General features: G+C 41.2%; 1 protein-coding gene across 1 annotated transcript; it reads right to left on the reverse strand.

Annotated features, from left to right (window-relative positions):
- Positions 1 to 4207: 4207 nt before the first annotated feature.
- LOC124152591 (indole-3-acetic acid-amido synthetase GH3.3-like) lies at positions 4208 to 23436 on the reverse strand. Its single transcript, XM_046525575.2, has 7 exons — positions 23107 to 23436; positions 20789 to 21789; positions 17989 to 18198; positions 14566 to 14693; positions 13980 to 14122; positions 12608 to 12693; positions 4208 to 5154 (listed from the first exon to the last, which is right to left on the reverse strand). The coding sequence occupies exons 1-7, from the start codon at positions 23252 to 23254 to the stop codon at positions 4900 to 4902; spliced, it is 1971 nt and encodes a 656-aa protein (XP_046381531.2). The 5' UTR covers positions 23255 to 23436; the 3' UTR covers positions 4208 to 4899.
- Positions 23437 to 72089: the final 48653 nt, after the last annotated feature.

The raw sequence follows: 72089 nt of genomic DNA on the forward strand, positions 1-72089 counted from the left end.
TTTTATCTGTTGCAAACCGAAATTGTTTCAGATTTGGTAAAAAAAACATAACTTGGCATTAAATCTTATTCAATGTGACGGGAACTTTTGTTGTTCAATATATATATATATACAGGCTGGGTATTTGCCCACAGCAAGTGTTTATTCACGTGTGGTGTGGCGGATTGTAATTGAACGAGAGCCAGTATTGTAGACTCACCTGTAAATAAGGCCGACACTGTAATTACATACAACATAGTAATGAGAATATGGGAATTATCATAAGAAGGCTGTTGTTTTTTTCGGGACCGTTCCCATTTCTTTCATACCAAGAGTGGCAATGCATTTCAAAGTTGCATTGGTGTCATCATATTCACTCAAGTCTTCCTCAATCGGCTTTAAACACAATTCCCATTGGTCAGTTCGACACCGCATAAAATAAAATATGTATTTCGAGATTTCGTTAGAATGTGAGATATTCAGATATTCAAAGACGAAACGGTTTTTGTTCATAAAATGCGGGTACGTGTACCTATATATCGCACACCTGGTGTTACTTAAATGCCCAGTGTGGTTAATGGGACGTATACAGATATCACCGCTGTACATCTTAATAAACCATGCATAAAATAGACGTTGGTACATACAAATAAGAATACAGCGCCACTCATATATAAAGTTATGAGAGACAATGCACAGAACTCGATGATATATACAGATAAAGAAAACGTTTTACCCATAAAGCAATAGCTTTCTGCGTTGTAATATTAAAAAGCAGATTTTGGCAGTGACATATACCTCATGTTAAAAAGGACACACAATTTCTCATTGTTTGATAGGTTTTAAAAGTTGGACATTTTAGCCGTTATACCCGTGAATAATGTAGATCTTAGATCATCGTATAGTGGACATTCGAATTATGTTTTTCATCTCCAAGATGATCGTTACAATTAAAGTACACTCTGTCTTCAACCTTTAAGTAATATATCTGCCTGTTTCGATCCTTAAAGGAGCAATACCACATCTAAATTTTGTAAAGGCAGATCTTTAACTCAGGGGCATAAAACTCTTGACATAGTTTTCACAGCAATAACAATCTTTAAAAATCCTGCATGTACGGAGTTTACTTGTACCAGTATAATCATTATCTTTCCACTGAAGTTTCTGCCAGCTTTTCAGATATTTTTTTCCCAGAAGGACATCTTGTATTTTGCTTGAAATATCTTCTGTATTTAAACCAGACTGTAGATCTTGAAAATATGCTGTATGTTTAGGTTGGCCAATTTTGACGAAAAACGTGAAACCCAGTACTTGTGATTGGCGGAAAGCCTTTCCGCCAATAAAAAAAACAAGTTTATTTAATCGATCAGGCATATTTCTAAAACGATACCACTGTCTAGCTATACATATCCACTGTCTGACAATCGGAGGTATCCACCCTGTATCCCCATTAAGAGCCAAATCAGGTGCATATCTACCCACCCCCAGAAAAAACCTGATGGCACGGTGGTCTACAGCTGTAACAGCAGATACATCACGGTTACCCCAAACAGATGCGCCGTACGCGTAAAGTCATATAACACAGTAAAAGTGCTAAACTGCATACCTCCTATTGTCTTATTCCTATAAATATGTAGGCCTAAAGCTCTGTTAGCTGATCTGGCCGCAGTCTTTGTCATTGTGTTATAATCAAGATGTTCAATACTTAAGTTAACAATACTTAAAGACGAACTACCAATACAAACCTGTTGTGTAGTTTTGGAGACGCTAGGATTTCTAAACTATATGTAGCAGGGCGTAGAGTCATCCCACAGACGACATCCTTACCTTGTAAGCTTGCTGACGGGGTTAACCTCTTTGGTCATGTGGACAAGGCGTCCGACCTCGGTTCAGAAGGTCCGTGGTTCGAATCCCATCACGGGACTCGGAAATTTTATGGCCGCTACATATACAACATGAGACTTATCAGCGTTACTAAGTCACACCGGTCATGTAGGTGTTGCTGTGCTCTCCACTAGTCATGCGGTACTGGCAAGAAGAGAAGGGCATCATACCCCACGCTGTCTATAATCGTCCAAGTTCTCATGTGATATGAGGGGGTGGTCGACGACTGAAGCGCCACTAGTCGTACGGTGCTGGCAAGAAGAGAAGGGCATAATACCCTACACTGTCTATAATCTCCAAGTTCTCATGTGGTATGAGGCGGTGGTCGACGACTGAAGCGCCACTTGTTGATATGTATGTACAGTCATTTGAGATTTGCTGCCTTCCGTTCAGGATACAGTAGCTGGATCTATGAAAAAGTCAGTGAAGCGGCGGTCATGTGCATTTGTCACAAAGTCAATCACATGTCTCTCACGAACTGAGTCTACCCCTTCTATGAAATCCCTTTTCGCCGAACATTGTGTTAGTAAGGTGTCTAGACAGTCGTTTGAATGTGAGATATTCAGCCAGACTTTGTGCAATGAAAGACGAATTGGTTTTTTTCATAAAATACGCGCACGTGTACCTGCACATGTTGTTTAAGCATAATATATATTTACACAAAAGTGTGAAAAGTGGAAAATAGGACATATTGCAATAAATAAATCAATGAAGGTTAGATGTAACAAATGAATTGTACATGCCAAGCTAGATGTGTATATATAATAAATATATTTGCAGTTTATATTAAACTGTTCATTTAACTGAAAATGTGGCAGTTTTCAATATAAAGTTTTGAATTTAATCTAATATTAATATTTGCTCATCCTTACTCAAATACGAATTTCCGCATAACACTGTTTGTAAAGAATAATCATGTTGGTAAATACACATTTCATTTCAAAGCTCATAGTTAATTTGTACACACAAAAAAGAAGTGTAGGGCATCTTCGGTATGATATCCACAGGAACAAGGTTTTGTGTCCAAGATATATCTATCATAATACTGATCTGCGTTAAGATCGCTGCAGCCAAGCCTGGGCGACTGTGAATGATTTGACATAATCTGCTTCTATTATTTAAATATAAGACCCGCGAAGATCTGGGGTAGACTAGGTCTTCAGCAACCCATGCTTGCCGTAAAAGGCGACTATGCTTGTCGTGAGAGGCGACTAACGGGATCGGGGGGTCAGGCTCGCTGACTTGGTTGATGCATGTCATCGATCCCAAATGCGGTGATAGATGTTCATGAAATTAATCACTGGATTGTCTGGTCCAGACTCGATTATTTACAGACCGCCGTCATATAGCTGGAATATTGCTGAGTGCGTCGTAAAACAACAAACCAACCAACCAACCATAATTTTAATCCTAGAGTATACCATTATCTCCCTTTACGTGAAGCAAATTCTTAAATTGTGTAACGGTCTCTGTCCCCGTTAGGTTTTCTGGTAACATATTCCAAAGTTGTGTTGTAGCTGGTATAAATGAATCTGCATAAGCTTTTGTTTTACACTTCACTGTTTGAAGATTAGTTTTACCCCTTAAGTCATAGCTTATGTTATTAGGAATTGTATTAGAAATACGCCAACAAGATATTCGGGGATAAATGGTTATTCATTTTGTAAAACATTACCGATTGTATCTTCTGTCTTTTAATGACTTACAATTTGTTTCATTGTAAATCTTCTGATGACTCGTATCCCGGACAGCGCCACATATGGTTCTTAGAGCATCTCAGTGTAATTTTTTTCCAAAACGTTAGCTTGTTCATTAGAACAGTTGTCCCAAATATGTCAACAATAATCAAAAATGGTCAAATAAATGGATTGTACATAGTGTCTAGCGGTATATCGACCAAGTGATCAGACCCCACGTTGTTCCATTTTTTGAACAACATCAACAACACATTTTCTAGCAGGACAACGCTCGTCCCCATGTTGCCAGAGCTACCTTGGCCTTTCTGCAACAACATAACATCTGTGTTCTACCGTGGCCAGCCCTCAGCCCTGATCTGAACCCCATCGAACACTTGTGGGATGAGGTTCAAAGGCGTCTGCACAATGTGCGCCCAGTCCCTACAACTGCCGATGACCTACACACAGCTGCTCTGGATGTGTGCAGGAGGATCCCTAGGGCCTTCACAAATCGTCTGATCCACTCAATGTACAGGAGATGTGTGGCAGTGATCAATGCTAATGGTGGTCACACCAGGTATTGACTGACATTTTGGGCATTGACCCAAAACTGTGTAAGCCCTTAACATTTGAAAAAAACAATTATGTCATCTGCCTTTTAATCCATTAAACTGTCTTCAGTCAAATTTTTGTCAATCTTGCCCTATTAGTATTTCTTGTCTTAAGTGTTGAAAATAAATAACATGTATACTGCATACTCGACTTGCGTTTCTTTTGCGTGTGAGTATATTTATCAAACTATAGCATAGTGCAGGGTTTCTAGTCGGACTGTTATCACGTCACTGTGAAATGTGTTGCAAATTATAAAAAAATATAATTATCGACATTTCTGATTTTTATTATTATATTTATCATTGTTATTATTATCAGTAGTAACGGCAGCAGTAGTAGTTCTTGTTGTTGGTGGTGGTGGTAGTAGAAGTAGTAGTAGTAGTGGTAGTAGTAGTAGTAGTAGTAGTAGTAGTAGTAGTAGTAGTAGTACTAGTAGCAGTCAATGCAAAAAGAAATAGTTTTCTACAAAGAATTAGACAGTACCATAGATTATTATTCTTAGTGGTAATAGTAATAGTAGTAGTTCTTGTTGTTGTAAAGAATAAGACATTGCGATAAATTCTTCTATATCAAACATTATTTGTCTTAAAAGAAAAGAGCTTGTTTTCTAAAAAGGAACTATGCTGAATAAAAGATTGTTGCAATTTCAGCAAATTTCTATAATTGCATTTCATTCTATACTGTGCATCGTGGAGGCTCTGTTGGGAATCAGTTCATTTGTCTCATGTGAGTCGAGCACACAAAAGACTTACTTTTGATGAGCTTCCTGTTCGTTGTGTTGATCTTGGGTATGTTGGAGGAGATAGCGGAGTACGGGAACATTTCGCATGAACCTGACTGGCTTGTATTGGCTGCTGGAAGCATCAGGGTTCAGACTCAAGATGAGACGTCTGGCTTGTTTGAAAGTGCCCCTTTTCACCTGTATCACCTCGGGATCTACAACCCCTCCATAGCCGTGGACCTCTTTATAGTCCTCGTTGCAGGCCAGTAGACATTCGCCAACCTGCAACAGCGACAGCGATGTGACTCGGAAAACGCTTGGTTTGCTTTCTCTTGTTTGTTTGTTTTTTTACGCCGACTCAGCAACATTCCAGCCACATAAAGGCGATAACCGACACCGGAGGATACAACTCTGGATTGATATTTACGAGCAGCGGTGAGGTGAGGTGAAATGGGGCTTAACGTCATGGTAAAGACTATTTCACATACATACACACGAGATACCATGCCGTAGTTTTAACATGTATACCCAACTCAGACACATTCTCACTGACTGAGAGCCAACCAGTCCTTGTTTTGTCTCCCTACTGTCGCGCACCAGGTAGGCAAAAAGCAACTATCATCTTTTTTTTTTAAATTATATAATACGGCCACAGAAGGGAACCACTGACTTTCCGCTCTCCCAACAGGGGCCCTTACCACGCTATAAAGGTTGTTCTTCATGAGGAATGATTTACACCCTAGGATTGTACACACCACAACAGCCAGGAAGGGCCGACATACGCACAACACACAACACGTGGGTTTCTAGACTGTACACACCACAACATCCACGTATAGTCGACATACGCACGACACACAACATGTGGGTTTCTAGACTGTACACACCACAACAGCCAGGAAGGGCCGACATACGCACAGCACACAACATGTGAGTTTCTAGACTGTACACACAACACAACAGCCAGGAAGGGCCGACATACGCACAGCACACAACATGTGGGTTTCTAGACTGTACACACCACAACAGCCAGGAAGGGCCGACATACGCACAACACACAACATGTGAGTTTCTAGACTGTACACACCACAACAGCCAGGAAGGGCCGACATACGCACAACACACAACATGTGAGTTTCTAGACTGTACACACCACAACAGCCAGGAAGGGCCGACATACGCACAACACAACATGTGGGTTTCTAGACTGTACACATCACAACAGCCAGGTATTGCCGACATACGCACAACACACAACATGTGGGTTTCTAGACTGTACACACCACAACATCCACGTATAGTCGACATACGCACAGCACACAACATGTGGGTTTCTAGACTGTACACACCACAACAGCCAGGAAGGGCCGACATACGCACAACACACAACATGTGGGTTTCTAGACTGTACACATCACAACAGCCAGGAAGGGCCGACATACGCACAACACACAACATGTGAGTTTCTAGACTGTACACACAACACAACAGCCAGGTATTGCCGACATACGCACAGCACACAACATGTGAGTTTCTAGACTGTACACACCACAACAGCCAGGAAGGGCCGACATACGCACAACACACAACATGTGAGTTTCTAGACTGTACACACACCACAACATCCACATATAGTCGACATACGCACAGCACACAACATGTGAGTTTCTAGACTGTACACACCACAACAGCCAGGAAGGGCCGACATACGCACAGCACACAACATGTGGGTTTCTAGACTGTACACACCACAACAGCCAGGAAGGGCCGACATACGCACAGCACACAACATGTGAGTTTCTAGACTGTACACACCACAACATCCACGTATAGTCGACATACGCACAGCACACAACATGTGGGTTTCTAGACTGTACACACCACAAAAGCCAGGAAGGGCCGACATACGCACAGCACACAACATGTGGGATTCTAGACTGTACACATCACAACAGCCAGGTATTGCCGACATACGCACAACACACAACATGTGGGTTTCTAGACTGTACACACCACAACAGCCAGGAAGGGCCGACATACGCACAGCACACAACATGTGGGATTCTAGACTGTACACACCACAACAGCCAGGTATTGCCGACATACGCACAACACACAACATGTGGGTTTCTAGACTGTACACATCACAACAGCCAGGAAGGGCCGACATACGCACAACACACAACATGTGGGTTTCTAGACTGTACACACCACAACAGCCAGGAAGGGCCGACATACGCACAGCACACAACATGTGGGATTCTAGACTGTACACATCACAACAGCCAGGTATTGCCGACATACGCACAACACACAACATGTGGGTTTCTAGACTGTACACACCACAACAGCCAGGAAGGGCCGACATACGCACAGCACACAACATGTGGGATTCTAGACTGTACACACCACAACAGCCAGGTATTGCCGACATACGCACAACACACAACATGTGGGTTTCTAGACTGTACACACCACAACAGCCAGGAAGGGCCGACATACGCACAACACACAACATGTGGGTTTCTAGATTGTACACAACACAACAGCCAGGTATTGCCGACATACGCACAACACACAACATGTGAGTTTCTAGACTGTACACACCACAACAGCAAGGTATTGCCGACATACGCACAACACACAACATGTGGGTTTCTAGACTGTACACATCACAACAGCCAGGAAGGGCCGACATACGCACAGCACACAACATGTGGGTTTCTAGACTGTACACATCACAACAGCCAGGAAGGGCCGACATACGCACAGCACACAACATGTGGGTTTCTAGACTGTACACATCACAACAGCCAGGAAGGGCCGACATACGCACAGCACACAACATGTGGGTTTCTAGACTGTACACATCACATTAGCAAGGTATGGCCGACATACGCACAGCACACAACATGTGGGCTTCTAGACTGTACACATCACAACAGCCAGGTATTGCCGACATACGCACGACACACAACATGTGGGTTTCTAGGCTGTACACATCACAACAGCAAGGTATGGCCGACATACGCACAGCACACAACATGTGGGTTTCTAGACTGTACACATCACAACAGCCAGGAAGGGCCGACATACGCACGACACACAACATGTGGGTTTCTAGACTGTACACATCACACCAGCAAGGTATTGCCGACATACGCACAGCACACAACATGTGGAATTCTAGACTGTACACACCACAACATCCAGAAAGGGCCGACATACGCACAACACACAACATGTGGGATTCTAGACTGTACACATCACAACAGCCAGGAAGGGCCGACATACGCACAGCACACAACATGTGGGTTTCTAGACTGTCCACACCACAACAGCCAGGTATTGCCGACATACGCACAACACACAACATGTGGGTTTCTAGACTGTACACATCACAACAGCCAGGAAGGGCCGACATACGCACAACACAACATGTGGGTTTCTAGACTGTACACACCACAACAGCCAGGTATTGCCGACATACGCACAGCACACAACATGTGGGTTTCTAGACTGTACACATCACAACAGCCAGGTATTGCCGACATACGCACAACACACAACATGTGGGTTTCTAGACTGTACACATCACAACAGCCAGGTATTGCCGACATACGCACAGCACACAACATGTGGGTTTCTAGACTGTACACATCACAACAGCCAGGAAGGGCCGACATACGCACAACACACAACATGTGGGTTTCTAGACTGTACACACCACAACAGCCAGGTATTGCCGACATACGCACAGCACACAACATGTGGGTTTCTAGACTGTACACATCACAACAGCCAGGTATTGCCGACATACGCACAACACACAACATGTGGGTTTCTAGACTGTACACATCACAACAGCCAGGTATTGCCGACATACGCACAGCACACAACATGTGGGTTTCTAGACTGTACACATCACAACAGCCAGGAAGGGCCGACATACGCACAACACACAACATGTGGGTTTCTAGACTGTACACACCACAACAGCCAGGAAGGGCCGACATACGCACAACACAACATGTGGGTTTCTAGACTGTCCACACCACAACAGCCAGGAAGGGCCGACATACGCATAGCACACAACATGTGGGTTTCTAGACTGTACACACCACAACATCCAGGAAGGACCGACATACGCACAACACACAACATGTGGGTTTCTAGACTGTACACATCACAACAGCCAGGAAGGGCCGACATACGCACAACACATAACATGTCGGTTTCTAGACTGTACACATCACAACAGCCAGGAAGGGCCGACATACGCACAACACAACATGTGGGTTTCTAGACTGTCCACACCACAACAGCCAGGAAGGGCCGACATACGCACAGCACACAACATGTGGGTTTCTAGGCTGTACACACCACAACAGCAAGGTATTGCCGACATACGCACAACACACAACATGTGGGTTTCTAGACTGTACACATCACAACAGCCAGGATCGATAGGGCCGACATACGCACAACACACAACATGTGAGTTTCTAGACTGTACACATCACAACAGCCAGGAAGGGCCGACATACGCACAACACACAACATGTGAGTTTCTAGACTGTACACATCACATAAGCAAGGTATGGCCGACATACGCACAACACACAACATGTGGGTTTCTAGACTGTACACACCACACCAGCCAGGTATTGCCGACATACGCACAACACACAACATGTGGGTTTCTAGACTGTACACATCACAACAGCCAGGAAGGGCCGACATACGCACAACACACAACATGTGGGTTTCTAGACTGTCCACACCACAACAGCCAGGTATTGCCGACATACGCACAGCACACAACATGTAGGTTTCTAGACTGTACACATCACACCAGCAAGGTATTGCCGACATACGCACAGCACACAACATGTGGGTTTCTAGACTGTACACACCATACCAGGCAGGAAGGGCCGACATACGCACAGCACACAACATGTGGGATTCTAGACTGTACACATCACAACAGCCAGGAAGGGCCGACATACGCACAACACAACATGTGGGTTTCTAGACTGTACACACCACAACAGCCAGGTATAGCCGACATACGCACAACACACAACATGTGGGTTTCTAGACTGTACACATCACATTAGCAAGGTATGGCCGACATACGCACAACACACAACATGTGGGTTTCTAGACTGTACACACCACAACAGCCAGGTATAGCCGACATACGCACAACACACAACATGTGGGATTCTAGACTGTACACACCACAACAGCCAGGTATGGCCGACATACGCACAACACACAACATGTGGGATTCTAGACTGTACACACCACAACAGCCAGGTATTGCCGACATACGCACAACACACAACATGTGGGTTTCTAGACTGTACACACCACACCAGCCAGGAAGGGCCGACATACGCACAACACACAACATGTGGGTTTCTAGACTGTACACACCACACCAGCCAGGAAGGGCCGACATACGCACAGCACACAACATGTGGGTTTCTAGACTGTACACATCACACCAGCCAGGAAGGGCCGACATACGCACAACACACAACATGTGGGTTTCTAGACTGTACACAACACAACAGTCAGGTATTGCCGACATACGCACAGCACACAACATGTGGGTTTCTAGACTGTACACATCACACCAGCCAGGAAGGGCCGACATACGCACAGCACACAACATGTGGGTTTCTAGACTGTACACAACACACCAGCCAGGTATTGCCGACATACGCACAACACACAACATGTGGGTTTCTAGACTGTACACACCACAACAGCCAGGAAGGGCCGACATACGCACAGCACAGAACATGTGGGTTTCTAGACTGTACACACCACAACAGCCAGGTATTGCCGACATACGCACAACACACAACATGTGGGATTCTAGACTGTACACACCACAACAGCCAGGAAGGGCCGACATACGCACAACACACAACATGTGGGATTCTAGACTGTACACACCACAACAGCCAGGAAGGGCCGACATACGCACAGCACAGAACATGTGGGTTTCTAGACTGTACACACCACAACAGCCAGGAAGGGCCGACATACGCACAACACACAACATGTGGGATTCTAGACTGTACACACCACAACAGCCAGGAAGGGCCGACATACGCACAGCACACAACATGTGAGTTTCTAGGCTGTACACACCACAACAGCCAGGAAGGGCCGACATACGCACAACACACAACATGTGGGTTTCTAGGCTGTACACACCACAACAGCCAGGTATTGCCGACATACGCACAACACAACATGTGGGTTTCTAGACTGTACACACCACAACAGCCAGGTATAGCCGACATACGCACAACACACAACATGTGGGTTTCTAGACTGTACACATCACATTAGCAAGGTATGGCCGACATACGCACAACACACAACATGTGGGTTTCTAGACTGTACACACCACAACAGCCAGGTATAGCCGACATACGCACAACACACAACATGTGGGATTCTAGACTGTACACACCACAACAGCCAGGTATGGCCGACATACGCACAACACACAACATGTGGGATTCTAGACTGTACACACCACAACAGCCAGGTATTGCCGACATACGCACAACACACAACATGTGGGTTTCTAGACTGTACACACCACACCAGCCAGGAAGGGCCGACATACGCACAACACACAACATGTGGGTTTCTAGACTGTACACACCACACCAGCCAGGAAGGGCCGACATACGCACAGCACACAACATGTGGGTTTCTAGACTGTACACATCACACCAGCCAGGAAGGGCCGACATACGCACAACACACAACATGTGGGTTTCTAGACTGTACACAACACAACAGTCAGGTATTGCCGACATACGCACAGCACACAACATGTGGGTTTCTAGACTGTACACATCACACCAGCCAGGAAGGGCCGACATACGCACAGCACACAACATGTGGGTTTCTAGACTGTACACAACACACCAGCCAGGTATTGCCGACATACGCACAACACACAACATGTGGGTTTCTAGACTGTACACACCACAACAGCCAGGAAGGGCCGACATACGCACAGCACAGAACATGTGGGTTTCTAGACTGTACACACCACAACAGCCAGGTATTGCCGACATACGCACAACACACAACATGTGGGATTCTAGACTGTACACACCACAACAGCCAGGAAGGGCACAACACACAACATGTGGGATTCTAGACTGTACACACCACAACAGCCAGGAAGGGCCGACATACGCACAGCACAGAACATGTGGGTTTCTAGACTGTACACACCACAACAGCCAGGAAGGGCCGACATACGCACAACACACAACATGTGGGTTTCTAGACTGTACACACCACACCAGCCAGGAAGGGCCGACATACGCACAGCACACAACATGTGAGTTTCTAGGCTGTACACACCACAACAGCCAGGAAGGGCCGACCTACGCACAACACACAACATTCGGGTTTCTAGGCTGTACACACCACAACAGCCAGGTATTGCCGACATACGCACAACACAACATGTGGGTTTCTAGACTGTACACACCACAACAGCCAGGTATTGCCGACATACGCACAACACAACATGTGAGATTCTAGACTGTACACACCACACCAGCCAGGAAGGGCCGACATACGCACAACACACAACATGTGGGATTCTAGACAGTAAAGATCACATCAGCCAGGGACGGCCGACATATGCCAACACATAAACATGTGGGTTGTTATAGTGACTCACCTTCTTCTTTTCATCTTCTGTAATGATAATATCTTCGTCCTCCAGTTCCACGAACACGTAGTAGAACCACTTCGTGGGCACTGTCCCTGGGGCCAAATGTATGTGTGAGGATCATGTTTCAGACAACACTTTATCACGAGGACGTCTTCTTAAGACACAATGACTGTGTATTTTAGGGAACAACAACTTTTATGGTTCTTTGTTGTGGTTGTTTTCGTGTCCGATAAAACAATCGTGAAAAATACAAAATATACAAACATATTTGCATTGGATGTCTTGGTACACAAAATGTGTTGTTGGTGCAGTATTACATAAGTGTATATATTTGCAGCTGCACTAACATATATTTTTATAAGATTCTAGCGAAACTCAGAATGCACCAACACGTTTGCATGGAGTGTCCCTTTATTAAAGTCAAAGGTAATATGTCCATGCTACTTCTGTGTAAACCTATCACAAGATAAAATGTTAAGACATCATCAAATCCAATTGAAATACAGTAAACTACGTTTATGACGAACACGCTTATAACGAACTGACGGATATAACGAACTTATTTTTAGTCTTATTTGCTGTATATGTGCTGTATATATACTTCTAAGGAACTACGGTTATAACGGACTAGAATTAGTGGTCCCTTTGACTTCGTTATAACCGTAGTTTATTTTAAACCATTTGCCCCAATATATATTTTTAGCATTTAAAAACAGACAAAAGTACCTCGACATGCATATATGACTAGTGTGATTATGCTACCATATACTGTTACCGTGCTCTGATGAAATTCAATGCGATAGGTGCTTTGTATAATGGGCCGGTGGCCCCCTTACTGAATAAACTCATTTCAATAACATTGCACTACATTTATACGGACCCGTGAGGATCCGGGGTAGAATAGGTCTTCAGCAACTCATGCTTGCCGTAAAAGGCGACTATGCTTGTCGTAAGAGGCGACTAACGGGATCGGGTGGTCAGGCTCGCTGACTTGGTTGATGCATGTCATCAATCCCAATTGCGTGGATCCATGGTCATGATATCAATCACTGGATTGTCTGGTCCAGACTCGACTATTTACAGCCCGCCTTCATATAGCTGGTATATTGCTGAGTGCGGCGTAAAACAACAACAAACAAACCAGCCAACATATACACCGCCCAACATCTATCGGGCGGTCGGTTCCTCATACAGCATAGAGATGTTCCGATTAAACCATACGCTAATTACCTGCAGATCAATTTGCAATAGCATCAGAATGTTAGTCACTAGTTCCGTGGAATATTAACGATCGACTGTTATGGTTATTGCTGAAGACAATCAGTATTTTTCTTCAATGATAAACACGAAAATGGTGTTTAATTAGAAATCCACTCACCGTTTATTTTGGCAATGATTATGTTTTCAGTTGCCATGTAATCCTCCATTCTGCCATGCCATTTCAACTGAGCCATTTTCATAGCTGCGTCAAACACCTGCACTGTATATTTGTCAACATTTGCACTTAGGCACTCTCCAGTTCTGCAATAATTAATACGAAATTTTAAAAAAAGATTCAATTCACAGCAAACGCTAAATAAAACCTTGAAATCAACAGCAGACAAGTGTTTGACGGACATATTTGCAGGATAAAAGAAAGTATTATGGATGATTGATGGGCGACTGAAATAGTCAATCTTGATTCCTGAGTTTAGGACACGACGTTAACACGAGATATTTCAAATGTGTTGCATCCGTGGACATGTGGCACAGCTCGATATGTAATTATATTCATCCAGCAGTGAATGGGTACCCGATAGAATGAGATGAAATGTGACTGTATAACGTTTTAGCGCCCGAAGGCAACATTGGGTCGTATACTCCTCAGGGAGTCTTAATTGTACGCAAAAGGACACGCGTTGGTTGGACAAGCTCTATAGAAACATAACGTACGTGTTGCTATTATCAGACACACACATCCCTACCTCTGGCAAAACCTGTATTTCGGCGCTGTCTCAGTGAAGCCTGCAATTTCTACCAGGTCCTGACTTCTGTATCTGTACAGACCCGTTCTAGTTGTGACCACGATCTCGTACTTCTTCCCTGCTTCAACCTTGAATGTAAGCAGCACCTTCTTGAACTATGTACACCTCAATCTGATAACACACATACACACTTACACCTCAATCTAACAACACACATACACACTAACACCTCAATCTAATCACACACTTACACACTTTCACCTCAATCTAACATCACACACATACACACTCACACCTCAATCTAACATCACACACTTTCACACTCACACCTCAATCTAACAATACACACACACACTTACACCGCAATCTAACATCACACACATACACACTCACACCTCAATCTAACATCACACACTTTCACACTCACACCTCAATCTAACAACACACATACACACTCACACCTCAATCTAACATCACACACATACACACTCACAGCTCAATCTAACAACACACATACACACTCACACCTCAATCTAACATCACACACATACACACTCACACATTAATCTAACAACACACATACACACTTACACCTCAATCTAACAACACACATACACATTAACACCTCAATCTAACATCAAACACATACACACTCACACCTCAATCTAACATCACACACTTTCACACTCACACCTCAATCTAACAACACACATACACACTCACACCTCAATCTAACATCACACATACACACTCACTCTAACAACACACATACACACTTACACCTCAATCTAACAACACACATACACACTAACACCTCAATCTAACATCACACACATACACACTCACACCTCAATCTAACAACACACATACACACTCACACCTCAATCTAACATCACACACTTACACACTCACACCTCAATCTAACAACACACATACACACTTACACCACAATCTAACAACGCACATACACACTTACACCTCAATCTAACAACGCACATACACACTTACACCTCAATCTAACATCACACATATACACACTTACACCACAATCTAACATCACACATACACACTCACACCTCAAGCTAACAACACACATACACACTCACACCTCAATCTAACATCACACACATACACACTTACACCTCAATCTAATATAACACACATACACACTTACACCACAATCTAACAACGCACATACACACTTACACCTCAATCTAACATCACACACATACACACTTACACCACAATCTAACATCGCACATACACACTTACACAACAATCTAACAACACACATACATACTTACACCTCAATCTAGCATCACACACATACACACTTACACCTCAATCTAACAACACACACATACATACTTACACCTCAATCTAACAACACACATACACCTCAATCTAACAACACATACATACATACTTACACCTCAATCTAACAACACACACATACACACTTATACTACAATCTAACAACGCACATACACACTTACACATCAATCTAACATCACACACATACACACTTACACCTCAATCTATCATCACACACTTACACACTCACACCTCAATCTAACATCACACACATACACACTTACACCACAATCTAACATCGCACATACACACTTACACCACAATCTAACAACACACATACATACTTACACTTTAATCTAGCATCACACACATACACACTTATACTACAATCTAACAACGCACATACACACTTACACCTCAATCTAACATCACACACATACACACTTACACCTCAATCTTACATCACACACATACACACTTACACCTCAATCTAACAACACACATACACACTTACACCTGAATCTAACAACACACACATACATACTTACACCTCAATCTAACAACACACATACACCTCAATCTAACAACACATACATACATACTTACACCTCAATCTAACAACACACACATACACACTTATACTACAATCTAACAACGCACACACACACGTAAACCTCAATCTAACATCACACACATACACACTCACTCTAACAACACACATACACACTTACACATCAATCTAACATCACACACATACACACTTACACCTCAATCTATCATCACACACATACACACTTACACCTCAATCTAACAACACACATACACACTTACACCTCAATCTAACGACACACACATACACACTTACACCTCAATCTAACAACACACATACACCTCAATCTAACAACACACACATACATACTTACACCTCAATCTAACATCACACACATACACACTTACACCTCAATCTAACAACACACACACACCTTAATCTAACAACACACACATACATACTTACACCTCAATCTAACAACACACATACACACTCACACCTCAAGCTAACAACACACATACACACTTACACCTCAATCTAACATCACACACATACACACTTACACCTCAATCTAACAACACACACACACCTTAATCTAACAACACACACATACATACTTACACCTCAATCTAACAACACACATACACACTCACACCTCAAGCTAACAACACACATACACACTTACACCTCAAGCTAACAACACACATACATACTTACACCTCAATCTAACAACACACACACACCTTAATCTAACAACACACACATACATACTTACATCTCAATCTAACAACACACATACACACTCACACCTCAAGCTAACAACGCACATACACACTTACACCTCAATCTAACAACGCACATACACACTTACACCACAATCTAACAACACACATACACACTCACACCTCAATCTAACAACACACATACACACTCACACCTCAAGCTAACAACACACATACACACTTACACCACAATCTAACAACACACATACACACTTACACCACAATCTAACAACACACATACACACTTACACCACAATCTAACATCACACACATACACACTTATACCACAATCTAACAACGCACATACACACTTACACCTCAATCTAACAAAAAATGCATACTCCGTGTGGATTTCGGAGTAGGAGTAATATAATGTTTCCTAACCCACAATGTCCAACCCTGGATATCGAGTCCTGATGTATTGCAACAAGGGCTATGATTCATAGACGGACATTTTGTCCTTTTACTGTGGAATTTATGTCACGATTTGTGGGCTACTTTGCAGGTAGTTTGAGATAGGCGTTTAAAGGCAAAAAATAGAACAAATTCACAATCTAATTTCATACCGACCCGTTCAATAATCGTGAATTAACCCAAAGGTGTATTTTTTAGATTTTAAAATCAAGTATTATGAAATACTAACAATTTGGACGCGCTCTTAATCAAATGTATGACAAAGTTTAGTTCGTCTCTTCAGTATTTCCAGGTGGATGCAATATCCATCATTTTCTACATACAGTAATGTTTGCCAGTTTCACTGAGTTTTAAATGTACTACCTCAGTCGCCAGCAATGTGTCTGGCTGTTCTTCATCAACGTGTTCTTCCGGAATAAACTCGTAAAAGTGTTCCTGGGGGATAATTGTGTACTCCACATGTGTGTCGTCACCAGGCGTGTCCACACACACCCCGTAGAGAGCCTCGGAAGCAATGTGCATGCTGGAACTCACTGGCAGGTCTCCTATGTATTTTTGCCGCAACATCTCCGCCTGGAAGTAGAACACTCAGATAGTGTAACTATAAGCACCACTGCTTCATTCAGAAACTAACGTAACTGTGATCATCAATGTATTATGGCCCTGTCACACTACAACGTCTAGCAGTGACGCATGGCGACGTATGAGTTTTTTACCAAAACGCCGGCAACGCTGACACACGCTATGGATAAGTTAGGTGTAAGTTGTATACGCTAAAAGCACGCTGGTATACGTTGTAGTACGCCGAGGCTTAAACAATTTTTTCGGCGCATGGGAACGTATGAACCTTTTACATAATTATCTAGACTGCTCTCGCTTTCCGTGGTAATTTGGGTGTGCACCGTTTTAGGCACCTTTCCCCTACGCTGAGCGCGCTAGTCATACGCTACTCATACGCTGGGCATACGCTGTCCATACGTTGAACATGCCAGACACACGCTGGCAATATGCTTTTATATGCTGTCATAAGTTATGTATAAATCAGTGATACGCTACTAATACGTTAGACATGCGTTACATATATCGTTATGTATACGCTATGGATACGCCAAAATCATGGCTTTTCGATGAAAGCTCGACGTGACAGCGTAATAACTGTCTTTTACACGCCAGGTGTAGTTTGCTCTAAAACATTTTATAGCTAAAATGGATAGAATTATCATAAAAACGCCCGCATGTTATCAGAAATGAGCGGGCCACTGTAACTTGATAATGCCCTCATATTACTTGACGACGGGCCATTATCACGCCCGTTGTTAGGTGACGTCATAGGATAGGGATAGGTGACGTAACGTTCAATAGTGACGTCATCTGGTTTGTTCTATGAGGTTTCCATATTTGTAAAAGTGGGTCAATGACATTCGTGTTGATTGCAGTAAATGTTTCAAAATCGACATTGTTGTTTCTTTTTATTTGATAACAAATTCCGTCCATTTTAGCTATAATAACGGTAACGCTATTTTTCAGGGCATTATCATTTGCAGAAGCCCTCGGTCTTTTCAACTGCCCTCCTTCGTCGGGCAGTTAATGGAAGACCTCGGTCTTCTGCAAATCATAATGCCCTGAAAAATAGCGTTACTCTTATAGTAGTGTGACTGGGCCATAACGGTAAGTGAATCTAAATGATGCTGTCAATAATAACGACTTGCTTTACAGATTGAGTAACTGTGTTAACATCAAACCACTTGTGCAAATATACCAGGGTACCTGTGGCTCTATTATAAGGGTAACACTATTTTTCAGGGCATTATCATTTGCAGAAGCCCGAGGTCTTTCATTCACTGCCCGACGAAAGGGGGCAGTTGAAAAGACCGAGGGCTTCTGCAAATGATAATACCCTGAAAAATAGCGTTACCGTTATTATAGCTAAAATGGATGGAATTTGTTGTAAGATACAAAGAAACAATATCGGTTTGGAAACATTTACTGCAATCAACACGAATGTCACTGACCCACTTTTACAAATATGGAAACGTCAGAAAACAAACCAGATGACGTCACTATTGAACGTTACGTCACCTATCCCACCCTATGACGTCACCTAACAACGGGCGTGATAATGGCCCGTCGTCAAGCAATATGAGGGCATTATCAAGTTACAGTGGCCCGCTCATTTTTGATAACATGCGGGCGGTTTAATGATAATTCTATCCATTTTAGCTATACTAACTGGTATTTCGTCCCCAGGCCGTCTGTTCTCGTAGTGTAACCAAGTCAGAAAGCAAACTGTTTCATGGCATGCAGTTGCTGCTGTCGCCTCACAGTAGTGGGGGAATCAAGGTTTTACGACAGAAAAAACCTCCACAGAACAAAGGCAACGCTCACGGCGCAACAATTAAACTTGTGGATTTGTTTAGCCATGTGAGTAAACTGAAGGATATAAATTTAGAAACTTGAATCTAAATCATATGCATTGCTGCATTGAATTTCGGATAATCGCGCACCGGAACGGATAACACAATGTGACCGATGTAACTATAATCTCGTCTGTTCATGGATGTTCTCTTTACGGCTACCCTTATTGCAGATTTGATTTTAAACTAATTTCCAATAAAATATAACGTTAGTTTTAAACACCAGAAATCTAGAGATGTTTAAGGGCAAATGAGGGCCGTTGATACACGTGCATTAAGTCATGTGACAAAATTGAACATGATCAAATTTACTTTTATTCTTTTGGGAAACCAGTTTTATTTCTGACGGTACCGATCGGAGTATAATCCTCATTAACAAATAAATTGTTACGTCGCTCTGGCGTTTTGATACAGACGTTCCTGATAATTATCGTCCGTACACGTGGTCTCTAGATTAACGACTATCAGTTGATGGGGTTGTGCTGAATATGAATATGTAACCAGTATCTTAAAGTAGCATTCACCACCCTGCTTAATAAAAAACGACGCATTGAGAAATATTCATGCAAAAGTAAATATGATTCTGCAAGGATGTTACAACTTGACTACAATTTGTGAAACTGCATTCGTCATTTTATGTTATTGTTAGTCTAAATTAATCTGCTTAATGTATTTGTCTTGATAACTCGTGACTCATTATAATGTGTAAAAGTTACGTTTGTTATTGGAGGACATAGTATGATACTTACGGCATGTTGAAAAGATCCTGTCGAAGTATACTTCAGCATGACACATGATGGCCACAACCTCTGTACAATGTTCTCACATCCATTCCTCAACGTCTTCCTCACAAAGTCTGCTTGTTCAGGGTCCGGGTGTATCTGTGCTTGTAACTCCTCGCGTACATCATCATGTAGATTTAGCTTTCTGGATAAAGTCCCATGTTCAATTTCTTCACATAACCGTTCCACATTCTCCTCGATGACACGAAAGAAGCTGAGGGCAATGCTTGAGGTAAGAAATTCCATGCTGTTTATATCCTGTTCTTTAAGGCCAAAGAATGCATGGATGTAGATACAGTTTTCCTCCGTATCTATCTTGTAGACAGCAAGTGGACTCACCGCAAAGGCGCTCAAGGGATAGTCAATGGAGGAGGCAGGACCTGTTAGCACTCCTGGGCGTATTGTCTTTGGCGCTTCCACCATCCTCACATCATGGCACAGCTTCAGCGTGTGCAGACCAGGGATACGTAACATTGCTGCTCGTGCCGCTTGTCCTGCAAGAATAACCGTCTTGACAAACTGTCTTCTGTTTCTGGGAATGGTCTTGCTCTTGCCCGAAGTTGTACCAGATGTGACTGTTAAAAAGTCTACAATGCCAGGGAAGAGAAGGTCACATTTTCCTTCAAGAGCCATCTTGACATAGGGATAGTAGTTTTCATGCACTGTTAATTTATGTTGACTCCGAAATTCCGATATGGTCTTGATATTTGAGAAGTTGTGCTCCCTACCGTAGATTGTATTCGAACAACTCTCAAGTATATCTCTCAAAGTTGATTCTTGCCATGATTGTGTGCATTGCAGTATCTGGTAGAACGTTTGTCTTGCTTTTGTTACAGTTTTCACCTGATTCTTTCGAAAGATGTACTGTTCGCAGAGTGTTTTTAAAGAATGGCGCCTAGCTGGCGAGAGACTTGCAGCATGGAGGAATACGTATGATGTCACCAGCATCAGCAGCCCCATCAGGATCTCTTAAGAGAAGACCAATATCAAGTAATACATGGGAGCTAGCGATTAACGTTCAGCCACTGCTTCAAAACCTTATTTCACTAGAAGCAGGCTCGCTGACTTGGTTGATGCACGTCATCGTTTCCCAATTGCGTGGATCGATACTCATGATGTCAATCACCTTGGTCTGTGGTCCAAACTCGATCATTTACAGACCGCCGTCGTATAGCTGGAATATTGCTGAGTGCGGCGTTAAACAACAACAACAGAAAGAGGAATCTCTCTCTCTCTCTCCCTCCTCTTGTACATGTCTTAACTCCTTTTTGTGAATAAACTATGTTTAAATACAATCAACCGCACAAACATATCTTTGGCAACACATTTGGTTTAAGAACATCACTAATCATGTTGATCCGATTTTTTGGCTCTTAAAATCTCTCAGTATTTACATAAAACTGCGTTATACATACGTTATATTAGCAAAATAATTGACTGATGAATGGCAACTTATAGCTTTATCAATTTGGCCTCAATGGCGTACATATTAAACATCATATTTCAAACTCCTTAACGTATTCAGGCGACGTCGATGCAGGTGGGGACACGTATGAGAAGGCTCAACTTCATTAGTCCACCGGTTTTTGAGGAGGTGATTTTTACGTTATGGTGGAATTCATTTTTGAGATTTTAGGACCATGTTCAAAGTGCAAATTTCAAATGTAAACACAACGGAATATAGGTCTTGAGAACAACTACTAATCACTAAGCTAAACATTCACTGTGAAATTCATATGATATCAACACTAGCCTGTACAAAGCCCAACGCAAGAAAGTGTTTGAACTCCTTGTCCGCTCGACTAAAACGAACTGTTTGAGGAGTAGGTATGACAGATGAATTGTAATAATAATTGCGTTAATATATTAACTAAAAAAACTTACTCAATATTCGCCCAATGGAGTGAGTGAGTGAGTTGGGTTTAACGCCGCTTTTAACAGTATTCCAGTTATATAGCGGCGCGTCAGCTTAATGTGGGAGGAAAGCCCGAAGTGATTCAGGTCTCCGACGTTTACCACTTCGGTGAAACCCACGAGCACGGGTATGGTACTGACGAACCTAGAAACATAACCTGGGCGAACAGGGATTCGAACCCAAAATCACAGGTTTCTAGCGTGCCTAAGGGACGCAACTCTGCACAGCGAATCGCGGCGTCTCCCAATGGAGGGTCAACTTGTACCCCTGAAACGTCGTTACAATTGAAATTTGAAAGAAGTTGTTATCGATACAAGTTGCATGTCTTCACGCATCTACGTAGTACGTTATCATAGTCACTGACACTTACCGACCGAGGTGAGGAAGATGCAACTTCTTGTATATTCACACACCCCACTGTGCTCATACAGAAACCAACCAATTCCATGGTAGCACAAACCGCCCCCGATTAGTATGAGAGCTCCGCCGGTTACAGAAAGTACAACCACCCAGTTCATACCGTCAGCGTTAATGCATCATCCCCTGACATACGTATGTGTTAAACATAGCTTTTAACGAACGTCCCTCCCACCACACAGTTCAGTTTATATAACCGTGTCATCAGACAGAACAGACTACCGCGCTGTGTGTGTCTCTTGTTGTGTCCCGCATGAATAGCTGGTGTGTTTCAGTTGCTGCGACTTGAGAAGACACTATTTCCTTGTACAAGATTCTGCCTCGCCACGGCAGATGGGCGGATATCACAACCAGCGGAGCATGCAGAGCAGGATAGCCGTCAGATGTCATTTGTGTGTGTGTTATGAACGGTTTATGCTCACAGGTGCGCACGTCAATGGAAAAGCCAACAAATCTAGAATGCTAATTCGGGTGATTCGGATTCAAATCAATAGCACAGGCTTCTAGCATGACACAGCTAAAGGACGCGCAAAGTTGTTATTGTGTTATGTCTTATATAACCACACATTACATATTATATAACCACACATTCCCTCTTATATAACCGGGGCGGTCGGGTAGCCTAGTGGTTAAAGCGTTCGCTCGCCACGCTGAAGACCCGAGTTCGATTCCCGACATGGGTACAATGTGTGAAGCCCATTTCTGGTGTCCCCGCCGTGATATTGCTGGAATATTGCTAAAAGCGGCGTAAGACCATACTCACTCACTTTAATATAACCAGCGCACTACAGCAGTATCATTCCCCTGATTGTATTCCTTGTACTCCTGACTACCATCTTACAGACTAGTTACTCATAACCCGACTAACACCCATTAAACCACCTAAGTATTGACTTAGTTTGGACCTCCTGTTTACATTGACAACCACACAACAATCACGAACAGAAACAGCTCGCCAAAACGACACATGACACGAGCGTGTGTTTGCTCGTTTTGCTCACATTAACATCATTTGTTGTTTACTTGTTTACAATGCTGCAGATTGTCACGCTCAGTCAAGGCACGGATCGAGGCGGTATTAAATTGGTGTGTGCATTTATTGATTTTGTTCACTGGCATGGGTTGTTGCGATTATATTTGATCACGGGTATGGTGTCAAAGACATCCGACTTTTTCTATTGTATGTAAGAACGCCAACAAATGAGGACACAAATTCAACTTTCTAAGTCTTGAAAATGCAAAGCAAAACGTTTGAGAGTATGGACAAAACGCAAAGGTCAAAACGAGGTTGAAAATTGCACTTTGAACAAAAATTGCTGAGTAATGGCTTACATATGCTATATATAATATAAAAAATGAAACATGAAAACATCTGGTTGGCGGAATTTGAAGTCCAAGGCCCTCAGACAGTTACAGTTATATCACGGCTTGTTAACGTAATGTGGGGAACCACTTTGGTGAAGCCCACGAACACGGGTATGGCGTGACAAACCTGGAAACATAATCGGAGCGAACCGAGATTCGAACGCACGATCATAAGTTTCTGGTGCACCACAGGGACGCAACTTTGCACAGCGCACTGCGGCGCGTTAGACGACTGGGCCACCCGAACCATAACGCTTATAACATCAAACCGACTGTTTCGGAGGGGAATGAACTTATCAAAAGGATTACCAATACCTGCCTGTTGGCATGAATTTGTTTTATTACGACAGGAAACACGTACATGGCACACATTTGAATGACGCATCACAGTCAAACATAGGATAATCATTGATGTGGCTCAACAATGGTGACCCTCTCCGTGGTCTAGTGGAAGAGCGTTCTCCCGAAGAGCTAAAGGTACGGGTTCGATCCCCGGCCGAGGCAAACCAAAAGACGTTAAATGATGATACTTGTTGTTACCCTTACCGCTGTCTCATTGAACACCTAGAACCGCTGTCTCACTGAACACCTAGAACCGCTGTCTCACTGAACACCTAGAACCGCTGTCTCACTGAACACCTAGAACCGCTGTCTCATTGAACACCTAGAACCGCTGTCTCACTGAACACCTAGAACCGCTGTCTCACTGAACACCTGAAACCGCTGTCTCACTGAACACCTGGAACCGCTGTCTCACTGAACACCTAGAACCGCTGTCTCACTGAACACCTAGAACCGCTGTCTCACTGAACACCTAGAACCGCTGTCTCACTGAACACCTAGAACCGCTGTCTCATTGAACACCTAGAACCGCTGTCTCACTGAACACCTAGAACCGCTGTCTCACTGAACACCTGAAACCGCTGTCTCACTGAACACCTGGAACCGCTGTCTCACTGAACACCTAGAACCGCTGTCTCACTGAACACCTAGAACCGCTGTCTCACTGAACACCTAGAACCGCTGTCTCACTGAACACCTAGAACCGCTGTCTCACTGAACACCTAGAACCGCTGTCTCACTGAACACCTGAAACCGCTGTCTCACTGAACACCTGGAACCGCTGTCTCACTGAACACCTAGAACCGCTGTCTCACTGAACACCTAGAACCGCTGTCTCACTGAACACCTAGAACTGCTGTCTCATTGAACACCTAGAACCGCTGTCTCACTGAACACCTAGAGTCGCTGTTTCACTGAACATCTAGAACCGCTGTCTCATTGAACACCTAGAACCGCTGTCTCACTGCACACCTGGAACCGCTGTCTCACTGAACACCTAGAACCGCTGTCTCATTGAACACCTAGAACCGCTGTCTCATTGAACACCTAGAACCGCTGTCTCACTGAACACCTAGAACCGCTGTCTCACTGAACACCTGAAACCGCTGTCTCACTGAACACCTGGAACCGCTGTCTCACTGAACACCTAGAACCGCTGTCTCACTGAACACCTAGAACCGCTGTCTCACTGAACACCTAGAACCGCTGTCTCATTGAACACCTAGAACCGCTGTCTCACTGAACACCTAGAACCGCTGTCTCATTGAACACCTAGAACGGCTGTCTTATTGAACACCTAGAACCGCTGTCTCATTGAACACCTAGAACCGCTGTCTCATTGAACACCTAGAACCGCTGTCTCACTGAACACCTAGAACCGCTGTCTCATTGAACACCTAGAACCGCTGTCTCACTGAACACCTAGAACCGCTGTCTCACTGAACACCTGAAACCGCTGTCTCACTGAACACATAGAACCGCTGTCTCACTGAACACCTAGACCCGCTGCTTCTCTGAACACCATGTTTATTCTTCAAGCATGTATCATTTGTCCCTGCAATGGCTTAAGGGGAACAACGCAGCGAGAATATGCGAGTATGGCGTCTTCCCTCATTAATTCGAGACACAAAACTGCGGTTTATATGTTGTACATGTACTAATGTCAACGGTTCAGCAATTCAACATAATAAATGTACCTGATGGTTAGCGGGATACACTGAAAAGAACAGAACGGGTCTCAGCCAAGAAGGCCCCTTTTCTCTTGGCGGGTCACATATTTGTGAACGCTGGTGAATGATGAGGTTACATGAGTGAGTGAGTGAATTAAAATGTTAACGTCGCATCGTCATTATTTCAGCCATTTAGTGTCGTGAACAAGTGGATATATCCGAGAATCCGAGTCCTGAATATAGGTTTAGGTCGATTTACCTCTGCGGACCATTACATCCTATTCAACACCTAAAACCGCTGTCTCACTGAACACCTTATCATGTCAATCGTATCTTGAGTTGTGATCTACACGGCTTCGTTCATTGTTTTTGTAAGAACTGGCGATGCGGTGTCTGCAAAGCGCGGAGCGTCTATGGGATATTGAGAAAGGTATGCTGACATGCTGGAAACTGGCAAAAGTCGGCGTGCAGTGGCCAATACGTACAATGTTTCATAGTCTTTGGCAAATTACGAAGCAGGTACTAACAAACCCACAATGTTGACGACAACTGAACAGGACCGATTGATCCAAAACCAGGTTCTACGTAATCGAGCCCAAACGGCGAATCAAAGCGCAGCGCATCTCCATACTCGGAGGCCAAGTGTTGTGCCGCCCCTGACAAAGCGTCATATTGCCAACACCACGTCGACATTGGGGTAATCGTCTCTTCCTTGATAAGCATGGTCGTGTCTGGCGACATCGAAATGAACCTCAAGCCAATGTCAACCTGAGACCTCATGAAAGATTTGGTGATGGATCGGTTGTGGAGTGGGATGGTATCACTATGACTGCGCAAACCCCACTCGATATTGTGCAAGGAATGGTCACTGGACTGTACTATTGGGATGACGTTGTGTCCCTCTTTGTTGTCGCGTTTGAAAGGCGTGGGTCGACGACAAAGGTCGTGCTCACCATGCACGAATCGTCAATGCTCACCTCCAGCAGCTTAACGGGCGGTGGGGTAGCCCAGTGGTTCAAGCGTTCGCTCGTCACGCCGGAGTCCCGGGTTCGATTCCCGACATGGGTACAATGTGTGAAACCCATTTCTGGTGTCCCCCGCTGTGATACTGCTGGAATATTGCTAAAAGCGGCGTAAAACCATACTCACTCACTCACTCCAGCAGCTTAACATTCACATAATGCCGAGGCTTGCAATGGGCCCAGGCCTCTCCCCGTTGATCACCTTTGGGACATGAAAGAGAGACGTGTGCGTCAACGACATAGGCCCCCGACCACGTTAGCTGATCTTGGAAAGGCGCCACAAGAGGAGTCGGACACTCATACGTGGTATACCTGATCGAATGGATGATTGTTGGTACTGGTGGAATTTCGCACTGCTGATCCAAATACTTTGAAATGTCCTATCTTAACCAATATGGCGGTCATAACATCTACTGTCCTACTTCACACGCGGATGTAATGTGTTCCTAATTTGTTCATCATCAACATACAACTATTACTGGAAACTCTTACAATTTTAAAAATGTAAAGTATCCCATGTTATTTGTAAGAGTATATATCGCCCCCAAGAAATTAGAGAAGCCTTGACCACTGAACTTCGCTCGCGATGCAAAAGCTGTGTACATCTTGGTCACAACAGTTCCGAACTATCGGTAACGTGTTTGGAATAACCAGGTCAAGAGTGTGCATCTGCGTCCATGACGTCTGCAGAGGATGTCCAACAATCACATCAGATTTCCACGTTGTGAAGCCTTCATTGAGGTTACTGATGGACATTAAGACAAATGAAACTTTCCGAACTGTGCTGAAGCAATATATGCTACACATGTTGCCATTATTGCTCCCACTACTGCCTTGTTGGCTTTGTGAAGAGAAAAGCGTGGTAGTCCATGGCTGTCATCATGTAGGTTGTGTGTGGTGATAAATACCGATTCGCAGATGTCTACATTGGCTGGCCTGGCAGAGTGCATGATGCAAGAGTGTTTGCCAACTCTACTTTGAAGACTATGGCCGACAATGGAAGTCACCTGCCAACGTCACCTGAGTGGGTAACACTTGTTGGGCTGGACCCTTGCGGACAGCCTACCCATTGTCCTCCTGGCTTCGTGAACCATTCGCCAACAGAGATAGAAGACAGCTTACAGGAGAACAGTCGTACTTAAACTACCGTCTAAGCAGTGCCCGTATGACGATTGAAGACACATTCGGACTGTTCAAAGTGATGTTGACTTTGATTCGTATCACCCTTGTGGCTCCAGCTGTCTCACTACACAACTTGTGTGGAGACAAAGATCAGCCCTATCTACTACACTGGCATGCTGCACTCCAAGATACACACTGTCCAATCAGAAACCACAGACAGCGTAAGGATCCGACATGCAAGTGGCACTGACCCTTCAGGTTTGGTCCACAATTGAAGGAGAATATATTGAAATTTATTTTACAATGATATGTTGTACTTTGACAACTACTACAACTATGTAACCACTGAAAAATCCCCTGTAGCGAAGTATTCATATTTTGAATATGAAAGTAATATGTTTCATTACCGTAACTATTACTTCAAATCAAAAAAGTTATCTTCACAAATACAGCATCTGTTCTACAAATATGATACAAAACAAACATCATACACCAATAGTATGTGATATGATTTGCAATCTGACAATTATAGCAAAACACTCTGACAATGTATGCATGGGCGTGACATATACGTCAGCTATGATGTAAAGCTGACATGCTAACATATGTTACATCCATGCGTACATGCATCGCATTGTGACACAGAATAGCAGAAGCATGTATTCTAAATGTGCAAGAAAATGTACAAATACTTTGTGCATTAACAGAACACTGATTAACATTATACAAACATATAAATAGTAAACGAGCACCATTTCCACCAACGACGTATGTCTTTCAGTACAACCTATTGTAGAAACATAACAATGACAAGTTACCATACAAAGAATCCTCTTCTCACACAACTAATGAACAAGATTTGAGGGCCACTAGGCAATGTAGTAGCCATATACAGTTTCCATGTTCAAGTAGGTACGTTCATCACTGCTTATAGTGTGCGAACGGCGACCGGAAGACGAGTCGGTATCCTCCTCGGTGTTTCTTCATGGAGTTTGCTGGAGTTTGTAAGTAATAAGGTTGGCAACTTTGCTGTTTGCTTGCAACTGGTTATGAGGTGTCAAATGCAATTGGTCCTTGTGGAAACTGTGAGGGTTGCCCAGGAGCAACCATAAGGAGATGGTGGTCTCGGTCGGCAGATTTCAGTTTCTCTTCCTTGTCCATGTTCCTAGGTTCAATATTTGGAGGCCTCCTCATCAACTTTCTCCATTTCATATTATAGTCGAGCCTTTTCAAGATCGATTTGATTGATTTCAGGAGCAGGAGATTGCATTATATCTATTCATGCATTTCCAGGAAATTTGCTGTTTGCTGGTCCATTGTAAATAAACAAGGGTGTTCCAAGACAGTGAATCTAAAGTGCTTAATTAAATTAAAATTGACCGTTACATTGTTGGTGTCTGAAGTTACAATCTCATTTATAACTGTTAACACATTTTCTTGTGTGAATGACCTTGACAGTTGACTTGGCCTACAGCAAATACAGATGGAACTTCTTACGTATTAATTTATTCATTGAAAACTGTCGTGCATCATCACGTTACGTCACGTTTAGACGACGAGGTTCTGGTGAATTTGACTTACATCAGTCATTGAAACTCCTCTCAAAATAAGATCCTAAAAATAGACATCATTTGTACATAATTTCGTCAAATTCAAATAATATCTCAGTTTTAGATGAAGGTCAGCTAAATGCTCCTGTGACTGAGAACCCGCCCATGAGATCATCTGTACTAAATGTGTTACATTCCTAAAACCAATGTTCAAGGTATCGTTTACACTATCTTCCTGGCGCCTTATTCACACCAAGTGACATTGACCTTCAATGACACATATGTGAGAACATTATTTATTAAAAACATGTTTGATATTATAAGAAATCCAAAACTATACTTTTTAGCATTAACGATTTGACACAACCATGATATAGGACAGGTTTTGAGTTAGTTACTTAGTGTCCATCATACCTGACTGGAAAATTAGTTGAGCCTTAGTGAAATAACCTGAATGTCATAAAGTGCAAGCTGATTAATTATTTGACCTCTGGTGGCCTTGATCCTCTCGATATCACATTTACCAAGCTGAATCAAATTCCAATCATAACGTAATTGAAAGCTTGACGTCTGAGTCATCCAATCATTTGCCACAAAACGACTTAGGACGTCTCCGGTCTAATTTGAGCTAATGCACATAAGCTCCCCAATGACCCAGTTTAAGAAACGTATTTCATGACATCAAGCATCAGTATTAGACTGACAAGCATCCGCTGTCAAAATAATTTGATTTAAGACTGATGATAGTGTTTATTACGCGTCACTTGCATTTGAGAGTCTTGTCGATCATCCCTACGTGAAATTTTAACCCGCCCCTTAACTCGTTGTAGTTCACACCAATTGGTTTTGTTTTCGAAAAACAATATTTCAAGCTCCATAGTGCATATGAAAGTCTTGTCAATCATTCCCTATTTGCTTATTCTACTCATCCAAAATAATTCTTATGATATTGATATAATTTTGATAACGGTGCTCTTTTTGCCCTACGCAATGTGAAATTTTAACCCGTTAACTCAACTCACTGTAGATCACACCATTGGTTTTGTTTTCTATAAGCAATGCGGACACATGGACGACACTTACTCTTTGGAATCCTTCTTGGGCTAGAGTGGAACCAATCATTCCTGAGAGGTGTGTCGATCTTTGCCAGATGTCCATGGTCAACATTACAATGAAATCTCAGCATCAGACAAGCTTTTCTAAGAATTGATTTCAATCCTGAAGCACACCCTTAAACGTGTGTTCCAACGTTTACGGTAGCCGCGATTTACATGACAGGAATCTGCAACGACGTTCAAACAACGGTTGTCTAAGGGCTAGTTGGTACCTCCATGGCCTATCTAACTTTAAGAAAATGTTGATTGACAAGACTAGGGCAGATTCGGATGCAAAACTATCTTCATTATAAATCATACGTTAACAGCAAAGTGGGAGTGGTAAAGTAGCCATATAACTTCAAAGAGATATACTTCATAAACATATGACTTTTAACTGAAGTATTTTGCGGTTTGCTAGTAATATATGATGAAGTACGACCACTATACTGTGTTACGTGATGTAATCTTTTGTACTGTGTTACGTGAACATACGGGCTGACATGGGCTATGAATACTTAAGTGCCCGCTTGCAAACGTCCTTTGTGGATGTTTTGAAGGCCTTCATTGATGATATGAATTTAATTACGAGTTTCCAGTTGTCGTATGATCACATTCTCTTCTCTAGTCCCGTCACATCAATCTTTAACTGTGGTGCGTGTTGGTGACAGGTGCAGTGGGTAAGACATAAAACATGTTCTGTACAGTATTCAAATATCAAGAGGTGTGCAAGTCCATGCGCAGCTACATGTATGTTCATGGTTGTTTACACCAGGTAGTTTATGCATTGTGAACTTCATTTCAAAGCCACATTTAATAATGCGACTATTATTAACAATAGATTGCAACGACAGGCTATGTCTGAAAAGAACTTGGTATCAAACAAACCGTGACATTAACATAACGAGGCCGTGAGAAACACTTGGTTGTCTTCGCCAACATAAGTATAACAGTGTCCCTCTGTATTTCTACACAATATGATATGTCACAGGCTGACCTCTGGAATACTCTATGCATACACATTACGCTCTGCATTCAACACGGGTAAAAGTCATTCATTGATGATGTTAATTTGATGATCGTTCAAGTACATTAATGTGCATATGCGGAAATTATATTCCCTTATAAAGTTTTCACTTCGAACATTGCGTATTGTGTTGGTCTGTGTCTGGTGCAGTTGTAAGGCTTTCAGGAATGTTATTGTCCAACCCCCTCAGCCACCGAGGCGTCCACAAAAATGAAAATCCGACAACTGGTAGTGTAGGGGTGTTTTGTAAGCCACGAATCGCTTAGGGAAAGCAAATTAATCGCTGCATGAGTTCGAAGCGCATGCGCACTCTTCGAAAATGGCGGCGCAACTACCGCTTGGTTGCCTTGACGTAGATGAACGTAATAAAAGAGGCTCGATGATGAGCTGATGAAATTTATGACTACTTTGAAGATGTGGAGCAGACTGAGAATGATGGGGTGTTATAATTAGCTACCTTTGCTTATTTCCTCGTTGATCCAGTCAAGAATTTCTTGTTCAGCTGTCAAAGTCAGCCGCCATTTTGGTTTGAGAACGAAGCAACCTCAGCTTGCGATTGTTTCGCTTGCAAGCGGCTGAAAGTTAGCGCAGTGTTGTAGGGCGAATCGCTGTACATCGCCTGCAAGCGATTCGCGCTTTGCGAAGCACCCCGAGATCACGTACTTTGTGTACTCTCTGACAAGTGTAAATTGGCACGGCTCCCATGGCCAAAAGCTATGAATGCACAATGTCATTTAGAAAGTGGTCAAATGTAACAAATGTAATATTTACACAATGCCATTTAGATACTGCTTAGATAAGCGGATCCTGCTTTTGAAAATGAACTTACCCCCTAAGAAATCAGAGTTCGACGATCCAACTCTTGCTGCACAATGTCACTTGCATGTAGAGTAAACTTGAACTGATGATGGCGGGTGCAAAATATGACGTAATAGTGTGACGTCATTCCGACGTCATTTCACGAGACAACGAGGCATTTTGTCACAACATTTTAAAATTGTTTTCGAATCGTTTGTGTGATATCAGTTTTTACAAACGTTTTAAGAACATGTCAAAAACATTTATTTGTGTCATAAATTTTCAAAAACGTTTTAAAACATTTTAATAACTAGTTATGAAAAATACTTATATGTGAGAGAATGCGTCTTTGACCATATAGCTATATTTATTCACTTCTCATCGGTCTCTCTCAGGCCCCAGCAAAATATGCGCGACTAAATGTGATTGCCTGTGACACTATCTCTGATTAAGCAACAAACAAATCATGTAAAGGTTTGTCTTACTCACATCAGCTATATTTTCTTCAGACATTTAGCCTACAGATTAAACTGTTACTGTTGTGAAAATGTTCGATTACTGCATTACCAGTCCACAGCCACGTAATCAGTACTCACTTTGATACATGGCGATAACATTTCATGAATATATGTTCTGGCATAACATTTCTGCAACGTGTTGAAAACATTGCAATAACAGTGAAATAGTTTCGCCTATGTTATGGCATGATGTTCTTGAAAAACATTTAAAAAACATTTCAATAACATTTTGAATAATTATAAAACATTTACACCTTATTCGGATGATTTTACATATGTGTATACAATGTATTTGAAACATGATGACAACATTTCATGAAATATGTTTTTTCAAAACATGTCTACAATGTGTTGAAAACATTGTAATAACATGTTAAGAAATGGTTTCGCTCATGATATAGCATGATGTTCTTTGAATAACATTTTAAAAACATTTAAATAACATTTTGAATAGATGTAAAATATTTCTAAAACGTTGATCAAATATTTTGACGAAAATCTTCTTGAAAAACTACAATGAAACCTTTTTAAAAATGTTATGTGTCAGATGGGAGTGTTCAAAAATGCGTAAAACAAATATTGCCTCCAAGTGTATTTACGCTGTCTTTACAGACGGTAGCCCAGTCTCTTGTCACGCTCAGTTGCGTTAGCGAGCAAATCGAGTCACGGCAGCTTGTGAGCCCCAGCGGCCAGTGTCAGACAGCCGAGAAGAAGCCAGAGATTAGTGCTCCTTTAAGTTTAGCCCACATGGTGTCATTACTGGTGATTGCAAATATAACGTTTTTCGTTCGCCAAATTAATGGTTTAGATACTACAATTATGATAAAGCAGTCACCACAACTCATGTCTTATTATTTCACGAAGGAATATGTCCCATTTCCCCACATTCCACTTTCTGTTTTGTATTTTGTAAGATTTAATAAGAGAAAGTTTTGTGTGGGACTCTAACATGTATCACTAATTATAAGAGGATATTGGAAATGAATATAAACAGCCATGTTGTCAGACTTTTGATAGGATTTGAGATCTTCACAATCACCGGGACAGAATCTCGTTAGGTTTTTTTATTTTTACATTTGCCCGATGACCATAGTGAGTGTTGCTGGGGATACCAAAGGTAAGAGTTTATTATTAGAGGAAATTGGTTGTGAGTACTTTTACCATGTAGATAGGATATATTTAGGATGGGGGTAATCCTTTCACGTTGGTGGAAGGAAGTCACTCAACCAGGTCATGATCGGGAAAAGATCGTTGGAGGTGTTGATAGTGGCCAGACATACAGCATACAGCATTCCAGTGAGTGCGGGCACCTCGTCTTTGTTTCACTCCGTATTTAAAACCTTGATATACAAGGCTACGGCCACCACGCCATTCACAGGTGCATTTATCTATTTACAATGACGTTGTTTGGCGTTCCCAGTATTTATATACTATCTCACTGATTACTTCTTAACTGGTCACTGCAAGTGCCTTAATTAATTAAATTTTAGTGAACTGAGTTTATTCACATGCTAGCTTTCATTGGTTGTGATGGATACTTGTAAAATCCCCAGTTGAGTTCACTCACTAACAACTGTGAGCGTTTTTGGCATGACTTCTGTGCTTGTATAAATTTAGTAACTTCTAAAAGCAGCGTAAAACCATACTCACTCACATGAACTGTTAATCCTCTGCTTGAAAATGCTAATATGTAATTTACATACAAAAAGTCCCATGTAGCGTAGAGTAGAGTTCTCTCCCTTTGATACAGCTACCTATGTACTTTTAATTAAAACCCTCAACATGTTCAAATTAATTTAACAAAATAAATTGTGTACATGAATGTCCAGGGATAGTGAAAACATTAAAGTGTGAGGAAGCTGGAAACAATATATATCACTGTCAGTAAGAGAGTAAATATTGCTTAAAGCCACATCAGCAGTATTGCAGCTATTCGCGGCTGCACTGTCAGTTACAGAAATAATCACAGGCCAGTGATTTTCTTCGTGAAGCAATATTCTACCATGACATTGTTGAATGCTTGATTCTGATTGGTTAAAAAGAGGTTTCCTTTTTGTTACGGAAACCCCCTTAAAATAGGTCAAGCCTTTTCACCAAAAAATCGTGCGTATGTATACATCGATAGCCCACATATCGATCCAAGATGGCTGCCGATAACCCATCATTCGATCTCGGATCGATTACAGATGTTTGTGGTGACGATTTGACTTGCAAGAGGTTAGCCCTGACTGGTTTGAAGATGAGATGTTAATGGATGAGATGGGAACACCCGACGAAGGTAGACTTCTTTATCGTTTGCATACAAATTGTAACGTTTATAGGAACTGGTTCGGTAATTCTCACACTCCAAAAAATATCAATAAACTACGTAAATATAAAAAAATAACATCAGCTAGAAAAAAAAAGAAAGAAAAACTTTATGCATGACAAAATATTGTTACCAATTTCCGGAATATGTAAACTTTACCAACGATGTATTTACTGTCCATTAGGGCCCGGCACTGCTCCGGCAGAAGCGACAAAGCCTACACTGACTAGCGAGGGAATGACGTCTGCCGCTACTAGTGACTCTCGCCACTTCGTCACTCTCGATGCTGATGAGATCGAGTCCATTGTAATAAATTCGAAGGCACAAAGCACCAATAAAAACACTAGTTGGGCGATTATGATATTCAAACGTAAGGAAAAATTATATAAAATAATTATATTTAGATGTAGAATCTACTAGATCTACTTATGAAAAAAACCCAAAGAAAATATGGAAATGTGACGAGTTGACATTGAATTGAATATGCACAATATTTATTGATATTTACAATATCAGAAATACAAATAAATTGATAATGTAACCATTGGAATTATTACTTACCTACTTTACAAGTCCTCCGGTAACAGAATATTAATTTCTATTTCCAGAATGGCTTGCTTTGCGAGGCAAATCGCCAAGTGTTGAGACCCTTTCACCTCAAGAATTAAACAACACATTGAAAGTTTTCTACGCCGAGGTCCGAAATTCCAATGGACAGTATTATTCGAAGTCCTCCTATGTCAGCAGTGGATCTGCGATTCATCGCCATCTCCGTCAACCACCGTATGAGCGTTCATTTAATATGCTGCAGGACCAAGAGTTCGTCAGTGCGAACAATGTCTTCATGGGGATGCTTCGAAAAATTAAGAAACTTGGGTTGGATGTATCTACTCACTATGAGCCTATTTCGGAGGGTATTTGGTGAAAATCAGATCGAATCAATCAGTAGACAATCCAGTTAGCCTTCAAACGAAGGTCTGGTTAGATCTGACATTAGGATTTGACAGGCGGGGGGTTGAAAATCAACGTGAGCTCACTCGCATCTTTCCGTGTCGAGGTCGACGACGTAGGGTGCGAGTTTATCACTAGCACACACAGCGAGTTGGAAAAAAACCACCGTGGCGATCTTCGTGATTCGAACGAACCAAAACCACGCATATATGCCACTGGTACCCCTGCCTGTCCCGTTGCTTTATTCAAACAGTATGTTTCAAAATTGCATCCAGAAAACACTGCATGCTCTCTTCCAAAGACCACGAAAACTCACAAACACGTCTCCCGACACTCACTGGTACACCGCACAGGCACTTGGCCACAACAGTTTGTCTAAAATGATGAAATCAATTTCAGAAGAGGCAAAGTTGAGCAAAATATACACTAATCACTGTGTCAGGGCCACAACGGTCACGCTCCTTTCTCATGCTGGGGTGGAATGCCGCGAAATAATGAAATTGACAGGGCACAGAAACGAACAGTCCCTCATTACATATAATTGTGATTCTTCTTCGGCTCAAAAAAGGCGGTATTCGGCCATTCTCCAGGGTGGTGGCAACATCACACCAGCAGAGATAGTTAGTCAACATGTTAATGTTGAACAGCATCACACTCACAGTACTGGGTTGTCTTCTGGTTTCCTGCAATTCTTTAACAGCACTGTTACTGTTAACAATTTCTTTGGCAGCCATAACTGAGAGTGCTGTGCAGATATAGTGACAACCGGACACGTCAGGACGGTTCTCAATTCAGGGTGAGGAGGTATAATTCAAAGATTCACACATTCAAAATAAGTGAAAGAGTGATATGTAATAAATTTTGTTGAGAAAATAATAATTGTTCATTTTTTTATATATTTTTTCTGAAACCCACGAACAGGTAATTTCATTATTGAAACAACCGACAATGAAAGTGAAATATAACGTAATAAAATGTGTTTGAAGACATTTTATTCATGACAACATGGTGTTTACAAACCTTTTTCTGATCGATATCCATTACCATCTCCGTCAACCACCACCGTTAGAATTTGGCAGGAGGGGATTTGAAAGTGCATCAGAAAACACCCGTGACCCCCCTTCGAAAGTCCACGAAAACAATGTCCCAACTGAAGTGACAGCTTATCAAACTTGATGAAATTCATTTCAGAACACGCACAATTATGAAAATCATACACGACCTACTATTTCTGGGACACAAATGTCTAAGTTCTGTCACTATTTGGTTTTGCATCCGTGAAATTGACAGGTCACACCATGCAGATTCCTCGTTTCAAAATATCCGGCTCGTCTGCAGCCTAAACAGCGGCTGTTCAGTCATACTCAGTTCCATTAGTAATCATATGGATGTACCAGCAGGCTCGATCAATCCCAGTAAATCTACAGGTAAATGTTGAACCACATCATAGATCGGGGGTTGTCATCTTGCTTTTTTTAACTAGATCTAGTTAATGTAAACACATGATTGTCAGCCCTTGACAGCTGTGAGGTGTGAGTAACCGTGATTTAGGTCAAGTTCTGCCACATCCAAGTTCGGGGTGGAGTGGCATTTACTTTGATGTTATTATTGTTTACTGGGGGTAATTGCTATCTAACTAATAACTCTTAGACATGTTAAATTTATTAGAATGTTAATTCATAAAGTTTGCTGTAGAACTATATTCTTTTAGCATTTTAAAACCTTTTTCTATTACCCGTCACCCCTACAATAGATATGATGGCATGTTCGATTTCCAAGAAATGACCTCTCGGACAAATTTCCGAGAAATGACAGCCAGTCCATAGTGTACAACAGTGTGCAACAGTTTGATAGAAATTAAAACATCTCTCTTTGGACTAAGTTAGGAGTGTTATTTGTCAGCTTCTTTTGAAAAACTATGTGTTTTGAACACTTACTACTCCTCACGACTATGGTGTTTTTAATCTTGAACTTTAGTAATAATTGTTACATATATAACTACCTGTGAAACACTTTTCGGAATTTTCTAAGATTGCGGACCTGTGCACCTGTGTTATCACGCGTTGCAAAAGAGCGCCGTTTTCAAAGCGTTGTTGTCGTCAAAGCACTCGGTTCAAAATTATAATAAAGAGGTATCTTTTCTACAGTGGGACTACATCAAATTTCAAAACACAGTAGGTTTATCTCCTAATTATTCACGGCTAGCATATTCATAAAAACAAAATTCAAAAAGACCAATTTGAAGCATTCAGCTAAAATGATCACTGAACATTGACGAAATTCGCTACTTAAGGGCATACAAAATTAATTAATTATAGATTTTCATCCCCTCCCACCTGACTACAAAACATCCCGCCTTGCATGTCATGCATTGAAGCCGTTCAGAACAGGGCCATGTGGTTTTTCCTCCGTATAAGGATACACACGCCCAACGCCGCTGTCGGTGGAGACATGGGATGGACTCCCCACGTCGTGCGGCAGTGGGGATCTTTATCACGCCTTTACATGAGATTACGCACCATGGATCCTGGACGTCGAGCACATCAAGTTCTCAATTGGACCTATCGCTGGGCGGCGCGACGTTTTTAGAATACACCTGAAGTTTGATGCACTTGGACTATCTCATTTTAACAACATTAATTACACGTATGACAAATTTTACGTCACAAGGACGGTTCAGGAAAAGACATTTGAACAGTTCACAGAAAATTGGATGAAGCTGATCAATCAAAAGAATAGCGTACATGTAACAGGTGGAATGCTGAGAACCTACGTCACTTTTAAAGTCGAATATAGAGTCGATTCCTATGTGCTGGGTGAGCTTCAGCGGTCACACAAGCGCCCTTTCAAGATTCCGGTGCGGAGTTGCGCCGCTTCACATAGAAACTGGACGTTACAACAGTACCCCTACTGAAGAAAGAACTTGTTATGTTTGCAGAGATACAATTGAGGATGAAAAAAATGTTTGATAACACTGCCCACAGTACCAGTCTTCAAAATGCAATTCACTCTGTCCTGATTTTAACGATTTTAGTGATAACCAGAAGCTAGGTTTTATACTTTCCAGCCCAGAGATGAATTTTACATCTGCTAAAAGCTGCAACAGAACTTTATTAGAACCAACACAGGCTTTATACAAATGATTTTTAAGATGAGTTTGATTACGGTTTTTAGGATCTTTTTTATGTATTTATATGTCATACGCTTTTACCCAATAATTTTAGTCACTCATAACTCTGCTTAGAGTGGCTCGTGCTACACCTTCATATTGTTATACCTTGTAAATATTTTAGTATTTGTAGCAAACGAGGTGAGACTTTAATAAATTATCTGTCTGTCTGTCTATCTGTCTTGCATTATTCTATTGCCTCAAAGTTCCTAGAAATAGAAATATAGCTAATATGTGTGTTCTTACTCCGTACACGCATGGTGCATGTGAATCGCACCCTACGACAGCAATTGTATACAGATGCTTTAAATAGTTCGATAAGAAAGCAATAAAATGTTAAAAATAAAATGTGTTCCGTCTCCCGTGTATTTTAAAATTCAATCAAACTCTGATTATTAATTTATTGCGGCCTTGACATCCACATGATAGGCATGCTTATACTGGAAAAGTGCCCCCAATATCCAGCCTGAGGGACCGGCATGGCTCTGAATAAGTGGGTGAGTTTGGCTTAACACCGCTTTGAACATTATTTGTATTTCAGTTATACCCTGGCTTGTCAGCTTGAAATGGGACGAAACCCACCATCATAGGTTTTTGGCACGCCCAAGGAACGCAATTCTCCACAGCGAATTGCGACTGCTCAGACGACTGAGCTACCAGATGAATGTATAGGTAATTCGCGTAGGAATTCTGATTGGCTAGGAATTCTGTAAGCTGATTCCAGAATCTCTGAGCGCGTCGTGAACTTGCGCCAAGCTGGGAGTCGGTACGTACACGCCTCCATTATCAAAGCTCAATTCGTTTATGTGACGTCACACCCGTCTGAGTACAGCTTGACTCCGTCTCTATTTCCACGTCTCGTTGAAATATACGGGAAGAAGTTTAGATGTAGTGTCAACGCAAGTTGCACACTTGTTAGTTCATTTTCTGATAAGATTAAAAAATATCGAATATTTCATTACTGTACAGTCGTTACTCGTAAAGTGAGCATCACTAATATCCCGAGACCCCCAATAACGCGATATTAAATGATGAACGGGTTATAAATGAAAACTGTGTGGATGAACTCAGTATGCTGCTTAAACTATAATGCCAGGACCTCAAATACTATATAATATGTGATAAATGCAAGTGATTTCATGCCATTTGTGTGTGTAGATGAAGCGACGTTTATATTCTAAAACCATAAGTTACACATCAATGCTATATCAGATGTCGTGAAAATGAGGAAAATATCCCTCCGTGAGTGCATGTGTATGGTATTACGCCGCTAATAGCAATAGTTCGGCAATGTGAGTGAGTATAGTTTCACGCCGTTTTTAGCAATATTTCAACAATATCACGACGGGGGACACCAGAAATGGGCTTCACACATTGTACCCATATGGGGGAATCGAACCCGGGACTTCGGCATGACGGGCGGATCTGCACTATGACTGCGGAACACACAAAACCAGGCCCCATACACGTACAGTACATGTATATGAAAACAAGAAACCTTCGATGCGATGCATCAATACGGCGGCAAACTTTTTGTTCGTCAAATTTAATTTAAAATATAATATATATTCCCAAAAAATGTTTAATCAACACAGGCATGTTTAAAACAATATGAACAATATTTGTTTCAGTTCATTCCGTTTTACATCTAACACCAAGTTTTTTACTACTATTGGATTACCTTACATAGTATTACTGAATTTGATAAACAATGTCTTTCCACAGTAAATGAGTGCAGTAGCCTGTTCCAGCCGCTTGTGAAGACCGGTACAAGTCACTGCAAACACGAAAACGTCGTTTTTCCCAGTATATGGCAATGGACGAAAAAAAGACGTTTTTCAGGCTTTCTAACCATCGTTTTACCGTCTAGAATCGGGCGTTATTTGACATCGGAATTTACTGCGAGAGAATGATTTAACCAAGCTACTCCCTTTGCTTGATTGACATTGTCAATCGAGCTTCAGCGTGCTCTGGAATTTCTACGCAGATAGTTTTCAACTTGCTCAAATTTGCCATTCTACGCTCGGGTGACTTCACGGATTGTTTCCTGTACGTAATCGATCCACGACAACGCAACTGTCGCATCCTGTCAAAAATATTAGAAAAGGGAATGTTGAAGAAACATCCACACGTACTCCCGGTTTCGTGGTCAAATATAACCAACGAATACGTAAACAAAAATCTGTAAACTGAAACCGAATAACTTGCTGGCTGTCACGACTTATCTTTGTAGGTGGTGACCTTTGGTACATACGAGATTGCCAGAGACCATAAACCGATAATTCGTCTCTGATATTCTTTGCAATTTAGCGGCAGGGACGCTAATTGTATGATAAATAGTCAGATGGCAGTGTAACAGAATACTACATATTATCCCGCACAGTTCTGTTTCAACGTAAATTTTCAAGTCAGGAAAAAGTAGTTAAAAGGCCTAATGTCAAATTCAATTATTGAATATTTCCCTTACATATAAGATACTGGGGTACCATATTTGCATTGACTTTAGCTAAAATCATTAGAAATCGTTCAGACTTGGAAAAGGTCAAAGAATAAGAAATACATAGACTTTGAAATAGATATTTGGAATTTCATACACTCTAGTCAAGATCCAAATGATGGTTATTGTATTGTATCAGCCACACTTCTAAAGACAACACGTGTGACTGAGCTGAAAACGAAACATAGCTTAGCGAGAGCGCCGACTCCATCCATCGACCCCACCACCCTCACACGTAACACAAATAAGCAAGGCCTCGACCTGACACTTATGAAACTACATGCGGATCCTGGGTAGAATAGGTCTTCAGCAACCCATGCTTGCCGTGAAAGGTGACTATGCTTGTCGTAAGAGGCAACTAACGGGATCGGGTGGTCAGGCTCGCTGACGTGGTTGATGCATGTCATCGATCCCAATTGCGTCGATTGATGCTCATGATATCAATCACTGGATTGTCTGGTCCAGACTCGATTATTTACAGACCGCTGTCATATACCTGGAATATTGCTGACTGCGGCGTTAAACAACAAACCAACCAACCAACCCAACATGCGCGCGATGGGATCAGAGTGAGCCTCCCCACATCTCTGTTACCAACATTGAACAGGGCCTTATTCCGGGGGCACTTTCACCACATATATACAAGAAGTAGTGGTGGTGTTGGTGCCCCGGAGTACCTTGCTCAGGTTTAAGTTGATTTTGACAGCCCGGGCCAAGTCGGACCGAACACTTACGAGACTGTTGAGAGTTTTGGGAGAAGAGGTCTTCTTTTTTTCTTTAAATACGATGAACAGTGACATTATAAAGTGGTATTTACATAGATTTAGTACTTTCCTATAAATATAAACGCTATGCCGACAGATGGACATCTGTATCACGATAGTTAGCAGTATTTGATAGTTTCCAATCTTATTTCGTTTAACGATTGCTCTTTTACATGTTACCTAGATCAGCGACGCTTACACACAGCTCCATTTTCTGGCTTTCAAGTGATTTACCCCGAATTACTTAATTATGGTGCACGTTTTTGGTTGGCGATTGTTCATTAATGTCATGTGTGTATGTTGCATCAATAAAATGTAGGTATGATTGCCGATAATGAAGTAATTAGCCAATAACACTTTGGCCCGTCTTGGCCCGGCCCGGCCCGGCCCGACTTTTAGGCAATGCCGTCGAGATTGCGAGATTGCGAGATTTTTCATCATGTCCAAATGTCGCATTCTCGTGTTGTCGACTTTTGACAGAAAGTGCTATGTATCAAAAACACGAGAATGCGAGATCGCGAGAACGCGATATTTTGGCCAAAGATTCATACACGAAGATAGCTGCATTTGTGCTAATACTTATAAAGTGAAAACAAGCCATTCTTCGGTGAGAAATATTACTTACAGTAATGTCAAAAATGCGCTTTTCAAGAAATGTTCATTCTCTTAGCTATAAACATCGCAATTGAGTTTTGATCACGTGGTTACAGACTGACTGAGGACTGTCAGTCAGGTGACAACAAGCGGCTATATGCAGCAGCGTGAGTACATTACTAGCACGAACTGAAAGAAGCGTATGTGCTGATATAGTATTTTAATCGCTATCGACCACGGTCACTGCTAAATAGAACCGTTCCCAGTCAGCTGCCTGTCAATTCTGACCCGGATTGTAACCACATGACCAAAACTCAATGATGACTGTTTATTAAGGAGCTGCCGATCGGGGCAACGGTGGGTACGCTACGTCAGCGCTTCAGGCTGGCTGACGGAGCAGAGGTGAGGTGAAATTGGGTTTAACGTCGCGTCCAAGATTATTGCACTTATATAGCGACGTGCATGTACGTGTATGTGTGTGTGTGGCTGCTTGTACTAGTCCGGACTGATGCCGATTTATAGTTCTAGCCCACTGAGATGCCATGCCGCAGTTTAACATGAATACCCCACTCAGACACAGTATACTGACTCCGAGCCGACCAGTCCTTGTTTTAGACACTTAATGCCGAGCGCCAGACAGGGTAACAACAAGTACCATCTTTTAACGTCTTTTGGTATGCCGCGGCCGGGGATCGAACCCCGGACCTTCCGCTCTCCGGGCGGACGCTCTACCACTAGACCACGGAAGCGGTGTTGACGGAGCAGAGCCTGTAGAAGGAAAAGGGGCTCACTTTGAGCACCGAATTTTCTTTAACTACACTGATCTAAGACACTATAAAGTGGTATATAGATCGATATAACGCTCGCCTATAGATGTAAACACATTTGATGATACAGCCGTGAGTTCAAAAAAATGATTTTGACAGCTCGGGCCAAGTCGGACCGAATACTGACCAGACACTTCTGATAGAGACAAGGTTGAGAATGTAGAGGCAAAAGGGCTTCACATTGAGCAGCGTCTTTGCTTTAACTACGGCGATCTTAGACACTATAGAGTGGTATATATGTAGATATAATGCTAGTCTATAGATGTAAAGCATTTTTAGTAACTTTATACGTTTTAACACGTGGCGTATCAGCCCTTTGACATTCGCGAATATCCACTCCTAGATAAAATAATGTGTTGGTTTAACATGAATGAGTAAAGGATAATTAGGGAGGACCAACGCGTTAATTAATGAAATACGTCGTAGTCAAAACACTGTCACTTCCTGCACAGAACATCACACCCCTACATACTAAGGTCTGTGAGAAACCTTATACTCTCGGTATGTAGTCGTAATAATCATTTTATCACATTGATGAATATATATTTTGATTCAAACTCAATTAATTGAGCAAAACTATACGTTTGTGGACATTTAGATGTGTCCAGATATGCACGTTTCGTTTTATTATTCTGCACTCCATTTTTAGTATTATCCGCAGCCCCGACTTGGGGATTGGTTGGCAATCCCCATGCCAACCAAAATAAGAATGATGTGCATACTACGGTTAACATTGACATTCATATACACGATATGTGATGAAAGAAGCTACCCAAAACAAACGCCTGAACGCAACCAGTGGTTTAGCAAACGTGCCAAACATGGCAAGTAACAGTCAACGTAGGTATCAAAATGGTTACTTCCAAATGTAAGTGAACTGCACTCTTGAAAGCTGAAAATGGGACGTTTGAACTCTATGATCTTGTGACTCCCAAATAATGTGATGCTAGGTGAACTTGCAGTACAAAAAAGGGAAGATTATGCTTGTTGGTAAAGTTCGTTACAGAGTAATTATACCATAGCTTTTTATTAATAATATGGAAGTAAACGGAACTACAGGTTATGTTATTGCAATACAAAATAAAACAAAACGCCAATAAACGATGGTTATATCTGACTCCAAAGTCCACCTTCTGGACACAGTTGTATGCAGTAGTGATCAGGTCCAGATACACCACACCAAATAATGAAAGTGTTTCTATGGACGCACCGAGCATACAGTGTGCTGTTACGAATCGAGTGAAGGATTTTTAGTGCGCTTCTCTCTGTAAATCTGACATTGAATGTTTTTGATTGGACCAGCAGACACAAATACGGACGAGTCAAGCACAACAACCGGTACGTGTGTTGTTCTGGCCGGAAACCTTCATTGTCACGACACAAGCAACAACGTGAGTAATCCGGAGTTCGTGTTTTGTGTAATGGATGAGTATGATTATGTTTTAGAGCTATAGTTGATGTGGATTGGTTGTTTTAGGATAAAAGGAACAACTAACATTGTGATAGTTATTGCTATGTTGGCAACTTCAGAAGAAGCTGACGTGATAACAATATAATAGCATCTACCATGCTGTGCCTTTGATATTCTGTTGTGAATCACCATCTGCCTCCAGCGGCGAGGTTATCCTTCTTGACGTCAATTAGCTAAGCAAGCAACTGTTATCAGTTCCACGAGACAGCCATCGACTTTGATCCTTTACCATTCTACAGATAGCTCCTTAATGTATTGTACTGTTATCTTGTGGCTATATTAACTGGCAAATGCATCAAGTTAATAATAAATCACGGCCCTATCTATCCGTTCGAGCAGCATTTATTCCCAAAGCAGATGCATGTTCATCGATCGTTGAAGGGTAAACGAGGTTGGGTGAAACATGTCTTGATAACCTAGTCTTCCAGGACGATTCACATCAAAGGTCGCACATTCATCCACACGGGCCTTATATACTTAACGCCAATGAAGAATCCATCATGGAGTCGTTATGGTATATAATGATGTGTGATAGGAGCGTGTCTGTCCTGCGTACCAGTTCATTGCTGCACGAAAGACGCCGCTTCTCCTGAACTAGCGTATTTGAATGTACGATAGTGTGTGAAGTGTCATTAGCTGTACACTGAATGCCGGATATCGTTTTCTCCTGGCAGTGTCATACATATGTATTAGGTGTTTAACGGCGATGTTGTGATGCCCTATGCCTCGCCATGTGTCTCCTCCCTACGATGTATATAGTTTTAATATATGTGCAATCAATGTGTCGACTGTATTGTGTTGCTCTACATGTGTCAGTACCATGTGGCGGCATCTCAATATGACATTGTTCCAACTCGAATCCACACTTGAATAACACCTTACCTGTTTCGTTTGAATACATCTTTGGGAACACATTAAACATGACATTGATACCTTTTTACAAATATCTCTGATACAATGTCATGTGGAAATGTGTACAAGAACACCCCCGGATGCTCAACCAAATAAGAAGAGAAAGGGTAATTAAATAACTATTGTCATGGAACAGCTTCAAACATATCATCAGATACATGATTTCGGTTTCTATAGTTCATAGTTGCGATATTAAATCGTACACAAAACAGTTGTGTTTCATCCCAAAATTGATACTGTATTGTTTTTTTCAATAATAGTTATTTTACATGGAAATAGTGAATGAGTACGGTTTAACTTCGCTCTTAGTAATATTCCGGCAGTATCTGAAATGGGCTTCGAACATTGTAACCATGTCGGGAATGCAACCCGTGTCTTCAGTGTGGTTCTTCGAGCGAACGCTTTAACCAGTTAGCTATCCTAAACGCCCCTTATATGAAAATTAGTAAACGACGTATAACCGATTATGAGATAGATATGTTACAGTACTCATTCATTTCTCAAATATTTAAAGTTATTTTCAGATCTTTGCGTGATGTGCATTGTTTCTAATCATTCGTCATGCGATCACTACTTACTTTTCAAGTATTTTTTTCAACTTATTTTATGACTTGTAATTAGAATCATTGGATCATTTGCCATGTTTCAATAGTAGCCGTCCAAGAACTTATTAGGCTATCACACAAACAATATTTCTATCAGGGTGTCATTCCCTTTAGGAAGCACCAGCTGAGTGCGTCATGGCTGCTGAAAACAGAAGAAGAGGTTATCCCTGTTATGCTGCTGACGTCTGCACATACTCGAGGCGAAAGGGGCGCAAGAACCAGCAATCGTCCGAGTTTCAGCCGATCATATTTAGTCGGATCATACTTGGGATCTATTACATCCAGCATCGTGGGAGTTGTTATGATGAACCTACAGTTGCATTATCGCGTAGTGGACTCAGAATTGCCTAAATCTTGTCTTATGTCTTGCACTGCGTGTAATTCATGTCATATATGCTGGTTATGCTGAGTTACTTCAGGTCTACATACCAGTTACGTACGTTCACCGCTGATCGAGTTACCTCAGGTCTACATACCAGATACGTACGTTCACCACTGAATCAGTTACCTCAGGTCTACATACCAGATGTGTGCGTTCATCACTGATTGAGTTACCTCAGGTCATATAACAGATGTGTGCGTTCACTACTGAATCAGTTACCTCAGGTCTACATACCAGGTATGTGCGTTCACCACTGAATCAGTTACCTCAGGTCTACATACCAGATGTGTCTGTTCATCACTGAATCAGTTACCTCAGGTCTACATACCAGATGTGTGCGTTCATCACTGATCGAGTTACCTCAGGTCTACATACCAGATGTGTCTGTTCACCACTGAATCAGTTACCTCAGGTCTACATACCAGATGTGTGCGTTCATCACTGATCGAGTTACCTCAGGTCTACATACCAGATGTGTCTGTTCACCACTGAATCAGTTACCTCAGGTCTACATACCAGATGTGTGCGTTCATCACTGATTGAGTTACCTCAGGTCTACATGCCAGATGTGTCTGTTCACCACTGATCGAGTTACCTCAGGTCTACATACCAGGTATGTGCGTTCACCACTGATTGAGTTACCTCAGGTCATATAACAGATGTGTGCGTTCACAACTGATTGAGTTACCTCAGGTCTACATACCAGATGTGTGCGTTCACCAGTGATTGAGTTACCTCAGGTCATATAACAGATGTGTGCGTTCACCACTGAATCAGTTACTTCAGGTCTACATACCAGGTATGTGCGTTCACCACTGAATCAGTTACCTCAGGTCTACATACCAGATGTGTCTGTTCACCACTGATCGAGTTACCTCAGGTCTACATACCAGATGTGTGCGTTCATCACTGAATCAGTTACCTCAGGTCTACATACCAGATGTGTGCGTTCATCACTGATCGAGTTACCTCAGGTCTACATACCAGATGTGTCTGTTCACCACTGAATCAGTTACCTCAGGTCTACATACCAGATGTGTGCGTTCATCACTGATTGAGTTACCTCAGGTCTACATGCCAGATGTGTCTGTTCACCACTGATTGAGTTACCTCAGGTCTACATACCAGGTATGTGCGTTCACCACTGATTGAGTTACCTCAGGTCATATAACAGATGTGTGCATTCACCAGTGATTGAGTTACCTCAGGTCATATAACAGATGTGTGCGTTCACCACTGAATCAGTTACCTCAGGTCTACATACCAGGTATGTGCGTTCACCACTGAATCAGTTACCTCAGGTCTTCATACCAGATGTGTGCGTTCATCACTGATTGAGTTACCTCAGGTCTACATACCAGATGTGTGCGTTCATCACTGAATCAGTTACCTCAGGTCTACATACCAGATGTGTCTGTTCACCACTGATCGAGTTACCTCAGGTCTACATACCAGATGTGTGCGTTCATCACTGAATCAGTTACCTCAGGTCTACATACCAGATGTGTCTGTTCATCACTGAATCATTGACCTCAGGTCTACATACCAGATGTGTGCGTTCATCACTGATTGAGTTACCTCAGGTCTACATGCCAGATGTGTCTGTTCACCACTGATCGAGTTACCTCAGGTCTACATACCAGGTATGTGCGTTCACCACTGATTGAGTTACCTCAGGTCTACATGCCAGATGTGTCTGTTAACCATTGATTGAGTTACCTCAGGTCTACATACCAGATGTGTCTGTTCACCACTGATTGAGTTACCTCAGGTCTACATACCAGATGTGTCTGTTCACCACTGATCGAGTTACCTCAGGTCTACATGCCAGATGTGTCTGTTCACCATTGATTGAGTTACCTCAGGTCTACATACCAGATGTGTGCGTTCACCACTGATCAAGTTACCTCAGGTCTACATGCCAGATGTGTCTGTTCACCATTGATTGAGTTACCTCAGGTCTACATACCAGATGTGTGCGTTCACCACTGATTGAGTTACCTCAGGTCTACATACCAGATGTGTGCGTTCACCACTGATTGAGTTACCTCAGGTCTACATACCAGATGTGTGCGTTCACCACTGATTGAGTAACCTCAGGTCTACATACCAGATATGTGCGTTCACCACTGATTGAGTTACCTCAGGTCTACATACCAGATGTGTCTGTTCACCACTGATTGAGTTACCTCAGGTCTACATACCAGATGTGTGCGTTCACCACTGATTGAGTTACCTCAGGTCTACATACCAGATATGTGCGTTCATCACTGATTGAGTTACCTCAGGTCTACATACCAGATGTGTGCGTTCATCACTGATTGAGTTACCTCAGGTCTACATACCAGATGTGTGCGTTCATCACTGAATCAGTTACCTCAGGTCTACATACCAGATATGTGCGTTCATCACTGATTGAGTTACCTCAGGTCTACATACCAGATGTGTGCGTTCACCACTGATTGAGTTACCTCAGGTCTACATACCAGATATGTGCGTTCACCACTGATTGAGTTACCTCAGGTCTACATACCAGATGTGTCTGTTCACCACTGATTGAGTTACCTCAGGTCTACATACCAGATGTGTGCGTTCACCACTGATTGAGTTACCTCAGGTCTACATACCAGATATGTGCGTTCATCACTGATTGAGTTACCTCAGGTCTACATACCAGATGTGTGCGTTCATCACTGATTGAGTTACCTCAGGTCTACATACCAGATGTGTGCGTTCATCACTGATTGAGTTACCTCAGGTCTACATACCAGATATGTGCGTTCATCACTGATTGAGTTACCTCAGGTCTACATGCCAGATGTGTGCGTTCATCACTGATTGAGTTACCTCAGGTCTACATACCAGATATGTGCGTTCACCACTGATTGAGTTACCTCAGGTCTACATACCAGATACGTGCGTTCATCACTGATTGAGTTACCTCAGGTCTACATGCCAGATGTGTGCGTTCATCACTGATTGAGTTACCTCAGGTCTACATACCAGATATGTGCGTTCACCACTGATTGAGTTACCTTAGGTCTTCATACCAGAAGTGTGCGTTCACCACTGATTGAGTTACCTTAGGTCTTCATACCAGATGTGTGCGTTCACCACTGATCGAGTTACCTCAGGTCTTCATACCAGATATGTGCGTTCATCACTGATTGAGTTACCTCAGGTCTACATACCAGATATGTGCGTTCATCACTGATTGAGTTACCTCAGGTCTTCATACCAGATGTGTGCGTTCATCACTGATTGAGTTACCTCAGGTCTTCATACCAGATATGTGCGTTCACCACTGATTGAGATCCTCAGGAGTTCTACACATCACTTCCCAAGTTCAAGATGGCTTAGTTAGGCTTGATGATGAATTAGGATCACTGAATTATTATATATTGTTATATCGTTTAATATAAGATAATAATAGATTATTTTGATATTTATATTTTGTAAGCTTACAAGCTAAATACAATATTATAAACTATTTGTCCAGCGTTCTCCACGGTAGCAAGTCCTGGCAGTTGTAACGGCCAACACTTGTGATAAATAGCATTCCCTGAATTCTCGAGTGACAAGGCCGCGCATGTTGTGACTTAGTGTGCTCCAGGGAAGGGTGAAACATGTTTTATCAGTAAAATAAATAAATTATATTTTTAGTTGAACATGTCATTCCTCTATTTTGCATTGTGTAATCTTTCCATGTACGTGTTTCATGTTGTCAAATAATACATTCGTTCCATCTGCGGTGTGTAAATGGCCTCATCATCAGCTTAGGGCCCTTGCCTCCCTCTACTCGTAGCCCAGACAGCAAATGGGATTTCTCCAAGGAAGCGCTGCCTAGTCGATTATTATTATTATTATTATAATTATTATTATTATTATTATTATTATTATTATTACAGTGAGATTGTACATTGAATTAAATACATATGTAAGTGGCTTGTGGATAGCGTTCACTCGACAACCCTTAAGATTCGTGGTTCTAGGTTCTATTCCATTATGCGCCTAAGTGTAAGGCCCTACTGTAATAGACCCGTGAAGACGCGGGTAGTGAGTCGGTCTTCAGCGTGACTATGCTTACCGTAAGAGGCGACTACCGTAATCAGGTGGTCAGGCTCGCTGACTTGTTTGATCCATGACATCGTATCTGTATTGCGTAGATCAATGCTCATGATGTAAATCACTGGGCTGTGTGGTCCAGATATGATTATTTACAGACCAGCGTCTTATAGCTGTAATAAAATGCCGAGTACATTTATATTCCATATTTTATGAACGTGGAGGGATGCATACCTGACTGTTATTCGCTAAACAGATGTATAATTCAATGACATATTTCTAAATAAGTCCTTCTTTCATAGTTACATATCAGAGTACTTTCACTCATTGAATGACTGTGGTGAATAGGAGTTTCTAAATAGAAAATCATAAAAACATGTGCATGGAAAGCGCAAATAGAATACGTGTCTAAGAAATCAGTTCCTATCGTACGTTACAAGTGGATTCCGAGCCATGACAGTCGTCTAAACTGGCCTAGGTGGACAGACTGCTTGCCTGTCATTGTGTACAATTGGCGGATTTTTTTGCTCTCTTGTATGTCATTAACGTACCCTTCCTAGACATTCCAAAAGCGTTTGACACAGTATGGCACCAAGGACTTTTATACAAGCTGTATCATCTTGGAATCCCAGATGCACTGTGGAGAATATTTGACAATAGCTACAAGCTCATCGAGAGGAGCGTCCTTGTTAATAACACAAAATCATACTGGTTTCCGTTATCAAGAGGTGTTCAGCAAGGAAGCGTCCTGTCGGCAAAACTCTACCTGCTATACATAGATGAACTGTTACAGAAACTGTCCGACAGCAAACTTGGTGCAGTGATCTTGGATATCCACAATTGGGATACAATACTATAGGCATACAGACTACGCAGCATCAAGTAGCACTGCACGTAACATCAAACGCCTTGACGGGGTCGCCAACAATTAACACTGCATCTCAGTCACTGCGAAAGGAGTTCAGTCGTTTGAGTTAAAAACAGCGAAGTTTTCACTCAAAAATTTAAAAGAACTGTGGCTAGTTTCGAAAATATTTGTCTTCGTTTGATTTTTGGACAGATTTTAGCGCAAATTCGAAAGGCGAATTTGGAAGTTGATCTGTGAAACGTTCTCTGATTGGACTGTTGTGTGCGATGTCCTCTCATATCTTAATACAGACAAGTAGGCTCGAAATGGTAAGGGCATAACCTAGGCTCTAATATAAATTAGGGGGCAATCTTGCCTACTGAAGATGAACTTCAAATGCAATATAAAAACATCTTTTAATCTGATTTATTGTAAAACCTAATTTCATTATGTATTACTCATTACACATCGCATCGTCATTTAATGGACAGTTATCAGGATAATGCCCACTGATATGTACTTTGTCATAAACATGCTTAAATTCTAAACATATTTAGATTTTGGGGATTTTCTCTTAAGGTGGTGTTTAGACAACAGCGCATTTCATGTGTTTCATTGTAACCGTGTTTGGCCTTGTGGTCAAAGCGTTCGCTCGTCAGGCCGTAGAAACGGGTTCGATTCCCACAAGGGTACAATGGGTGAAGCCCATTTCTGGTGTCCCCCGCCCTGATATTGCTGGAATATTGTTAAAAGCGGCGTAGCACATACTCATTCACTAAACGTGTCCAGATGGAACACACCAAATATGTTTTCCATTCAGGATTTAAACACTTTCATAAACATGTGTAGATATTAAGACGTGTGGTACATGCATGTGCTTACTTTCTACAGCGTCTGTACATTGTGAATAAAGTGACTCTGCAGTGCTAGCGCTGAAATGGCCTGATACAATGAATATCATTATATATCTAAGACAGCTGCATCACGTTCTAAATAGAACGTACTAAAAGGTCAAGTGTTAAGCTTTACTGAAGAAGTGTCGGTAATATTCAAGTCGCCTTGCCAATTGGCACACTTTCTGTTGAATGAAACCAACATATATTCACCAAGAAAAGTATCCCTTCGCAGTGAGTGGCAAGAATATTGTGACAAGATGCAAGATTTGGCAAGATTGTCTACTTATGGAAATATATCCTACCAACATGCATCAAAAGGAATGAGGTGCCTGGCGAAATCAAATCCTCACGAAATCTCACCTTCTCTAAGAAGAAAACAAAAACACTAATTTCAACAACTTATTTCCCAAATGATCTCCGACGTCCTTCAAAATATGATCACAGAACACACTGCTACACAAATGAATGTATTATTATGCTTCGAATGTCATTTTGCAGCAAATTCAACTAATCAGATGGCGGTTTACACTGTGTATCATTTAATTCTGTATTTTTCTGATATCACACGTCCATTTATCTGTCATGTAAATGATGACATGAGGTTTTCAAATATACAATCTTAGAACGCCAACGTAACCATTTCGGCGTACTTGCAGCTTCTCGAAGCCCTGTTTGCTTTATTACCACAACCTTAATTCTTAAGAGCATTAATAAATAAAACGTCTTCCTGGGGAAACCCCTAATTAATTAGGGGGCTACTCATGTCACAAGAGAGTGACAAAGCGCTTCTCCTTTACAGACGACATAACGTCTCTGCAGTAGGAATGTAAGTTTCAAAGTGACATCAAGCCCCGCTTCATCACCACAACTACAGACTGTATATACGACAAAGACTGACGAGTGATGAAAGTTATTCATGGCAACTATATTTTTTATACAAAAAGTAATTTGTCTTTTTACTCTAATATAGAAATTATAGAAGGGACGTTGTCGCGTTCTTATTGTCACATTGTCGCCCTTACGAAAACAAGCAAAACGTGTCAAAATTGACCAAAGCGCGTCAAAGCGAAAATGCGAGAAGTGGTCAAAACTTCACGTTGTAATATTGTCGCATGGTAGCGCTTTGGTTAATTGCGACAATGCGATAACGCGACACTGTCCCTTCTAGGATTCCATAGTTATACCATGCGGACTGACATTACGGTTATATGAAATGAGTGAGTGAGTATGGTTTTACGCCGCTTTTAGCAATATTCCAGCAATATCACGGCGGGGGACACCAGAAATGGGCTTCACAAAGTGTACCCATGTCGGGAATCGAACCCAGGTCTTCGGCGTGACGAGCTAACGCCTGACCACTAGGCTACCCGACCGCCCCTTATATGAAATGAAAGAGACAGGTTCTTAAAAGTGTTAATTTGATTGATCGGCTTTCTTATTTCAAAGTTAATTTAACTCAAGTCAAAATACAAAGCGTTCCTGAAATACATTCTGAATCACAATTCATTTTGTAAAGATGCTGAAACACACTCCCTCCCATCAGTTGACTCTTGACAAAGTAACTGTCAGGTTACAGGACATATTGATCCTGACCAACCTTTGAATAACGGGTGAATGAGTGAGTGAGTTAGGTTTCTTGCTGCAGTCTTTCAGTTGGGTAGAGTGAGTGAGTGAGATGGGTTTAACGCCGCTTTTAACAGTATTCCAGTTATATCGCGGCGTGTCAGCCTAATGTGGGAGGAAAGCCCGAAGTGATGCAGGTCTCAGACGTTTACCTCTTCGGTGAAACCCACGAGCATGGGTATGGTGCTGACAAACCTAGAAATATAATCGGGGCGAACCGGGATTCGAACCCACAATCATAGGTTTCTGGCGTGCCCAAGGGACGCAACTCTGCACAGCGAATCGCGGCGCCTTAGACGACTGCGCCACCCGTGCCCCGCAGTTGAGGAGAGGGGGTATCTTAGTTGTGTATCATACTGTGACACCCACCGTGGCGGATATGGTGCTGACAAACCTACAAACACATTCAGGCTGAACTGAGATTCAAACCCATAAGCACTGCATTTTTTCACGCATAAGACTCAGACGCCCCAATATCAACCGACCTGTGTAAAATCTCTGTTGTACATTTAGCTAATTTCTCCCTTGTCGGTTATTGAGAATTATATTAACTTGTTAGTATAATGTATATTTTACAGACGACACAATTAATGTGTTGGTGTATTTCCTTCTTCGCATCATTTAATCCTTATCTGTATTTCTTCTTTTATTTCTAAATCATATACATTTAAATGTTGATAGATTAGAGAGTGTAGTTTCTCTAATAGGTAGAACAACTTTTATTTTTTTCAGTTTCTAAAGTTTAGTTTTTAAGTTTTAGACATAATTTTTTTAAGGTAAGATATAATGAGAATATAATTAATTTTCCACGGATTTTCACGAAAAATGTACACGTTTCAGAGTTATGTCAGTGTAGTCAATTTCATGATTTTCTAAATCCTGAATTGAGTCAGCAGGGTCAATAATGCTTTCTTTTGGTACATCTTTGATCGTGTCTACAAACGCCTTCATAATGAAAAAGCTACCTGTTGAATTCCCAGTGTCCACTTTTTTCTCTAGCTTTTGAGTTATTGATATTTGTTTGTAATTTTCATGGATCAATAATTAAGTTCCTGTTACGGCATATAACTTTTGATTCCGGTTTAAAAAAATCATGGTTTTTTTATATTATTAGAACATCTTAGAAAAGAGGGCTATCATTATTAGGACCTTCGATGTTTGTAAAAATTAATCAAAGTCACTCAAAAGTTGTGTCAGAAAAAAATGCCATTATCATATGTTTTACTCAATATGGATTCGACGTTCATTTATTGTTGAAAATATAGCTACTCCTTAGCATTAGGTTTGTATGGGACTATGACACAACCTTTTCATTACGTTAAATAATGTTTATCCCCATCATATAACAGAAAAGAATCTGATATTCTTATTCATTATCGTCGATGAATTTCAGTGTCTTTGGGCTAAGAGAAAATTAAAGCTTTCTTTGTTTTGTAATTTGGGAAAATAGAATGAAACATACTGTACGTTTACAATGAAATTACGAAATATGATCAAAATGCAGTTAAACGATCATATTGAACCTATTTAATTCTGGACATATATCGCATGACTGTTCAAACCCAGACGTAATGATCACAGTGAGTAGTAAGTAAACACAACTATGTTGAATTTCCACTGCACATGGGTACATGTACACGAATGTGTTATCAATACATAGATGATATATGAGAAATCAAGCCGGGTAGATGTTGTATACATCTTGAGTACAACAATGTTTGACATATGCTGTTGCGTGTGCCTGCGAATTTGAATATGATAGTTTGTTGAAGCGTGCATAAAAGGAAAATATATCCGAAGAAATGATCCCGCCAATAATTGATTTTATTTATTAATCCCTGAGCGAGCCTGACCACCCGATCCCGTTAGTCGCCTCTTACGACAAGCATAGTCGCCTTTTACGGCAAGCATGCCTTGGGTTGCTGAAGACCCGGATCTTCACGGTACAGTGACTCCTCCTTATACGATGACGGTTTTAGTCAGGGTCATGATGCTACACATGTCAGAGCAAAACCAATTCGACAGCTACAAGAATGTTGAGCTAAAGCTAATGTAAGCATGTTTAAAATCATCACATAAAACAGCCTTGGAACAAAAGAGTGACGTAACTGGAGTGTGTAGCTCTCATGCTGGTTGGTGTCATCTATGGTTAGATGGATGGTGATACTGGTGTGTCATCCTACCAGACCACATGACCAAAGCAACAAGATATTATGTGTGTCTTGTATGTTCTTTCTTCATATACTTTCCTTACATACTGAGGCTTGTGAACATCTAGGAGTCTATTGTTCTGCCATGAAAGCCAAGTGTACTGACTACCTTGTGTGTAAGTCTGACAAGGGAGATTACGAAATAAGGTTCAATCGGATGCTGTCCCTGCCTGGAATCAATATCTGATTATACCAGGTTCAGGCTTTGTGGGTCTCGGATTAACTTATGCTATTTCTTAGAATAGTGTTTAGATGTTATTCTTTTGTATGGTGTCTCAATTCTTTTAAAATTCAATATATAACCCGTACAATATGACAAACGCATATCTACAGTTCTCAACTATTTATAGAAATATACAAATATAGGTATTTACGTCATGGTTTCCTATTTGTCAGTCCCTGAAGATTTAAGTTTTGATTTAAAATACACGCCGACTTAAACAAAATGTTGGAGTGTAAAGGTCATTCAATCTTGGAGAGCTGTCATATGACAAACACAAGCAAAATTGGAGCGATACATAAGTAGAAACCTACACTTACTAATCAAAGTCAATTCATATTTCCTCAAGTACGTGGAAGTACTTTGGAAGATGTCATCGTGGGTTCAACTGATAGCTGTAACCTAGGTGTAAAGTGTTGAAATTGGGTTAAACGCCACTTTGAAAAGTATTTTAGATATATCAGGATGTGTCAGCATGATGTCCGTGAAGGCCTCAGTCAGGTCTATCACTTCATCCGAGTTGGTGAAGCACGGGTCTGATGCTGATCATGGCAAACCTGGAAACGCCATGTGGGAGAACCGGGATTCGAACCATCGATCACATATATTTTCACACCTCAGGGATGCTACTCATGCACATCGACTTTTTGTGAGTTTGGTTTGAAATATATAGCTCTTATATAGCGGCGTGCATGCGTGTTTGTGTGGCTGCTTGTGCTAGTCCATACTAATGCTGAATGTATAGTGCTAGCACACTATGCCGCAGTTTTACATGACTACCCCTCTTAGACACAGTATACTGACTCCGAGCTGACCAGTCCTTGTTTTAGGCCCGAGCGCCATACAAAGTAACAATAAGTTACATCTTTTAGTGTCTTTTGGTATGACGCAGTCGGGGATCGAATCCCCGGCCTTCCGTTCCCCGGAAAACGCTCTACCACTAGACCACGGAAGCGGCACAGATTAAGAAAGACGCTGTAAAATACCTTTAATGATGTGGAAACACGAAGGAGGGTACTTAAGATGCACTGCAATTAGAGTTAGAACTAGTTTGGGTCACGTTGTCTCTTGGTAATGAAGAAGGACGATTAGCGTAGTCTGGTGAAGCCAGTACGTGACTGTGCATATGTCTGTTCATTAATACTGCCTTGAGGAATCTTATTGTGGGAATCTGGAATACTCTGTACAGTCTGCACACTCTCGACAGTCACTTGCCGATACCCTCTACCAGGCGTACCAGTAATAATTCATGATCGTACAGACGTGTTGTACATGTATGAATTCCATTTACATGAATTGCTTCTGGTTAAACACAATGGCTATGATCACATCTGTGTAACGTAATAGGCTAATGAGATGTCATTAGTGATGATCGCCCGGTTGGTCTTTTTTAATGGATGCTCTAAGTCATGTCACTTCTGGAGTAACAAAATGTCAAACAAGGGAGTTTTTTACATGGCTTTTAGCCATGTTGCAGCCATCTCACTTTCACATAAAATGTCTTCATAAATAGGAACATACATGTCTGTGACAAGGGACAATGACAGAAGCAGTTTGAATTTAGAAAATGATACAGTTATAATGTATGTGAGCGTACACCACAGCGAGGAATATTCTCTACTTACATAGTACCGCGGTCCTTATAATAGTCTTTGCTAGGCAAATCAATGAACGAAAACCTGACTAACGGTCGACGCCATAGGTGCACCACGACAAGCAATCTGCCACGCAAGACTATCTCCGTAGGTGCTGCAAGCGCTGTTCAACTCCACACATGTATCTACTTATTTCTATTGACATTTCATATGTTTATTAAAAAGGTATGACACCAAATTCAATAAAAGAAGTTTGAAACTCCTCTTCTAAGACAGAACAAAGCCCAACTGTTAGAACTTTGTTGACGTCAAATGTTATTCTTACAATTTTTCAACTACATTTTCGACGAATGTAAAGGGAGTGCTTTCCACATATCCAATAGTGAAAAGCAGTTTTGTAACTCCTCTGAAAAATCAGAACAATTGCAGTTTCAGTTTTGTTTCAGACAATCAGTATTTACCAATGCAGTAATACCTTACATGGATGAAAATACCATAATATTGCAGTAATTTCACACTGTTCTCTTCTTCGGGTATACCACACAACAATGTCAGTACATTCTACTCTCTCGCTAGTTCATGGTATGACGTCAACTTACAATAACAGCTCATCTCATGTTGCCTCAGTACGATATTTAACAGAAATAAATCCTTGAGATGTTTGCCCAAGCGAACGTCTCGAAATGTTTTAGGGATGGTGTCCCTATGTTCGAAGGACTAGAATATCACAGATATACGTAAAACTGGTTTGTGAGCATGTAAAAAAACCTTGCCCTCAACAACACAGTATAAAAACTTACCACAGGTCGCCAGCAACTGAAGGTAGATCACCATACTAGTTACCATGGGTACTTACAGTACCTTTGCTACCTGCATGGACCCCAGCAGGATTTACACCATCCAAGGGCGGCCGGGTAGCCTAGTGGTTAAACCGTTCGCTCGTAACGCCGAAGACCTGGGTTCGATTCCCAACATGGGTACAATGTGTGAAGCCCATTTCTGGTGTACCCCGCCGTGATATTGCTGGAATATTGCTAAAAGCGGCGTAAAACCATTCTCACTCACTCACTTATACCAACCCTTAAGGTGTTGGCGATTATTGACACATTTAGCCTAACTAAATCGGAACTTATATTATATAGATACTTAATGGATGAAACTTTGAAACAGTTATACCTTGTGATGGAGAAATCAATATAGTTGGATTCTCACCTTTCAACAAATACTCGTGTGCATATCGGGAATGGCCAACACGACATCGTTGCATAATGACCTCTTCAAATGTGGACTGACAACCCAAGTAGGTATAACATGCAGCTGGTGTAATTTGATGTGTTTTCTTCACACCTACTTGGGTGTCCAACTTCTTCTGCGTCACATCTCTGATGTAACATCTGATGACAGATTGGATATCGCTGATTGGATAAGAGTTGGTGTCACAGATTTGTTGAATGCTGCTTCAGCTACATCTTCACCCATAGAATTGCCAGTAATTCCAACACAGCCAAAACAAATTGACGATGTCGTAATGGTCAGTGGCATGTTCATTATGTAATTCAACAATTTCGAATAAAAGTGGATGTCGACATGACATGTCATGAATAGCCTGAAGATACAAAAGAAAATCGGCAAATATTATGAACTTCTTGTATTTTGACTCTTTACCGACATTTTTTTAGAGCTGTTAAAAAAGGCATTTGCTTCTACTGTGAAAATAGAACAGTTATCAGATAATCTGGATGAGATCCTCCTGGATCCAATGACAGTGGCGTCAACATCCTTGGATCCATCTGTAAATTTAGATAGAGTAACATATGTTATTGTTAATTCATCATATTGTTGTTGATAAAATAATTGATTTGTTTCAGATTTCTTTAATTTAGCTAATGTTAGATCCATCTCTTTACTAACTGTCATGGTGGAGAAGAGAAAGAAAGAAAAGAAAGAGAAGAGAAAAGCTAAGTGGTGCCTATGTTTCCAAGATTTATTTGAGCAGGAGAAATATCAGATTGTATTCTTAGTCCAAGTGGTAGAATAAAAGATGATTATTTATTGATGAGATTTTCGTAAAGAGGATTAAAAACACACACAGTCATACGTTTGATTTGATTCAGTAGAACATAATTCAGAGATATACTGCAAAGATAATTTAAAACGATGTTGTTTATGAGATGTGTCATGAGCCTCCGAATGCAATCTATGAATAGGCGTAATTCTGAAGGCTCAAAGGCAGAGCCTCAGGCCCTGATGATGAATAGTATGTAATCATTTCAAATTGCTTTTAAATGCCCCGCCATAAATGAGGGTTTCACTTTTCTAAAGACAATTTATGGATTTTATTTAAACATAGCTGTAGTTGCCTTTGAATATTATGCATGTTTTGGCACGACAGGAAAATCATTTACGAAAAGCAATTCACCAACTGAATCATTTGGCACTTTTGATAATGTTTAACTTTTACGCTAAACAAAGTAACAGACAAGATACTGCCTAGTGGGACACCCTGATCCTGATTCTAATGATCAGACAGGGCAAAACCCACGTGGACTTGACATTGCCTGTCATTAACCTGGATATAAATTGAGGCAAATGGCCTCCGCTCCAACGTGATGTAAATATTTTAAAATACCGTGCTTTCATGTAGTGTCATATGCTTTTTCTAAATTGAAAAAGATAGACACTGCATGTTGTTGGTTTATAATGGCATTCATAACGAATGATTCCAGTTGAACTAAATGGTCATTGGTACTGCGATTTTTAAGGAAACCAATGGCAGGGTAAAAAAAATACCATCGTTTGACTTCTTTCCTTATGACGCGGCTACCGGATCAAACCACAATGGTGGCCTCCCGCTCTCCAGACAGACGCCCCATCCACTTGACCACTGAAGCGGTCCTTTCACAATAAGGACTGAGAGGGTCAGCTACAGTGCTCTTTCCTGATTCAAACAGGACATTACCGGGTCAACCAAAGTTGTCTATGGAATGCAACATGTTCGAAATAACGTATTTCGAATAACCATCATTCACAGTAACGGAAATTAATAAGGAATTCCGAGATGAAGATTCCGAGCAAAAACGAGAGAACAATGACGATTAAATCTGCACGGAGATATTCCAACATGATGAAAACGTATTGATAACTATTACAATTTGAAAGCCACATGGTCTTCAGGTTCTAATAAGCATGTTGGTAATCCAAGGAAGTCTTCAAAAAGAATGAGCATCAAAAGATTCCATCTGCAGAGAAACTGCCCACATCAATGAAGTAGTTTCTTGTAAAGGAACCCCTTAACAATGTGATTGGCCTTTGTGAATACAGCGTTCTTACACCGATTCCCTGGAACTGGTGATGAAGCATGTGTTGGCTTGTTCTCTTGAATCTGTTTATTACGATAAATATCCCTTAACTGAAGTGCAACTAGGTTGTGGAATATTGAGCTGTCACATAACAAGTGTAGATGTGCATGATGTCAGTGTATTGTATGGTAAGAAAGCGAAAATAGTCTAAGCATTTAACTTATCAAACCAAAACGATATTTCTGAAAATGGACATGTATGTACCTTAATTATTCACCATGATAGGTGTGATACAATTTACTACTTCTATCAAAAATTTATTGATCGGGAAATTATATAACCTAAATTTGAACCGACAAGTATAGGGTAACTCTGTGTTAAAAGTTGATTGCTGAAAGATAAGATAGGTTAAGATACGAGAGCTGTTCTAAAAGTTCTAAGCCATGGGCCATAACAAAGTGACCTAGTCAATGTGGCACATTGTTTGTGTAGTTCACTGCAAGTGTATGAGGTTTGCTGAGGCCGTTTGTACAGAAGCGACATCCAGTTGAACATGATAGGGTTCCAAATGGACACAGCAATAGAAGCCATCAAGTTTTCTTACTTTAGGGAAAAGTAGTTCCCAAATAAATTCATGACCACATGTCACAAGTGTGTGGAGATAATTTCCCTAGGCTTAGAAAACAATTCTTAAACATGACCCTAGGCCAGGGCGTCCCTCAACTTCGATTAATGGAGATTCAATCAAGGAGAAATAAAAAAACTAAGCCACGGATCAATTGAAACTATTGTACATATACAGGTGAATAAGATATCTGCTCGTTCTGTGCCAAAGTTTCTAAATTTTGATTTTAAGGAAAAGAGAACTGATATTGCCAGAGAAGATTTAGAGTTAATTGAGTAGGATTTCGTCAAATTCAGGATTTCGTCAAACACGGGTGATGAAACATGGGTCCATCAGTATGATACCGAGTCAAAACGTCAATCCATGAAATGGCATCAATCAACTTCTCCGAGCGAAAGCGAGTTAGATACGCTTTGTAACAACGAGTTGTAAGATGAATGGTATCTGACAAGCACGAGTGCAGTAATCTGTTTCTTACACCCCCCAAAATCGCACCTTTTTAGCATCGAACCGATGAATTTGTCTATTCTCATGATTGCTGTAGCACATTAATACATGACACCACTGTCATAAGTGACGTCATCCTATGTGCTGCTTACTACTCATAAATAATGTGACCCTACACAAAAAGGTTTCCGTCATATCTGGATTATCAAGGCGATGATGAAAATGCAAACTAGACAAAAACAAAGAACACCCTGGGTGCCAAGTTGAAAGTTTACACCTCAAAGTAGTAACCAAATATGTACAACAATGTTTACTTCCGTATGACATCACTACCGGTAACCGACTTTTACAAAATGGCGTGTTCACTGACAACAGCACGCGGGATTTCCAGAGGATGATTTTCGTTGATTGAGGGATCGTATACACATAAATGGGTCACGAAAGTAATCAGAAGCATTCTGACAATCTGCGTACTGTGATTTGTTTACCATGTTTTCCAATGTAACAAAGAGAATTAGTCAGAAATGCAGATAACTACCGTAATCGTTGTGCGTGATTTAGCGTCAGTCATGGCGCAACACAGGACGGAAACTTTTGTAAACGGCTTCTGTTGAATTTACCACATCATTGTAATGTATATATGTGTATTTCCATAATTAGTGCATCGATACTCTTCCCATGAATATTCTCAAACGCGTGATCGAGGCAATGTATGCAATAATTAGACGAAAGTACCTCTAAAAATGCTACACAGTGTTAAATCTGAATTTTGCTTGTTTACATGTGAGCAAGTACAGTTTTCCGAGCACAGTTTTCGTTTCCATACCTAATTTGTTTCGCATGATTTCATCTAGATAATTTGCATTGGTGACAAATACCATTTATCCATTGTTTCGAAAATATATGAGGAATTCAGGGATGCATGTATAGCAGCTGAGTTTGAAATATACCTGATCGAATAGGCTTCTCATAACCGGCATTTTGTAAACACAATCCAATATGGCGGAACGTACACTTAGGCGTTCGTGTATGCGTATTTTCCAAAACATTCTAAACGATTCTAGGCTTATCAGCGACGTTTCAGATTTATCAGTAGTGATTTGATACCCGTGATCGCTGATATGCTTTTTTTCTGCTTTAATTTTTCGAGTAAATATCCGATATTTAGATTTCTAAACACACAGTAAAAATTTATATAACGCCGTGAATTGTGATTTGGCGACATTTACAATGTACCTAATTTCAGAAGTCACTTTCAGTAATTTTGAATTGCCTAAAATGACAGTAAATGATAAACAGAAGGGGGAATTCAAAACTGTGAAGTGTATTAATCTGCGTGATGTATTTTGAATTTTATTTTATTTCGAAGTGAGGGTTGAAGAGGAGGGACATATGTGTCGCTGTGGCATCCAGGGGGTTTACACTCTGAAAAAACGATTATGTTGACATAACAACAGATAATGTAATTGATAATAATAACAACTCGCAGACGATTTCGAGTTTGTTTATTTTTATTATTAATTATACGGTCCTGTTGTTCAATACAGACGTAGGTGAACATTCGACTGAAGCACGAGCAACTTATCAATGTGTTACACACAGGAAAGTAGTCCCTCATCATCTGACCCCAGGTCATTACCAAAATCACAATCACCATAGCAACAACAGAACGTTCGATGTTGACGCCTCACAACCGAGTAAGTACGGGGTGTTAAAGAGTGCGCATGTTTTTTTTCTAAATAAAACAATAGGTTTACAATATCGATAAATACTATGTGTGTGTCTATTTCCGGGATTTTATCAAGTATTTGCATCTTGGAAATTTTCATTCGAGCCCCACAAGCTAACGCTTTCGGGTCTTGAGATGAATTTCCAAGATGCAAATACTCGATAAAATCCCGGAAATAGACACACACATAGTATTTATCTTCTAATTGATACACATGAGTTGTATAACTTTGAATTCAGAAGGCGTTTAGGTCATTGTAAAATAGGCAAATGACGCCTTCCATTTCAGATGTTATTGTATTTCAGCAGGACGTAATAGGTGTGTCTGTTAAAATACAGAAGCATGAATGCTGAACGGACAATTACCGGTAAGAATTCTATTTTATGATGTCGAAGCGCCAAGTGGTTAAAAGACAGTAGTTAAAGTGTTCAATCGTCACGCTGAAGGCTCTGGTTCAAATCCCCGTGAGGATCCACATGTGAAGCCCATTTCTGGTGTTATATCTGTTGATATTATTGGATTGAAACGCTGGGGTTACGGTTTAGAACAGACAGCAATCTATGGTACTCGTTACATCAGATCGGGGGGGGGGGGGGGGGGGGGGGGGAAGTAATTAATATGTAATAATTAAACCTGTGAGCCTAATTATATTTTTCATGAAGTTTCTGGGACATTTTTTCTCTCGATAGAATGGACTATGGTGTCAAACAAACACTCACTCACTTCTCTTCCTTCTAAGAGCCAGGCCTAGAGGAACCCAGGAATCACTGGTTGAATTTAAATTGATGGACACTTACAATAATCCGCTGGGACGGCTGTTTGATAAGGCTTGTGTTCACACAGGGCCCGTAAATAACAATCAACACTGTCCTGTTTGGGAAATTGAGACCAAATGTCAAACACCACTGTGAGCTGCACCATCACGTAAATACCTGCCTCTGATCATTTGTCAAACATAAGACGGAAGGAGATCATTGGCTTCTGGACATTTAATTTGAAACGATTGCAATGCCGATTCCACACGATCAAGGATTATTGGAGTTTTATAGAATAAAGGCGAAATCCATCTTCTTTAACGATGTTGCTTAAATTCTATTTCAATGTACAGCTGTTAATAAAGCCTGTTGAAAGTGATGTGAACAAGAATTGTACGGTGCTTTGAGTGGAATGAATATTTGATGAGTGACAGAAAATAAACAGCCCACGTGTCGTAGAGCCATGTCCGAGAATCACAATCCCACATCAAAGCTATTACATTACATTCTTCAACGTGAAAATACGCAATCGTTTTCTAAATTTCATGACATGTGCTTTGATGAAGTTTTGTCTCCAGAAACACGTTGCATTTTTTTGTGTGCGTTTGTTATTGCAAATCTTGACGTGTTCAAAAAGACAATTAATCGTCTGTAAAAGCGGGCTCTGCTTTGTTGTACTTAATAGTTTAAATTCAGGTTAAAAGGCCAGGTGATGTGTGAACACAAACAGAATCAATATAGCAGAAACACCTCATATATTTTTCACTTCACGCTCTCTGAGAATATCAATTGAGAGATAAACTTACTGTGTTTTGATTTGTGTCTGGTTTATTCTGATTCAGTATGATTAAGTTTGAATTCTATCCTGGATCTTGAAAATATTCGATTCCGATTGTTCGGAATGCATTTCAAATAATGATATGTGAAATTATGGGTTACACAATGTATTCTGATGGAAATGAATAAGGCAACACAGTTTAGACACAGTAAAATGGCATGCTATCATGGGTTCCCAGCCTCGTCCACCAAATACGTTTACGCGTTGGAAACAATGCACACCAACAAACCTCCCCATTTGATTCTCACGTGTGTTGAATTTGTATGCGCTCTATTTCAAATGTCCTGACTGTAAGGCTTATTTCCCGATATTAATCATTTCCTTACTCGTTTCCATCAGTATAGTTGCGGCTAGAACAATATTTACAGTTAGTGTTGCAATGCATTTTTGGTAAAAGAAGACAATAGAAATCTACTAAGAGGACGTGTATAAAATTCTAGGGAAAACAGAGAGCTTAAAAATTTCCGCTTTTCTAGTTTATTCGACAGTGACTTAATTTATTGTGCGGCGTCACAATGACGTATGGTGTCCTGTTAATGACGTGTGGTATAGCAGTTAAGTTTACAAGGCATGCTTAATGTTATGAAGGAGTTCCTCGTAATGTTGGCTTACGAGCATCTGTGATGCACACACACGGTGCCTACAATACAAGGGAGTAAAGAATATTGATATAAACTTCACAGAATGTTTATCTCATAAATCAAGGACTCAGTGGCAGACGTGCATGTACATATAAAGAAATTCTACAACACAGGTTTAGTCCACTTTTAACAGTTAAAACTAAGCGCGACATTCGACGCATTGTATCTTGTTTCTCCAGGCTGCACTGACCGATGTCCAAAGAGTTTGGAGAATGTCCGGTTTCTGATTAGGCAAGTGATCATTGTACAAATTATTGTTGTTGAGTCTTCACTAGCCTTTTCCAGACTGGTGTCTTCCTTTAACATAGATCGAAGTTCGTTTGTAGTGAAATTAGGTGTACAAACTCACCTAATTGTGACGATGCATCGAGTTGTTTGGCATACATACTACTTAAAATTAGAACAATTCCCCCATTTTAACCAATGGGGATTCTGGATAGGAATATTGGTCTTGAGCTACAAGTACCTCCATTGATATGTTTGTCATAAGAGGTAACTAAATGGATCGGTCGGTCAGACTCTCTGACATGGTTGAGTGAATGTCAGCGTGTCCCAAGTCTGTGGATGGATGCTCACGATGCCAATCTCCAGATTGTCTGGCCCAGACTCGATTATTGACAGACCGCCGTCATACAACTGGAATATTGCTGTGTGTTTGTTAAACATCGAGAATGGAGAATCCAATGCTGGTGGTGTGTATACCCTTGTTTCAAATTAACAGTTTGAATGGATCAGACATTTTGGAACCACATTGTTCCAGTCTGATCTATGAACATTTCATCGCGCTGCACATGGGCCTCCATGTAGACTGCTGACCGCACTCACAAACTCGTTTGGTGATGATAAGGAAACAAAGAAACAAAAAGCTTCAAGAAAGCCCAGTTAGATCTCCATACACAAACAAAGGGGATGTCGACCCGTTCCCCAATTTCGATGCGAAGTGTCACCAGAGTGAAGCAGGGTCCATCGCTGAACTTACCGAGACTTTATACATGATGCAACCGTATTGTTTGTCAATGTTAAAAGTCATTTTGACAACACAACCATGACAGTATACCTTCGCCAGGCGAATCTCTGTGAACAAAGGTAATGCTTGCCAGAATTACTGGATTGCGTCCAAGACTGAAATGGCCACTGCAAATTACACATGAGTTGTATGGACAGGCCTATTAGAGAAAACCAACAGAAAGCTCATACACCAGGAACATTGACACACGGTTACACCCTGCGTGATTTACTTTGTCAGGTTCCATTGAAAACGTGGCGGGCCCTTGTCATTACGATACAAACTTTATAGGGGACTGAGTCTTGTTTTAATTTGTGTGGCTGTTTCTGTTAAAACGTGTACATTATCCATTGTTTTGAGCCTTCTGCTGATTTCCTAGGTAGGCCTGATAGAAAGAAGATAAATGGGCAAAGTGATGTAACGGTAAGAACCCAATTGACACAAATGTATTATTGCTACGATCGGTGCTTCGATAACTGCCGTGAAATTTGCCATGGCCTTGAAAGATTTTGTTTGTTTGTGAGGATGCGTCATTATTTCTGCACATAATATAATGTTCTTGTATAACTCTACGTTGTCTCTGTCTCGACATATATAAACACGAGAATCTGTAGAATGTGCCTGGTATTGTGTTGCTGGTGATCAGTTCAAGTCTCGGAGAAGCCAGGTCAATGATGAATAATTGTCTTGTCTTCCCCTCATCCGCCACCAGGCGCCACTGAAGCTGTTATGGTTTCATTTGATTAAACATAGTTTGGAAGCTTGCTGGTGTATTCATTATGACTGCTGTGTGAGATGTGTAATCTCAGTTTTGAGATAACACAATGAATGTATAATTGCTTGTTGTTTTACCCTGAAGGCAGCAGTATTCACGACTGCTCAGAATAAATAACAATAGGCAAGGCAAACCATTGGGTGATATTAGGAGCAAAGTACAGACAAGACACCGAGCCTCACAACTTGGTCCAACTTAGTCGCCTGTTGCGACAAGCACTGAATTATTGGGGACCAAATCTAATCCGGATCTCCTTGGCGTTTGAATCAATAAGAGTACTCAAATAGAACAGTTTCTTGTATTCACGATGACCTGAATAAAATCGAAAATGTTAAATAATCCAGTGGTTTATTAATCATCAACGACCCACACCGTCGGGGCACGGTTACAGTCAAGGAGTATTGTTTCCACCCTCGACAATAATCGGCTTTAGCGACAAGCATGGTGGATACATACTCGGGACATAGTCTGCCACCGAATCTCCTTGTAATAAGAAAAACAGGAGATGTACCAACGCACATAACATTACATACCAATAATCAGGAACTGTGCACTTGCCATACACACACCAGGGTCAAAACCAGCGTCAAATAGAAGATGCCTTTTAACGATATCCATGAACTAAACATTAATATTTTGAAATACAACTATAAATATACGTCGTGTTCAAACGGGATCGTTCGTATCTGTTCAGAGAACATTGTATTTAATAGTGATATTGTCGTACATGTAATTGGTAAGCCAACAGTAGCATATTCAATTGATATGTCATAAAACACCCACACAGATAACATGACGGAAAAAATGATAAGAAACGACTGTCATTGTATAACTATATTCCATTTGAAAAAAATGGTCAAGGTTTTATAAGTTATGCCATGACTAGCAAATATCTCAACAACATACGTCAGCTTCTGATATGGAAACCTGTTGAACCAATGGCCACATACATCATGCATAATAGAATACAACTGATTAAAATAAACAAAAGTTCATGTACATATGTAACATCACAATGCTTTGTTTCAGTCCATGAAAGAACAATCCAAATGTATTTAACTGTATGCTTGAGTAGGTTCGTTTGCAACCCAGTCAGTACAATGTTTGTTCGCCATTAATGCACCAAGGTCCGCTTCGACTCGAGTCAACACAGCAAACGTTTCAAAGAGTGTGTATTTTGCAATCCAAAAACATATCAAAACGAATTATCTACACCTACATGTTTAGAGCCCCAAAGCTGATAATGAATTAAAAGTGCCATTTGTTTTCAAAACGTAACAGTTGAAAAGATATTCAAAATATCAAACAATGAACACAATCATCTAACTTGTTACAACAATGCTTCAAACAGAGGTGAAATTGATCTTAACGTGACGCAACATGTCATCGGCATGAAATGTTATTTGACATAATATGCATGGATAAGAACTGAGCTTAACATGTTCAAATATTTCCGATTTCTTAACCAATCATTTGTTGTAGAGGAAACATAATAAGAAGATAAATATATGTTCATTAAAATTGTTTTTAATTGACGATCGATTGATCGATTGATTTACATATGCCCCCAACAACTGGACACACACCGATACACAATTAAGATTTTAACCTGACAGTTTCCTCACTTAATAATTCAAACTAATTCTGTTTGTCACATTTGAGGACACTTTGACATATTGGAATTTTAAACACAGGAAAGCACTCGAAATATCAGCTATAATGCTTAGCCGTATGACGTCCTTCTTCGTATTTTCACTGTTGGAATTCTCCGATTCAGCGTGCTGTTCTTGATCTGTCCAAGTGATATTGGATTTGTCAAAGAGATTGATCTGGTACAGGAGCTCTACTTGACCATCACGTATTTGATTATCCCACGAGGAAGCGTTGACGGCAATGTCATTTGGTGGAGGAAAGTGATTGACTGATCTTATTCCCACCATACCAATCTTGTTACAGAGAGCATTTCAACCACTCTGAGTCTACAGCGTGTTGACAGTCTGTCGTGCTGAAAGAAGCATATTGACACTGGGTTGGATAATTGTCAATATACGCACGTAAGCAAAACAATATGAGTTTGTGCAATGTAGTTGACGTGCTATTGTGACTGACATCATTGATAAAGAACATCAGACCTGAGTCTGGTAAACGTAGCGTTAACGTTTCGCATCACAAGAAAATGCACATCAGTTTCCTTTGCTCAGAACTCAAGTCAGCTTTGTTTGTTTTTTCTCGGAACCCAAGAATGTGTTTATTTTTTCGAGGTATTGTATTTGTTTATCAGGCTAAGTGCTATGTTATAAGGCTAAGGATGAGTGGGTGATTAATTCCACTCTTGACAACATATTGCGATGCTTAACTGCATGACCAAACATCTGTT

Source organism: Haliotis rufescens, unplaced genomic scaffold (assembly GCF_023055435.1).
Source record: "Haliotis rufescens isolate VD_foot unplaced genomic scaffold, xgHalRufe1.0.p SCAF_14, whole genome shotgun sequence".
Taxonomy (NCBI): Eukaryota; Metazoa; Mollusca; class Gastropoda; order Lepetellida; family Haliotidae; genus Haliotis; species Haliotis rufescens.

What these genes read in the sequence shown, in the direction of transcription:
- LOC124152591 (XM_046525575.2), bottom strand. Translation starts at nt 23,254, where the DNA reads ATGAACTGGGTGGTTGTACTTTCTGTAACCGGCGGAGCTCTCATACTA. An exon ending in ACACATTGCTGGCGACTGAG is followed by an intron (nt 14,694 to 17,988) that starts GTAGTACATTTA and finishes CTTACATTCAAG; the next exon opens with GTTGAAGCAGGGAAGAAGTA. An exon ending in AAATACAGGTTTTGCCAGAG is followed by an intron (nt 14,123 to 14,565) that starts GTAGGGATGTGT and finishes TAATTATTGCAG; the next exon opens with AACTGGAGAGTGCCTAAGTG.